A 69,057-nucleotide genomic window follows, 5' to 3' on the forward strand; every position below is an offset into this window, starting at 1 on the left:
GGGCTGCGTCTGGAGCGATGTAGTTTCGGCCCAAGAAACTTGGAGACATGGGCTCGCTCGTTTGTCAGAAATGCTGGGCCGTGACGGAGCTCCTTCTCTTGGGTTCAGTTTCAGGATTTTGGAACATGCTCGAGAATTTTGGTTGGGCACAAGCACAAAAATGAGGTGACATTCTCAAACCATTTATCTTTAGCGTGTAGGTGCTCGGCAAAGTTTGTGGGCACCAAGTGAGTAACCCACGAACCTATGTGTAAATTAATAAGGTATCGTTTAGCCAAGCTCCTTTTCGGCTATGGCTCCGACTTTCTGGCTCTGACGGCTCCGTTTGTTTCGTATAGGGGGAAAAAATAGAAGTTAGAGCTGTTTTGCTCGGTGCTACAATGCAGCAACATACATGATGATCTTGGAGCCAGAGTCGAATTATGTGGAGCCCTGCCAAAAGCATCCTAAATTATGTGGGCAACACGCATAGTTAAGCCCATAAGTGGGCTTGTATTCATAGCTGCCTAGCCCTAGATCAAATTTCTTTAAGTAAAAAGATATATCATAATACCTAAATTCCAAATAAATACATCACCAGTACAAACATATTTAGAAAAAAATTACAATGGATAAAGCAATTATTAAAAGACTTGTTTTGGTTTTCTCGCTTTGAATTGTTGGGTGAGATTACAACCTAATTGGTGCGGCTCGTACACTGGCTCTTTATGTGGAGTCATACCAAACAATATGGCCCTGCGGATAGTGTTTTTACTCTATCGTGCATGGAGCCAAAGTTTGTTTTAGTACGTGAAGCCAAAGCATCAAAATGTAGCTTCGACTGTAGGCAGGGGCGGATCCAAGGGGGGCTAGGGGCTACAGCCCCCTTGCGAGCATGATTTCTGCCTTAAATCACTATTACTTAACCTTAAATCGCCTTTAATCTCAAACTCTAGCCCTAAATCTTTATTATTTAGTCCCCCTGTGTCTCTATCCTGGATCCACCCCTGCCTGTAGGAGGGCTCCGGCTCCTAGTCTTGCCAAGACTTAGGCGATCCAATTCTCAAAAAAGAAAGAGACTTGGGCGATCCAGCTCAAGTTGATTGACGGGCAAAAATCTTGTAAACACAAACATCGAGGCGAGTTGGCTTCTAGTTGCACATCCAAATAACTTGCCTGTATCGATGACTACTCGACTCGAGATGTGTACTTATTTTGGAACGAGAGGAGTATATAGTTTCTCACCCAATTAGGTAACACACGATAGCAAAATATTCAAGCACGCTCTAGACATTCGCACGCACGCGTTGGCTGACGGTCCAAGCTAGGCGCAGGATCTTTTGAGCAGTAGTAGTTGGGAATGGAACGGTTGAGGCGAGGAACGACGCTTACGGCAGCTCGCCAACTCATACTCACCGAGGGCCGATTTTTTTTTTTTGTTTCCCAGTTTTTTTTTTGAAAGATTTTCACAAATACGCCCCTGGCTATATCTTTTCAAAAAAATAGATGATGATCTCGGCGCCGTGATAATTGGCGCCGAACTTACACGTCTCGGCGCCAATTGCTTTAGTGCCGAGGTCCAGGGTCATTTTCTTCGTGTCGTTGACGTGGCTGATTGCGTGGCGCAGACGTGGCATGAGCTCGGTGTCGTGGATCTTGGCGTCGAGCTTGGCTCCGAGCTATGAAAATTAATAAATTTTAATTTTTACCATGACTTGATATTGAGAAATGTGGCTAGTTCTAGATTGTTTACAGTGACTTGTTGGTTGATCACTTAAAATAGTCTAGAAATACTTAAGATAAAAAATGATCTAGGGTTTATGTTTATAAACTAACTTAAAAATACTTCTAAATGTTGGATCAATAGTTAACTCCTTTTTTCATGATACTGTTATGACCAAGGTAAAACTATAATTTCTTTTCTAGATATGAAGTTTAACCTTTAATAGAAGTTGTAGTTTGAGTTGAGTACAACAAACTTTACTTTTGACCTAAACCTAAATCAATCTTTAATATGACCGAATTGTGACGTTGTTTTGGTCCATCTAAATCTTTTTAATTCCCTTATTAGCGTCAATTCATTCATCGGTTTTCACGTGCTTCCCGACCCACCCCACTTGCTGCCTCGTAAATCATGAGACATGTCTCGTTATGACGTTATGTACACGTATTGTCGGTGTTTTGGACCGGCGGGCCCTCAACCAACTAGTGAAAATGTACTGCGTGTCCCTAATCCCGGATGGTGATGTAAAGAGACACAAGGTTTATACTGGTTCGGGCAATAGGTGCCCTACGTCTAGTCTGAGAGATCGATCTTGTATTTCTTGCACCGAAATGCTCGTAGTAGGGGGTTACAAGCAAGGCGAGAGAGGGAGCTAGTCTCAGGTCTCTGCGTGAAGCGGTGTGGATTGCTTAAGATGTTGATCTCAGGCAGCGGGGAAGCGTGCGCGTTACAGAGTGTCGAGCGTGCGTTCGTCTATCTCGTGAGCTTGTGTGCCTGTCCCTAGAAACGGCCCCGGTCCCTCCCTTTTATAGTTGAAGGGGGGACAGGGGTGATACATACGTTCGCTACGCGGCGTCCTGTGAGCGGAGGTGGCGTTTCTGAGCCCTGTAGCTTGTCACTGTGGCGGCATGGTCGACGGAGCGGTCCTTGTCCTTGATGCACTAGGGCGACGCGCCGGTCACACCCGATCCTGTGCGACGTGGGAGCTCCAGTGATAGCTTGACGCAGGGCATGGCGGGCGACGTGCCGTTCGCTGTGTGTTGACCGCGTAAAGAGCCGAGGCTCAGTTGGTGCCGAGGCCGAGCCATCGTGGGGGGCTCGGCGGGCGCGAATCCCGAGGTTGGCGAGACCCTAAAGTGGATTGCCGAGGCTTGGAGGGAGCAGTTGGGCCTGTATACTGATTCCGAGGCTATAGTGACCCGGACTTGACTCCCCACGTCACATTGTTCCTGGAGCAGGGGTTAGGTAGCATAGTGTAGTGCGGGCACCGGTCGTGGGCACAATACCGAGCACAGCGGCCGGTAACCCCTGTCCTGTCCTGTCCCAGACGGTATGGTGTTCATGCGACTTCTCGTCTCGTCGGCCTCTCTGCTGTGTCGAGCCGTCGTCCGGCTGATGTCGTGGGAGTAGTTGGTCGCATTAATTGGACGCGACGCTCTGTCGAAGAGATCGATCAAGGCAGAGGGGACGGGGTTATTGCCGAGCCAGCCTCGAGCGAGTCGGAGAATTGACATCTCGTCCGAGGCTTTACGCGCGGGGCCTCGAGCGAGACGGAGAATTGGTTCCCCGTCCGAGGCCTTTCATGCGAGGCCTCGAGCGAGGTGAAAAATTGGCAGACCGTCCGAGGCCTTTCGTGCGAGGCCTCAAGCAAGGCGGAGAGTCGGTGGCCTCAGATAAGGCCGGAGGTTAGCCAATAGTTGTCTCTTGGCTTTGGTTTTGACGGGGTCTAAGTGATTTTTTGGTTTTTGCTTAGGGGACCCCTTTTTTATGGTACCCGACAGTAGCCCCCGAGCCTTAGGGAAAGTGTGAGCGCTCTCCCTGAGGTTTTGACGAGACTCGGCTCGCGGCAGCTCCTGGCGGGATGGTGTTTCGTACTTGAGGGCTCGGTGGGTGCGCGCGAGCGCACCCATCGGGTGTAGCCCCCGAGGCCCTGGAGGAGTGGATTTATTCCTCCAGGGGCCTTTCTTACATCGTGCGAGGGGTTATATTGCGTTTGCCGAGCCCATGAGTGCGAGTTCGGGTCGCTGAGTCTTTGGCTTGGTTGCAGGAAGAGCCCCCTGGCCTCTTCACGGAGCGAGAGGGCGGTCAGGAGTTCCTCTGGTTTTTTGTGCGACCCTCGCGCATCCTTTTCGTTCGAAAGGAGGGGTGGACTATGCCAGGCTACCCTCGGTGGGCGCGAGCGGTGACACTTCCAGTGAGCTATTATCGGGTAATTCCGAGTGGAAGCCCATGCCCTATTCGATAGGGGTCGGCTAGCAGTCCAAAGATGCACTCCAAAAGTACCAGAGGGCTTCTCTAGTGGGTCCTAGGGCCGTTCGATTGGCCCCGGGGGCTTGACGCCTCCCTACGGTGGGATCCCATTCAGAGACCTCCCTGCCAGTCTCGGACACGACTTAGGGCGTCCGGAGCGATCGCTTGCTCGGGCCTCAGCCATGTACGGGCTCGCCCATAGTTGTCCCTGACTCTGTTGCCCTGGGGCGACTGTCGAAACCTTTGGGGCCCAGCCTTCGAACCCCTGGACCGTAATGGGCTTGATGCCCTTTATCGCGTTTTTCTTAGCCTCCGAGTGCGAGCTTGGGTCGCTTGTCTTCGTCCTAGGTGCAGGAAGAGCCCCCCGAGCCTCCGCACGGAGCGAGAGGGCGGTCAGGAGTTCCCCTGGCTTTTTGTGCGCCCCTCGCGCATCCTTTTCGTTTAGAAGGAGGGGTTATTTGCCGAGCCCTCGGGTGCGAGCCTGGGTCGCTGAGTCTCGGCAAGGTTGCAGGAAGAGCCCCCTAGCCTCTACACGGAGCGAGAGGGCGGTCAGGAGTTCCCCTGGTTTTTTGTGCGACCCTCACGCATCCTTTTCATTCGGAAGGAGGGGTTGTTTACCGAGCCCTCGGGTGCGAGCCTGGGTCACTAGGTCTCGGCAAGGTTGCAGGAAGAGCCCCCTAGCCTCTGCATGGAGCGAGAGGGCGGTCAGGAGTTCTCCTGACTTTTTGTGCGACCCTCGCGCATCATTTTCGTTCGGAAGGAGGGGTTGTTTGCCGAGCCCTCGGGTGCGAGCCTGGGTCGCTGGGTCTCGACAAAGTTGCAGGAAGAGCCCCCGAGCCTCTGCACGGGGCGAGAGGGCGATCAGGAGTTCCCCTAGCTTTTTGTGCGACCCTTGCGCATCCTTTTCATTCGGAAGGAGGGGTGGAATATGCCAGGCTACCCTCGGCGGGCGCGAGTGGTGACACTTCCGGTGAGCTGTTATCGGGTAAGTCCGAGTGGAGGCCCATGCCCCATTCGATAGGGGTCGGCTAGCGGTCTAGAGACGCACTCCAAAAGTACCAGAGGGCTTCTCTAGTGGGTCCCAGGGCCGTTCGATTGGCCTCGGGGGCTCGATGCCTCCCTACGGTGGGATCCCATTTGGAGACCTCTCTGCCGGTCTTGGACACGACTTAGGGCGTCCCAAGCATTCACTTGCTTAGGCCTCGGCCATGTACGGGCTCACCCATAGTCGTCCCTGATTCTGTTGTCCTAGGGCGGCTGTCGAAACCCTCGGGGGCCCAGCCTTTGAACCCCTAGACCGTAACGGGCTCGGTGCCTAGTTCCTTCGTCTGAAAGGAATCAGGTGGGGGATATCCCCCCATCGGCTGACAACGACAGGCGCGCCTTTTGAGGTAGTTTTCTCGGGGAGGCGGAACGGCGCCTGCCGCCGCTGTGGTCGGACGTGACGCTGTGTCAGCGGATGGGACATAACTGTTCACGCGATTAATAAGGAAAAGGTGGGTACGTGGGCGGTAAAATTAGATCTGGATTAACTGTATCAGATTTAAGGGAAACTTCCCCGATTTCGTCGCCCGTCCGTTTCGTCCCCTTCCTGCATAAATACGCAGTGAGCCTCGCCCCTCCCCTCCTTACCTTGCCTGCATTCGCCTTTGCTGCCCTTGAGCCGTTGCTAGGAACAGAGAGCACCGGGGAGAAGAAGGGAGAAGGGCGAGGGGGAGAGAGGGGGGAGAGGCAGAGCGAGGTTTACCGCCGTAGTCGCATTCTCCACCGCACTCATGGCCGGCACTGTTGTCATTGAGGCGGATCCATGGGGTCCGTCCAACGTGTTCGTGGAGACGCTGCAGTCGCTCGTCGATGACGGCCTCCTCCGCCCGGTTACCAACCCCACTAGGCCGGAGTGGATTGCTCCGGTGGGCGACCAGGAGCCGAGGCCACATGATGGCTACATCGTGAGCTTCGTGTCCTTCCATGAGCATGGTCTCGCCCTGCCGGCGGACCGGTTCATGCGGGCGCTCCCGCACTACTACGGCATGGAGCTTCACAACTTCAACCCCAACTCCATCGCGTAGGCGGCCATCTTCGTCGCCGTCTGCGAGGGGTACTTGGGCATTGCCCCCCATTGGGAGCTGTGGCTCCACCTCTTCCAGACGGGGCATACCACCAAGCCGACGAGCACGACGGGTATGAGGAAGGCGATGAGGGCCGGCGGTAGTACTCTCCAAGTGCGCCAAGACCGGCAGCACCTTTACATCCCGGCCCAGCTCGCGTCAATCAATCGCTGCTGGTACACCAGCTGGTTCTACCTCCGCAACGACGACGGCAGACTTCCCTTCTACACCGGGCGGATCGTGGAGAACTGTCCGGAGAAGTGGAGGTACGGCGTCCTGCTGGCCGACCAGCCCAAGCTACAGCCGCTCCTGGAGGGGCTAGAGAGGCTGCAGAACCATAGCCTTACGGTGGCTGTGGTCGTGGCTGCCTTCCACCGCTGGAGGGTGCTGCCGCTGATGGCTCGGCGGTGGCGCCTATTCGAGATGACACCGAGTGAGCCTATTAAGGGCATTCGGATGTCTGCCTTCACCCTCTCCAACGAGGAGATTCTGCGTCGGGTGAGGGAGACGGTGGAGGGGCGGCTGAAGATCGGTGGTCTAACCCCATTCGTGATGCGCCCATCGCTGGGGTACCTCTCTCTGGTAAGTCACACGCTGCTGTGGCCCCCAACGCCTCCTCATTCCTCACTGTTTTCCCATTCCCTTACTTGCGTTCGCCGTTTCTACAGGGGATGAGAGACGTGCGAGCCTCCCCGCCGCCCGTTCTCGAGGACGCAGAGCGGTGGGCGGTGAACCGGGCGCACGCCGAGGCGCAGAAGAAGCGGAAGGACGCCGAGGAGGCAAAGCGCAAGAGGAAGATCCTTGAGCACGAGGGACTAGAGAAGTGCCGCCGGCAGCAGAGGTAGGACGGTCTCCCGGTGGAGGCGTCTCCATCGCCGTCGCTGTCGATGGACTCTTTGAGCGAAGATGACGAGAGCAAGGTAGGGCGAGGTCTCATGGACCATCTCCCTGATGTCGAGGCATTAGCGAGTGGCCCAACATTCCCAGGAGGAGGAGGGGAGGGTGCCTCGGGGCCGGCGATCGTCCGCCCTAGGGCCAAGGCCAACACGCCCGAGGCACGGGCGTTAGGGAAGCGCGCTGTCAGCCCGGTGGGCTCGATGGCAGAGGTGGAGCAGGTGGCGGCGGGGGCAACGCAACTGCCCCCGCAGAGGATCGAGGGGGCGCCGGAGTCCGACGAGGGCCGACCGGCACTAGCAGATACAGAGGCCGTGCCACCGCCACCGCCACCGCCATTGCAGAGGAGGGTCGCAGTGCCAAAGCGGTTGCATCCCCGCTCGAGGTGAGTGTTTTTTCAGCGGAGTTCGTATCGTCTCCCGCTTGCTTTATGGTCATATGCAGACCAAGTGGGTGTTTTGCCTTCAGCCAGAAGCGTCAGGCGGAGGTGCCTGCCCTGGCGCCGCGTAAGTCACTCAAGGTGAGCACGGGCTCCACCGCTCAATGGGTGGTGGAGGTGCAGGCCGCCATACAGCGTGGCGTGGCATCGGCGAGGGCTGACCCGAAGGAGCTGGTCGCTTGGGGGGAGGCTACCGGGGCGGCCACGGAGCGAGCGGGGGAGGAAACGCCTACGCCCCATGAGGCCAAGGCCCACGAGTCAGATGGGGCCGAGGTGCCCTCAGTTGCCAAGGCCACCGAGGGCGAGACCAAGGCCCCTCGGACTTTTGAGGCCGAGGCGATAGAGGCTGGGGCGCCTAGGACCACCGAGGCCGAAGTGGTAGGGACCGGAGCCCCTGAGACCACCGAGGCCAGGGTGGCGGGGGCCGACGTGAGCGCGACGAAGCCAGCAGCCCAGGAAGTGGAGACGGAGGTGGGGCAAGCCTCAATACCGCTGCCGGTCCAAGGCCCGCTGCCGTTGTAGGAGAGCGCCCAGAAAGTGGAGGTCCATTCGATCTCCTCCGACAATACTTTCCAGGGGAAGGAGGTGGCGGATGCCAAGGCGGCCAGCACCATGGAGCAGCCGGCTCCGACCTCTAGCAAGGGAAGCTCGGCCCTCGTGCGGGTACGACCCGAGCCTCGCGGGTGGGATCACCCGCGTGTCTTGTGGTGGAGCCGAGATGATCCTAAGGGGGAGCCTCTGTTCGCCCTCGAGGACGCGGCCGAGGGGGGCGCTGTGACACCTTTGAGCAATACCGCCGTCTAGCGGAGCGGTCGCTGCAGACAACGCTGTCTGTCGTGGCTGACAATCTGCCCGGGGTCGCCCAGGTATGCGTCTTCTTTTCTTGTGCGGTGTCGCCTTTTTCCTAGGTTTTCTCACAGCGCTTGACGTTCGTTCTTCCTATCAGGAGCTCGAGGCCCAGTCCCTCAGGAAGTCGATCTTCCTCTGGCGGGAGAGGGACATCTGGGATCAGCTTTGGCAGCAGAAGGACCTACTTGCTAATGCCAACGAGCTTCTATCAGCGCGGAGCGTGGAGGTGGAGGACCTCCGCCTTCGCTGTGCCGATATGACGGCCGAGGCAGCGACGGCTTGGGAGCAGGGCACTCCTTTGGCGGCGCGGATCAAGGAGTTGGAGGAGGAGCTGACCCGGGTGGCCGGTGATCGGGTCACCTTCAGGTCCTGGGCTGAAGAAGCAACGGCCTCCGCCAAGGCCCTCGCTGGGCAGCTGGGGGTGGAGCAGGGTGCGCACCTGCTGACGAAAGGCACCCTGGCAGAGGCCCTCAAGGTGGCCGAGGCATCCTGGACCGAGGCTCTGGTCTAGAAGGGAAAGGCTGAGGGTGAGTCTTGTTCCCCTCGTTTTACTTGTTTTTCTTGCGTTCGACTCCTAACTCCCTGGTGTGATGCAGAGCTAGAGAAGGAGGCTTCCAGGGCGGCCGAGGCTTCTCGGGTCGAGGTCCAAGGCTGGAAGGAGAAAGCCAAGGCCTCCCTGGTCGAGGTCCAGCGCTGGAAAGAGAAAGTCAAGGGTGAGCCCCGTAGGCCTTCGCCCCTGTTTGGCTTGTTTTCTTTTGCGCTTAACCCCATCCTGCTTGTTTTGGCACAGGGTTGGAGAAGGAGGTCTCTCGGGCAGCTGAGGCCTCAGTCGTAGTACAAGCGGTGCTCGAGGCTGAGATCGGGGAGCACGACGCGCTGCAGAGCGCCGCCCGTATCGTCTGCGAGGCCCTGGAGGTTGAGGGGGTCTAGTCGGGCAGCTCCCTTAGGAGCCGCTTGGTCACGTTGAGCGGCCAAGTGTGAGAGTGACTCCAGGGGGCGCTGCACACGGGCGCCAAGCGCGCCCTGGCCGTCGTCTCCTCGCACTACGCCAGCGTCGACCTTGAGGCCATCAGTGATGGCTACGTCTTGCCTGAGGACGACGAGGAGGCCGATGAGGATGTCGCGAAGCTGATGGGGGCGGCTGAGGGCCCCGGCACGGCACTGGCGAAGCTGTTCGAAGAGGAGGTGGTTCCTTCCACGCCGTCCGCCGACGCGGGAGATCCTAAGCCTTAACCTGGGCCAAAGAGGCCGTGTAAATAAATTAAGATTTTTATCGTGACATTTGTGGCCGTCGAGGCCTTTTTTAAAGCACTTATGCGTCTACGCTTTCTAATCGTTTCTTTTTATAGTATTTCCGAGCCTCTGCCCTCTATCTCGCTTCTGAACATATCACTTGCGAAAAACTTCCTCAGAGCCTAAGCTGTCTCTAGGGCAAAAGGTGGTGAGGGAGTGCCGTAGCCCAGAGGCGTAGGCCGTCTCGCGACTCGGCCGGCCTTTTGACCCTGAGATAGACTTTCGGTCCTTAGGTCTTTTATAATTGATTTGTCAGAGCGCGCTAGAGAGTTTGGTGTAGAAATTTTTTCGAAAAACAACTAAAAAATGGTGCGTGGGACTTAGAGGGGTCCCCCCTTCTAGCCCTCGAGGGAGGCTCGGTTCTACAGAGGTAGAGCCGTGTCTTGTTTGAGCCCCGCAGTGGGCACCTCTACAGAGGCGAAGCCGAGTCTCCCTTATGATGTTATCGTAACGCTGAGGCCCATGATGGGCTCGGGGGTTTCTCAAAAATTAGAACAATTAAAGAACGCTTTTTATTGTATTTCGAGAAACAATATATATAATGCTTGAAAATTTAAGGGTAGAAGCGACGTAGCTATTCTATGTTCCAAGCATTGGTGAGGATTTCGCCCTTCTCGTTGGCTAGCTTGTAGGTCCCGGGCTTCAGCACTTGGACGATGATATACGGCCCTTCTCATGGCAGGGTCAGCTTGTGGCGGCCCTTGTTGTTCTGCCTTAGTCTCAGCACTAGGTCACCCACCTTTAGGTCTTGGCTTCGAATGCGCCAGGCTTGATAGCGTCGTAGGGCCTGTTGGTACTTGGCCGAATGTAATAGCGCAACGTCTCGGGCTTCCTCCAATTGGTCGAGGGTGTCCTCACGGGTAGTGCGGTTGCTTTGCTCGTTGTAGGCCTGCAGCCTTGGGGAACCGTACTCCAAGTCAGTGGGGAGGATGGCCTCGGCTCCGTAAACCAGAAAGAACGGTGTAAACCCCGTGGCTCGGCTCGGGGTGTTCCTCAGGCTCCAGATGACCGACGGGAGTTCGGCAAGCCATTTCTTGCCAAATTTCTTCAACCGGTTGTATATTCTTGGCTTGAGGCCTTGTAGGATCATGCCGTTGGCACGCTCTACTTGGCCGTTTGTCCTAGGATGTCCTACGGCTGACCAGGCCACGCGGATATGATGGTCATCGCAGAACGTCAGGAATTTGTGGCTGGTGAACTGCGTTCCATTGTCGGTAATGATAGTGTTCGGAACCCCGAATCTGTGGATGATATCAGTGAAGAACAGCACCGCTTGCTCGGACTTGATTCGATTGATTGGGCGAGCCTCGATCCACTTGGAGAACTTATCAATTGCTACCAGCAGATGGGTGTAGCCCTCGGGAGCCTTCTGCAGAGGCCCAACCATGTCGAGCCCCCACACGGCGAACGCCCATGTGATGGGGATGGTTTGGAGGGCTTGGGCTGGGAGATGCGTCTACCACGCGTAGTACTGGCATCCCTCGTAGGAGCGTACGAGCTTGGTGGCGTCAGCAACGGCCGTCGGCCAGTAGAACCCTTGGCGGAAGGCATTTTCGACGAGCGTTCGAGGCGTTGCATGGTGCCCGCAGGATCCCACGTGCAAGTCCCAAAGTAGGGCTTGGCCTGCCTCGGTGGTGATGCATCGTTGGAGGACGCCGGATGGGCTTCGCCTGTACAACTCACCGTTGCTGATGACATAGGTTCTGGATCGTCGCGCAAGCCGCCGGGCTTTGGTCCTGTCTGTAGGAAGCTCTCCCCGAACGAGGCAATCAAGGAACGGGACCCGCCAGTCCATGCCCTGGTTGGCCTCGGGAGGCTTTGCGTTGACTTCCATGACCTCGGGCTCGGCCGAAGGGGTCTTGGCGACAGAGGGGGCCTCAGGCCCTGCGGGGGGGCTCAACCGATGGGCCCTCCTCCGCCGCCGAGGCGTAGTCGATGGAAGGCTTGTGGAGGTCTCTGGCAAAGACGTTCGGGGGGACCGGGGCCCGCGCTGACGCCATCTTTGCCAGTTCGTCTGTGGCTTCATTAAATTTCCACGCGATGTGGTTGAGTTCGAGACCGTCAAACTTGTCTTCAAGGCGACGTACGAGCTTGTAGTACGCCTCCATTTTGGGGTCATGGCAGTTCGACTCCTTCATCACTTGATCGACAACGAGCTGCGAATCGTCCCGTACGTCGAGACACCGTACTCCAAGCTCGATGGCAATCTACAAGCCATTGACGAGGGCCTCGTATTCGGCTGCGTTGTTGGAGGCGGCGAAGTGGAGCCGAATCATGTAGCGTACGTGCACTCCGAGGGGTGAGATGAAGAGCAGACCCGCGCCTGCCTCGATCTTCATCAGGGACCCATCGAAGTACATGGACCAGCATTCCGCCTGGACTTGAGCATGTGGCAGTTGGGTGTCGGTCCACTCAACCACGAAATCGGCCAAGACCTAGGATTTAATTGCTTTCCAAGGTGCGAATGATAGGGCTTCCCCCATGAGTTCGACGGCCCACTTGGCTATCCTACCCGAGGCCTCCTGGTTATGGATTATCTCTCCCAGGGGAAAGACGACACTACGGTTACCGGGTGGGACTCGAAGTAGTGACGCAGCTTGCGTCGAGCCAAGACTATGGCGTAGATCAGCTTTTGGATGTGGGGGTAGCGCGTCTTTGTCTTGGAGAGCACTTCGCTGATGAAGTAAACAGGTTGTTGTCGTGGCGCCATCGCCTGCTGACCACATCGTGGTCGCCTTGCGCTTCACATCGGATGCCGAGGCGGTCGTGCACCGAGGGGACCCTATTGGCTGTTAGTGCCTGAGTGGGCTCGGGACGAACCGAGGCCTCCCTATCCTATCGAGGCGGTGCCGTGGGAAGTTCCAAGGCGCCTCCGCGCCGTCGGGAGGCGGAACTTTCGGCCTGCTGCACCGCGGTGGTCTCGAGGAGATCCCGGAGCTCGCCGCGGAACCGTCGCCCCTTCGTGGTAGAGGGCTCGGGCATCGTTCGGACTAGCATCGCCGCTGCCGCGATGTTCTGGCTAGCGCGATTGAAGATTGGGGGTTGCTCACCCCCTTCGTCGTCGTTGATGCGGTGGTGGACGTCGCGGGCCCTCCGCCGGGCTCCTCTGCCATCACCGCGACCTCGCTGCTCCTACTCGAGAGTGTCTCGAAGCTGCTGTAGAAGGAGTCAGTCTTGTTCGACCTTGGCCTGAAGCTCACGGAGCTGCTCCAGGTCCGGGCGTTGAAGTTGTCCGGGGCAAGGTTCTCGTTCCGCGCTGCCGGTGGGACAACACGTGGAGGTGTGGCGTCGCCTGCCCCCTGGTGAAGTGGGGAACGGTTGCCTGCCCCTTCGTCCTCATCACTTGCTCTTGGCATCCCAAGCCCGATGTGGTAACACTCACGAGTGGGGTCGTAAGTGTCTTCGTTGTCGAAGTCGGAGTAACCGAAGCAGTAGTCGCTCGCTGCCAAGAAGCGGCACATAGCTTTAGGGTCGCGAAGCCCAGAAAAGTCTGCTCCGGCCCACGCCTCGTCCTCCTCCGAGGAGTCGGCGCGAGTGTGAGTCGAGGTTGTGGAGTCGAGGTCGAGGTCGAGGGCGAAGCGTTGGTGGCCTCCTGAGGGCTCCGCATGTGCGGAAGCGTAGGCGGAAGCATAGGCGATGGCGGCGTTCCTCAGCCCGAAAGGTTATAGGGATGGTGTCGTCGCCGTGCTTTGCTCCGCCGGAGTCGATTCCTCAGGAGGTGGCGGGACAGAGCTTGACGACGGGGCGTCGCTGCATGCCACCGGTGCCTTTCCCTTGCCCAGGCTTAAGCTGGACAGGTCCCCAACTAGGGACTCCGTACCAACAGCCGGGCATGGGATACCGGCGGAACGCGATGCGTCGCCCCGAGCTCGCGCGGTGTCGGGGTGTCCCCGCTCGCGTCGTGCTTAGTGAGTGCGACGAGAGCGGCCGCCCGGGCGCCGTCTACGCCTAGGCTGCTGGTGTGTGATGTCGTCGTTGGTCGGTGGGGTTCGGGGTGTGAGGAGTACCATATCGTACTCACATCCTAGAGACATAAACTCTAGGCTCCCGAACCAGATCACCGTGCCGAGACGTAGTGGTCGTACGAGGTCTGCCATCCGGAACTTGTTGGGACGACGAAGCTGGCACGCAGTAATCCCCCTACCTGGCACGTCAACTGTCGATGTTTTGGACCAGCCGGCCCTCAACCAACTAGTAAAAATGTACCGCGTGCCCCTAATCCCGGATGGTGATACAAAGAGACACAAGGTTTATACTGGTTCGGGCAATAGGTGCCCTACGTCCAGTCTGAGAGATCGATCTTGTATTCCTTGCACCGAAATGCTCGTAGTAGGGGGTTACAAGCAGGGTGAGAGAGGGAGCTAGTCCCAGGTCTCTGCGTGAAGCGGTGTGGATTGCTTGAGATGTTGATCTCAGGTAGCGGGGAAGCGTGCGCGTTACAGAGTGTCGAGCGTGCGTTCGTCTATCTCGTGAGCTCGTGTGCCTGTCCCTAGAAACGGCCCCGGTCCCTCCCTTTTATAGTTAAGGGGGGACAGGGGTGATACATACATTCGCTACGCGACGTCCTGTGAGCGGAGGTGGCGTTTCCGAGCCCTGTAGCTTGTCATTGTGGCAGCATGATCGATGGAGCGGTCCTTGTCCTTTGCATTGGGGTGACGCGCCGGTCACACCCGATCCTGTGCGACGTGGGAGCTCCAGTGATAGCTTGACGCAGGGCATGGCGGGCGACGTGCCGTTCGCTGTGTGTTGACCGCGTAAAGAGCCGAGGCTTAGTTGGTGCCGAGGCCGAGCCATCGTGGGGGGCTCGGCGGGCGCGAATCCCGAGGTTGGCGAGACCCTGAAGTGGATTGCCGAGGCTTGGAGGGAGCAGTTGGCCCTGTATACTAATTCCGAGGCTATTGTGACCCGGACTTGACTCCCCACGTCGTATTGTTCCTGGAGCAGGGGTTATATAGCATAGTGTAGTGCGGGCGCCGGTCGTGGGCACAGTATCGAGCACAGCGGCCGGTAACCCCTGCCCTGTCCTGTCCGGACGGTATGGTGTTGATGCGACTTCCCGTCTCGTCGGCCGCTCTGCTGTGTCGAGCCGTCGTCCGGCTGATGTCGCGGGAGTGGTTGGTCGCATTAATTGGACGCGACGTTCTGTCGGAGAGATCGGTCGAGGCAGAGGGGACGGGGTTATTGCCGAGCCGGCCTCGAGCGAGATGAAGAATCGACATCTCGTCCGAGGCTTTACGCGCGGGGCCTCGAGCGAGACGAAGAATCGGTTCCCCGTCCGAGGCCTTTCGTGCGAGGCCTCGAGCGAGGCGGAAAATCGGCAGACCGTCCGAGGTTTTTCGTGCGAGGCCTCGAGCAAGGCGGAGAGTCGGTGGCCTCGGACAAGGCCGGGGATTAGCCAATAGTTGTCTCTTGGCTTTGGTTTTGACGGGGTCTAAGCGATTTTTTCGATTTTTGCTTAGGGGACCCCTTTTTATGGTACCCGACACGTATCCTCTAATAAGTATTTAATTTTGTTACATTTTTATTTTATTTGTATATATAAAATCTCTGCTAATTTCCTTTGATATAACTAGTAGATTTGTGCTGGACTTGTACAGCTTTTTTGATCCTTTGATAAAATATTTCTCGTGCATGCAGGGAATAAAGTCGGGAAAACAGGTGCCTCTGACTGACCGGTGAACATTTTTCTTTTCTTGCCGTGGCCCGTCACCCGTGGGGTACCAGGGAGAGGAGAGCCGGAGAGGTAGAGGCGCCCGACCGGCCGTACTATCCGACAGCGCCCAATAGAAAAACCCCATCCACATCTACTAGTACTAGCTCTGAGAAATGGGCCAAGTGGCAATAGAAAAACACCTCCATTGCCCATTGGTGGGTTCCGCTTCTGTCTGGCGAACCCGGGCGCGGCCACCCATGCGAAGGCGGGCGGATGAATCGCGGGATCGAGCACTTTCCTTTTAGGTATTTCCTTTCGAATGTTGTGATTGTGACGGACGTCGCAGCGAGCCTGCAGGAACGCACAAGGCATGACTATGAATCTACTATAGGTGAGAATATTTTTTAATCTTTTATTAGTTGTGAGAGATATAGATAGATAGGAAAAGATAGTATGCCCCAAACGTGCTAGACCTCTAAGTTCTCTACAATAAATAAAATAGAATTATCTATAAGGAATCCATGTGCCATCGGTGGAGGAGACGCGGAATAAAAGTTAGAGAGTAACAACTACTGACACATGTGTTTCCGTGTTGGGTCCCGTTCACTTGGAGGAATCTAGATAAATTTGGAGGAATTTGTGAGAGAGAAATACTATTTTGGATGAAAAAAAATGAATCAAGCCGGATTTAAGAGCACGCGAACGGGCCTTGGTTCAAAAAAAAAATCCATTTCTCTGGTTTCACAAATTTCTTTTTAAATTACACCTAGAATAATATGTTTCCACTAAGAAATGCGCACACGTATTTCTCTAAGCCGTGACAAAAAACAGACTTCTATTCTCTCTATCTCTACTATATAATTTAAAAAAGAATAAATACCCAGACGTGTTGCGTTCCTCTCGAATACTCACTGCCTGTTTGGAACGGAGGGATGTAAAACAGAGGAATAGAGAAAAACACAGGAATAGGAAAAGAATAGAGGTTGAAAACATAGGATTGAAAAAACATAGGAATTTATAGAAATTGGCGTTTGGAACAAAGGAACATGGCTAGCATAGGAATTTAAGAGTTTTCCTAGAAACTCAATGGCTTAGGCTAAGCATAACAGTAAACAAAATTCCTTTCGTTTTATAAAAAAAAAGCTACAAATAAGTTGAAGCATCATGGATGGTCCACGTGCCAAATATTATCCTTTCTCCTACTCTGATTAAGCACCCCGGTCTTTTTTATCTATTGTAGTACTACTTTAGCGTTATTTATCATTTTCCTCGATTCCTCTGCTAATGCAGTCCGTCATCGGGTTGCAGAGACAGCAAGCGCTCGTTCGCTCGGTAATCGCAAAGGAAAAGAAAACAAGGGCTCACGGTGGATGTTTTCTTTCCTATGAAATCGGCATCCAGCTACAGAAATCCAAAGGAAAGGGAAGTGAATTTCCTCCGTTCGAAACACTCAGTCCAGCTTCCTTTCCTCCGTTTTCTCCTTCCTACGATTTTCCTTCGCATTTCCTACGATCTAAACAGGCCCTCACAGTACATTATCCTTTTGCAAATATACGCCAATGCAGAACAACTTTTTCTTTTTCTTTTTCTTTTTTTCCGAAAGTAACGCGGAATAATAAATAGGAAAGGCACATGTGCCTAGTGGACCCGACACTAATACGGCGCAAACGGAGGGACCAAACCGTAAAAAACGCACGGTTCCGCTTCGTCTTCCATTCATTCCGCTTCGTTGTCTCCTCCTCTTCTTCGCTCCCTCGTCCCCGTCAGACCATCATCCCCCACCCTGTGACCCAACCGGGGCGCCGGCGGTCTTCTCTTGGCCCCGCTAGATCCCGCCAATCACCACGCGGCACGCGGCCTCCCACGCACGCGTGCTCTCCCCTTCCTCGCTTCGTTCCTTCCTTCCGGGATTCGGATTTGGGGATTGCTGTCTGTCCGTCCCAACAAGGAGGAAGACGAGGCGAGGCGAGGGGAGGGAGATGGGTTACATTGGCCACCACGGCGTCGCCACGCTGCGGCGCTACAAGTACAGCGGCGTCGACCACTCGCTCGTCGCCAAGTACATCCTCCAGCCCTTCTGGTCACGATTCGTCAACATCTTCCCGCTATGGTTCCCGTAAGCGTCCTCCCCTCTCTGCCTCTCTCCCCCCCCCCCCCCCCTCTCTCTCTTTGATTCTTGCTTCATCCGTCCGTGTCAACCTCCAACTCTCCCCCGTTGCTGAATGGCGTAGTGAGAATGATTGGTTTTCCAGCAACAAGCTAAGATTGTTTTCAGACCCGACCCCGTTGGCGGTGCTGCCTGCCTGCATGCATCCACCATCTTGCTGACATTCTGTTCCTATTGGCCACACTGTCCTGATCTGGTTTTGATTCATTGTATACCGACATCTCCAGTTCCGGCTTATTTGTGTGGCATCTGCCATGTGTGTGATTTGATTTGGGCAGTTCGAGCTTACCTGGCACTAATGTTCTGTAACGCTGAGTCCCGACCTTTAGCTTAGCTTGAGGAATCATCTTTAGCTTTGGTGAGCATCCCCCAGGGACTGCAGACTGCACACAGCCACAAAGCAACGGCTTTTGCTGAGTGTTTCCATCTTGCAAAGCTGAAAAAAGCTTGGCTCGCATTCTGTAACCATGTTCTTCCGGATTAGTTTAAGAGCCTTGCCTTCAATGTGACATCTGAGGATTATTCTGACCCATGTACTTTAACGCCGTTATTTTAACTTTATGCGATAGCGACTAAATCAAGCCTTACCATTCTTTGATTCTGCTGTTCAGTTGCTTCCTTGGTAAATGGAAATGGGGTATGCCTTGTTTTTTTTTTCAAAAAAAAGTATCCTGTCATTTGCTGTTTACCTGCAAAGTTTATCACTCCGATGAAGTAAGTCACGTTTGCATTCTTCCTTCAAGTTAATGCTTGCACACATCAAGCTGTTGCTTCTTTTTTCCTCTGTGCTGAGTGCTAACCTTATCTTTTTTTATTTGTTTTTTGGTTGATGCTGGGATGATCTGCAGACCAAACATGGTGAGAGTTCAATTCACCTGCTCTTACAATGAACTGTGCTTCTTTTGTTGTCCTGATAGAAAGTATTGATGCATTTTTCTTTTCAGATTACACTGACAGGTTTCATGTTTCTACTGACATCGGCATTCCTTGGCTTTGTAAGTATCTTACTGCAGTAAAGTTTTCAATACATATAATACTGTATTGTTCTTACATATGTATGTGAGTTTCTCTTTCTGGATGATCATAGTACTACAATACTAATAATTCAGAAAGCTTGAGCCTTATTACTGCTTCCATTCTACGTGCAGTTATATTCACCACATCTAGATACAGCACCCCCCAGATGGGTTCACCTTGCGCATGGACTGCTTCTCTTCCTTTATCAGGTTTGCCAATCTTTATGTGCTCACCCAAATACGCATTGCTCTACTGCCATATTTTCCCTTCACAGCATAACGCAAGCTTGGCATTCAACTAGTACTCTAATTTGTCAATCTGCACTTCTAGCACTTTTTTTTTTAATTCAAGGCATCTACTGATCCATGGTATCTAGGTTTTCGTAATCAATTTTGTGGATCTTAGGATCCCTGAATATCTTTCTGAACATCTGATTGGGGTTTTCCGGTTTTCCTGGGATCTAATAGCTTCATTTTTTTAATTGAAATATCATGTCAAACCTTCCACTTTTTTAGTTTACATGGAATGGTGTTTATGCAGACTTTTGATGCTGTGGATGGAAAACAAGCAAGGCGTACCAACTCATCAAGTCCTCTAGGCGAGCTTTTTGACCACGGTAATCTCCAGTTGGAATTTAAGCTAGTGTACTCAGTTTTAAGAAATCTCGTATGATGCTGACAAGTTTGCATCCTGTGCAGGATGTGATGCGCTTGCCTGTGCTGTAAGGCCCACCTGTCAATATTTTTTCTTTCAAGTGCAATGATTTTGAAATCGTTGCGAGCTGATTATTTTTTTTATTTTATCTATTAGTTTGAGTCCTTGGCTTTTGGAAGCACGGCAATGTGTGGAAAGGCTACCTTCTGGTTTTGGTTCATTTCAGCTGTCCCATTTTACTTCGCAACCTGGGAACAGTGAGTTCTTGTGTTCTTGCCTTGTCCACCAGCGATGAATGAAACATCAAGCTGTCGTATGATCAATCATTGTTCTAAACTAATTTGCATGTTTAATACTTTTTATATTATACATATCTTGCCAAATGGGTCATATTTCTTTTGATTAATGCCTCCCATCGTCCCGCGTGACTCTTAAGTCTTCTGGAGGCTCTATTTTTTTAAAAAACCAGACACAATATATTTTCCTTTATTATGCTGTATGGACCTCAAAACTTGATTTCTTACTTTTGTTCTAGTGGTTCATTATGGTTCATTTGGTTCTGTGCTGTTGTGCATAATATATGTTGTTGCGTGGGAAGTGCTTCAGTGCTTTCTGGAAAGTGAAAACACACTTGTGTAATTATAAATAGGGATATAATGCAGCTACCCACTATCCTGCTGAGATTTGCACAACTTAGCTTCTGCAAGTGCAAAACACTACTACTGTCAAGCTTCACTACTATATACATTTTGTTGTTTATCTTGATGCTTTCTTTTCTATTTTTTGTTGAAATGATTTCTTGTTTTCTCCTGTATAACTTCATGCTTCATTGCTCTGTGCAGCTTTTTTACAAATACACTTATTCTTCCTATAGTCAATGGACCAACTGAGGGCCTTATGCTGATCTACTTGTGCCATTTTTTCACCTTTTTCACAGGTATCATTTGGTTTAAACTGTCAATTTTCATGCTTATAAGGTCCCTGTTGAACTTTAAATAAGGGGTGTTCCTCTTCTAATTCACTGTGCATATGTATGAGGCCTTTACTCAAAAACATGTGGTTTGTGGTATTTATAGCTCATGGTTTGTGGTATTTATAGCTCATGGTTTGTGGTATTTATAGCTCATCTTCCTTTTTAGGAGCCGAGTGGTGGGCACAGGATTTTCAGAAGTCAATGCCCCTGCTGGGTTGGGTTCCTTTTATTTCTGGTATGGATGCTACCATACTAAGATTCCTTTTTTTTGTATTTATAGTTATATTATCATATGGTCACCAATTTCTTTTATTTTAGCGCCATATATATCACCTGTTCCTGGCGTTTTTCTTCCTCTTAATACTCTGTAAAAGCTTCATTGTGAAATGGAAGACGAATTGACTTTACCTATACTGAGGTTTTACGCTCATTGCCTCTTTCCCCAGAAATCCCGGTGTATGACATTGTGCTATGTCTTATGATTGCTTTTGCTGTAATCCCAACAATTGGATCTAAGTAAGTACTGTGTGACAACATGTATTACTTTCAAGTGGTATTTTGTGCTATCTGGTGTTCTGTATCATTTTTTGTATATTATATGGCCCTGTAATGAAGGGGAGCCTTGGTGCAGTGGTAAAACTGCTGCCTTGTGACCATGAGGTCACGGGTTCAAGTCCTGGAAACAGCCTCTTGCAGAAATGCAGGGAAAGGCTGCATACAAAAGACCTAAGTGGTCGGACCCTTCCCCTGACCCTGCGTAAGCGGGAGCTACGTGCACTGGGGCTGCCCTTTATATGGCCCTGTAATCTTATCTGTAAAGATCTCTAAAATTACATTCGCTGTTATATTGAGTTCTAAAGTCCAAAGAAACAATAAGTATATTTTAATCTTTATTTCTGTATATTGTTTCATATGTAAGATTAATTTAATCTTTATTTCTGTATATTGTTTCATATGTAAGATTAATTTATCTTTCCAATAAAAAAGAAATAGTTTAATCTTTAATTGATGTCTCGCTATGAAGTGAAATGGCTAAAGTGAAATTACAGTTGCAAAATGGACCACCTGATAGGTTGGTACATGAATATTATAGTGCCAGAGCTAGTTAATGCTGCAACGAACCAATTGAATGAATTGATACCCTTTTAGCTGATACATGTTTCTGTACAATATATCTAAAACAACCCCTATCAAACCAAGTGATTTTAATGCTCTAGTTGAAGTCATTATCAGACTTGCACAAAAGGTACCTAAGTTCAGTTTTTGTTTCCGCCTTTTCGTTTTTTTAACGCTTGCGTATAGATCTATGGATGGAAAGGCATAATAGACCAGCTGCTGAATTATGTACCCTTTTGGTGCTTAAGCATAAGCATACACATTGCATTTAAGATCTAGGTCTTGGACTCTTGGTTAGATGCTCTAGTACCTTTTTGAATCGCTAGCAAAGCAAGTATTGCTGATCTAGTGGAACAATACTTCATTTACTTAATGCTTGAGCTTATTGTATATTATAATTTTGAATGTTTGTATCATTGAAATATAATATAAGGTTGATAAAGTTAATTTGCAACTGTACAGCATTCACAATGTATATAAAGTCGTTGAAGCAAGAAAAGGAAGCATGGTGCTGGCACTAGCCATGGTAATATCAAAATTTATCTCCTTTTTTCTACTTTTGTGATTTTGTGATTCTCTTTCATTCATCTGATATTCTTCATTTGTGCCAGCTCTTTCCTTTTGGTTTGCTCTTGGCTGGAGTTCTTGTCTGGTAAGGCTTTTGAGACCCTTCCTTGCTTCACGTGTATGCAGTTATGCATCACTCTACCAAGAAATTTGAACTGGGCTATCTAAGCTACCAGTTTAGTAGCCTCTAGTATATCACTGAAGGATATTGCATTTTTGTGCAGGTCCTACCTTTCTTCTTCAGATATAATGAGAAATCAACCGCATTTGCTAATTATTGGAACTGGTTTTGCATTTGGATTTCTTGTGGTAAGGCCAATTGTTGTAAACTGGTTTTGTATTTGCTTTTGTACAATCAATGCCTTGTGTAGCTGTGTCCTTCCTTTGCTTCTTTGTGTATATGATCGTTTGTAAATGACACCTTCCTGTTTAAGACTTGAGAGCATTGTGTCCTTCTGCCAAAAATATAGTTTAGACCCTGATCTCTCATGCTGATTATATTTTGCTCTTACTGATTCCCTTTTTCAGATACTGTAGTGCAGTAAAAATATGAACATTACTTTATATCTGCTTATATTGTTCCACAGGGAAGAATGATTCTGGCTCATTTATGTGATGAACCCAAAGGTCTGAAAACAGGGATGTGCATGGTACTTGCTTGGAAAGCCCAATCATTCTTTTGTTCTTTTTTACACCATCCTCATTTATGGCCTTGCTAAAAAATCATATTTATCCTTCTACAGTCCCTTGCGTATTTTCCATTTGCAATTGCAAATGCGCTGACTGCCCGGCTTGATGATGGGTTTGCACCTAGATACCTTCTTCTATTATCCTTTTTGTAATAATAATTTCATAGTCCATCTAATTTTATGTTCATTGATCGTTGCAGAAATCCCCTCGTTGATGAGCAGCTAGTTCTCCTGATGTACTGCTTATTTACAGGTACTGCGTTATTTATTCTCATGATTATCTTTTCTAGCAACAAGCGGGCAGTTGTGCAGTTGTGCGCTGAAGTACTTTTTTGGTGTGTTTTTGTTGCTCAAAGAGCAACATTCTTTTCGGTGTTGTATTTATGGAAGACTAAACCTGCTAAATCATCATGTTTAGAGTGTTTCTGTTGATGGTTTGAAAACTTTAGATCAGTAGCTCAAAGCTTACCATTGCATCAAATTGACCACATTAAAAAATTCATTGACAGGCTTGTCGCTCATCTTACCTTTGGATTGTAAGAGCACGTGGACACCGGTCTGACTATTTTTTTGACTTTTGCAGTGGCTTTGTACATGCATTTTGCTACGTCTGTTATTCATGAGATCACCAATGCACTTGGGATTCACTGCTTCAGGTTTTTAATCCTCATTACCATCATCTTCCTTTGCACGTGTTTGTATCATCAGTTGGTTGACACAAAGTTTGTCTTGTGGCAGGATCACTAGGAAAAAGGCATAGTTCTCCATCCATGGGCATCAGCGTTGCCCTGAATTGTAATCAATCACAAGTGGTGCCTGCCAGACAAGCAACTTTTCATATTTATCTCCATTATATACATGGATGCTGCTTCCTGAATCACGTTTGCATCGTCCATTACGGGGATGGTGCCCCCTGAAAATTCACATCAGCATGAAGAACTTGCGGATGAGAAAACAGTGTATTTTTTAAACAATTAGTAACAGGATGTTGTGTCTTTCCTTGACCATGTGCTCATGTTATGCTCGGCAAAAATTTTGTGGAATTTGTTGAGCTGGCTGATAGTGATATATTGCAAATTAAGAATTGCTCGGTACTGTTAAAGGAATGGCCCTTCATACATTTTTTGTGTGCTATCCTTTTGCACAACGCATTATCCATGTTATTTTCTTTTGTTTGTAGGAGGTTGTCTGCGTTATTTTAAGAAGCCTGTATCTGTTTCTGATTGGATTTTTATTATGCAAGTTTGGAGCAATGTGCGAAAAATATCAGTTCCCTTGTGTGAAAAATGTTTCAGCTGAGCTTATGTGCAACTATTGTCTTGGAAAAATACTTAATAATCTCATAAACATAATGTAGATAGACACTAGTTACTAGTAGAAAGTATTTGTCGAAATCGTGAAAACCATGAAATATAACGTGACAGGTCCGCATCCGGCGCCAAAGCCAAGCAAACACAACTAAAGCACCCATCAGTCAGCTCAGCCCATTCTAGGCTGATTTATCATTTATTAATGATTCATGTTGGTGTGATGGGGCAGCAACATCTCAACTGAAGCACTTTTATTGTCAAAAAAAAAAAAAAAAAACTGAAGCACTTTTGCTTCCTGTGCTGGAAGAGTTGAAAAGTCTAGACTCAAAAGCTCTTCACCGGATCTACAAAGTTCCAAGAAGTAAAAACTGCGCTGCACAACTCGTTAACCCCATCAGACAGAGAATGTGAGGTGGTACTCTTCTACCACCTTCTCCTGCGCTAATCCCCGGCACTCTACTGTAATTTCTCCGCAATTCCCTATGTCAAGTATCATATATTAGTATGTATATTGGCATGCTGACATGTGTTCAGTCAACTTCAGAAGGCTGGAACAAATTTCAGGCGTATAGATAGATGATCATACCTTGAGACTGTTCCAAATGCACCTTTACCAAGTTCTAGCTCTGGAGAAAAATCATTTGTGATTTGTTTCAGAAAGCTTGCAGGTATATCCTTGGGCAATGTGCTTCAGAAAGTTAGTAGTCATCTCTGAAGATTTAGAAAGTTGTGATCTGAGCGACAGCAAGACACAGCACGGGAGGAGGGGGACAAGACCCCCCAAGTCCATAAAGTTTTTACTGGAAAAAATTACATTTTGTTAGAAATCACGTTCTTCGGCACATACAATCACAAGCACAAACAGGGTGAACACAGAGTTGGGAGGAAGAGGGAGCTTTTCTGCATTTCACTTTCACTTTCATTCAGTTACAGCTGTGAAAAAGGACCTCCTATATATAGCAAAGGAGGCTAGGTAAAAACCCTGCTATAGCCACGTGCGCCCCTAATATCACAACAAAAAACATTTATTCAACAACTTAATAATCTACATTTATATTAAGGAGATCGTAACAAAAATCTTGTCATATATTTTTTATGCTTTTTAGACAATAAAAAAACATAAAACACAACTAGAACAAAATATTTTCGTTCATCTAAACTTGTTTTCCTACAATATTGGGGTGCATTTCGCTAATTTTAGGTTCATTGAGCGGCGTTACTATTATACATCGACTTTCTATCTCTTTTGCGGATCACGATGTAGATGAAGACGTTTACATACATGCACGCATACTTGCCTCTAATAAAAGCATGCGTGGGACTTCCGCAAGACTGAGCTGATAGGTCTCAAGATTGATCAATTACCATAGACATCGTTATCAAGGATACGTCGCCTACTACTAAAGATTCCATTATTTCATTACAAAGAATTTAATCAGCCGAGCTACGTTCAATTTTCTTATATTGCTCGTTGCTACCTCCCCTGTGTATAATTGATGGCTTCGCCACTGCTTCTGTTGGGTTTGCATCCATCTTGCTACGGCACTCTTCTTCTAAGTACACCAATATAGGCACCGACCAACACGTCACAAAGACGTTAATTAATCTTCTCCAAACATGGAAACTCATAAAAAACAGCTTGCATTGGTGGTATGCATTTTCACTGTGCTACAGCAAAAAAAATCGATGATTAACTTTTGGGGGAATTCCTTGTGTGCCATTAAAATATGATTTGATATGATCAATATATCTTAGAAAAATCATATCTTTTTTTTGCGGAATTAAATGAAAATAATTTTTATATGAAAATTATAGATCTCGACGAGATCTACAACTTTCTAGTTTTGAGTTTTTTATTTGAAGTCATTAAGATGCTAAAAAAAATTAATGACATATTTAGACTTAAGGGTATTTTCGACTTTTCACGCTTGCGGTCGGGTTCATAAACCCGGGGTCCCTCGCGGACCGGCTTCCCCGCAAAGGCTCGGCCCGAGCAGGCAGCACGCAACTCATGGGCCGGCCCAGATACCTGAGCGACAGGGCGGGGGAGTGATTCAATCTCCGACCGAAAGGCCAGGCTGAGGAGGAACAACACCCGTTTTCTGACTCCGGCCCACCTCTCCGACCGGAGCGCTCGCTTCGGTCTCCAGCCCGCCTCCGGACGTCTCTCCGACCAGAAGGCCTGGCCAAAACACTACTTTCGACTCCGACCCCACGTCTCCGACCGAGGTATGCAAAGACCCTGCTCACTGCTCTCCTCCGACCAGCGCAAACCAGAGCCGACTGGGACCAAACGACCGGGGACGCTCGCCCGGAAGGGACCAGGGAACGTGCGGAGAAAAGCAAGGCAAGGCTCACAAGTCAAACCACGGTACCAGGGACCATACCCTGCACGGAACAGCACTCCGTAACTGCCCTGACACAAACAGTATTATAGCCGCCGACATTTCCATCTACAGTGTTATGGGCGCCATTGACTCCCATACGGTAAGGCCCCCCACATGCCTCCGGGCATCGATAGTGTTGTGGGCGCCGGGATTTACCGTACCGAGTGCACATGGTGAAAGTCCTCACATGTCTCTGGGCATCAACAGTATGTGCAGGTACCGACATCTGCCATACCCAAACAAGACGACGGACCTCCTATGTGCATCTGACATCCAACAGTTTTGTGGGCGTCTACCATCATCCTGTACCCATCGCGTGGGCAACAAGGCTTAGAAGCATTCATACTCTCTCCCTCTCACTTGTAAGACCATCCCCTTCATCTATAAAAGGGGATGCGCTCTTTCCCAATAGACCAGGTGGATCAAGTTGATTCAGGCCCAGTCCCTTTAGATTCATTAGATCGACCAAGTTCACTAGTCCACAACCGTAGAACCGCCAGGTTCGAACCTCAAGCGCACGCTTGAACACTTAGCTCATAGCGGAGCTCCTGTCGCTCTCGGCCCTTCCGACCGGAGCCGATCGAACCTCTTGTACACCCCATCTTTCTCCTTCTCATTTGTAACCCCACTGCAGACTTTGAGCACCTAGGCTCAGGAATAAAGTCACCGACCGACTCAAACTGGATGTAGGGCACGTTGCCTGAACCAGTATAAACACTGTGTCATTGAGTGCTAGGCCACATCCAATCACAACGTACGACAAAACTATAAATATTTATATGTTGGTCACTTTCTGCACCGACACCTGTAGTTTGACGGCGTTAGAGCCCAAATTGACGGCAATGGCATGGAGGGCACAAAAAAGTTGAAGCAGTGGTGCTGAAGACAGCTGAACTTTTTTTAGGGACATACAGAGCATTGCGATATTTTTTAATGGCACACATGAATTCCCCCTTGACTTTCATATACTCTGCCCATCAAAATGGAACGCAGAAGGCGAGCTCACTCGCTGTGTTGGGCACGGGAGGTGTAGCGCTGATGTTTTGGCCCAAGTAATGGTCCGTGGGCTTTGTTGGGGCGTAGGTTCGCTCGCTTGTAAGAACTACTGGGCCGCAGAGAGCTCCTTCTCTTGGGCTGAGTTTCAGGAGACTTTGGCATTTGACCCATCATGAGAAACGGGTTTCGCAGTTTTACCATCCCTCAAATTGGTTTTGCAATTTAGCCATTATGAAACGGATGCAACCCGCTGGAATACACTTTGTGTAGTTTGAATTCGTGAAAAAAAGAAGACACCGACTTCCATTCCTACCCCTGGCGCTGTTACTTTCGTTCCATCAGAACGGATCAAACAAAACGGATCGGCCCTCTCCTCCATCCCCATTGCTAGCCTTCCCCACGCCGCTCCCTCCCCGTGCCGGCGCCGGCGCTGGCCTTCCCCACGCTGCCCCCTCCCCTGCCGGCACCGCCCTGCCACCACGTCGGACCCCTCCCATGCTGGCGCTGGCCTTCCCCCACGGCGCCCCCTCCCCTGCCGGCACCGCCCTGCCACCACGCCGCATCCCTAGGCCATCCAAGTGCCGCCTCCGACCCAGGCCAACCTCAGCTCTACCCTAGGCCATGAGCCACGCCTGCGCCCAGGTTGCCACGCCAGGCCGGCGCGTCCCCAGCCGACGCGTCCACTCCCGTGCCATTGCTGGGCTTCCCCAAAGCCTCCTCCTCCCTTGCCAGCACAGGCCCGCCCCCATGCCTTCTCCTCCCCTGCTGGTGCAGGCTCGCCCCCACGCCTCCACCTCCACTGTAGGCGCTAGCCAGCACTGCTCCACTTCGGCGCCGCCCAAATGGATGGGAGCAGCAGTTCGACGGGGGCCATCCAGAGGGCTGGGAGTAGAGTCAGTCTCCCTCTTGTCCACTGTGATAAATGCAAATGCCACATTGTCAAGGCATTGATGGCAAAGACAGAGAAGAACTATGGGCGCATGTTCTACATCTGTTCAACTCGAATGGTTCTATGATTTCTTCCATTTTGTTTGTAATTCATTTGTTGTATTGTTCAGTCAATTGAAATTTCTTTGCATTGTTGATAGATGGATGGTGGTGGATGTGACTTTTGGAAGTGGGAGGACTATGAGCAATGGCTGGTTGATAACAAGCATGTGCCACCCTCTTATCAGCCTATTTTTCAGAGCACTAAGATGCCACAACCAGAAGAACATACCAAGGGAGATGGTGGACAACTAGAGCAGTTGAAGTACCTGACAGGAATAGCTAAAGAGATTGTGTTCTTGCTGAAATGCTTGATATTAGTTTGTGCACTTGTACTAGTGACCAATTTGTATAGAATTGTTAAGAGTGGGTGATGAGTGTGCTTTCTGTAATTGTAGAACCTGTGTGCTGAAATAAATGAATCTAGAATGCTTTCCTATCTCTGTGTGTTGTGTCATGAATCTAGAATGCTTTCCTATCTCTGTGTGCCATTTGTCATTCTGTACATGTTTCCATTTGTCTGACATAACTGTATGGCATCTGCTACTGTGTGTATCATAAGCTAAGAAAGAAGTTAGTTGCTTCATTGTACCTGCTGTGCTGGTGACTGGATTTTTAAGCCTCCTGCAAAAATCAAACATATATAGCTGCTACTGATCTGTTGAAGGTAATGCTACTGCTACTGATCTGTTGAAGGTAATACAATAGCTGCTCTAGAAACTACAGTTCATACTCTACTCATGGCACATTCTCAGTTAGTAATCTCAGTTAATAAACTCAGTTTTTTTGAATTTTTTGCAGCTACTGTGAACGTGATCTTATTAGTTCGGTCTGATCCTGTTAGTTCTGCAGCTACCATTTTCAATCATGTTTGGCAGCTACAAGCGTGTTGTTTTAGTTAGAATCTTGAGAAAGTTTCCAAGAACGATTTTTGGGTCCAATTTCATCTATCTTCTTGTCATTTGTGTTATCCAACAGCCAAAGCTTTTGGCTATTTTGTGCATGTTGTTCCTTGATTGACTACAAACAGAGAACATGGATGCAAATAGAGAACAGTATAGGAATGCTTTCCATGACTCAATCTGGAATGCTTTCCATGACTCCAACTCCACCAGCATGAGCATCAATAAGTTTACAGTTTCAACAGCAGCCACACTTTTGCATATTTTGGAAATAGACTACATTATGCAAATTCTGGATTCATTGTCAAGTACAATACCACATACTTCAGTTCCACAAGACGACACAAGTTTCAAAGGTGAAATCAAAGTTCTAGAAACAGACTACATTGTCAAGTACAATACCACATACAACAGATTGTGGAAACAGACTACATTATGCAAATTCTGGAGGTTCAACTCCTGGGTTGGCTGATGACTTGTTTCTTCCTTGGCATCAGCTTCTTTGCAATTGTCTTCTTCATTATTTTTCCTTGTATCTTGCTGGGAGTACTTGTGTCTTCTCCCATCAGACTGTGCATTGGCTGAGGACTTGTTTCTTCCTCCATCAGAAGATTAAGTTGTCTGACATTTGGAAAAAAGGAGGAGAATTAATGAAACAAAATATTAGACATATGAATGAATAACAAAATATTGGACACTTGTACCTTCGTGTCAACCTATTAGGACTATCATGCTGTAGTGTTTCCCTTGTTCTAGTGGGACTTGTGACTGGTGGGACATGGCCATATTCATTGTGACTGGTGGGACTTGTGACTGGTGGGGCTTGGCCACATTCGTTGTCAGGCTCCCCAGAAACATGCTTTTTGCTCTCTTTACAGGGACCTTAGCATTTTTGCCATACTTAGTTGTATTCGGCCTAGCCTTCCTTTTTGGTGGTTTCTTAGTCCCATTAAGTCTGCACTTGTAACTAGTTTCTCCATGTCCCAATTCTCCACATCTCTTGCATTTCCTTTTCCCTCTAATCAGTTGCCTCTTACCTTTAGTAGCCTCACTGGCCTCCAATTCAGCATCTTTGTCAGCTTCATTTGCAGCCTCTTTGGCAACCTTCTTGGTTTTGCCAGCACTGCCTCCTTCCAAACAACCTTTAATTCTCAGTTTCCTGTACCTTTCAACACCCTTTTTATCAAGTGGTGCCTCAACAGGAAAAGGAATATCAACTTTTGGCCACTGTGTCTTATCTGGAAATAGTTCTATAAGCCTCTTATATGCATTTTTGAACCTCTACACAGAGTAATAGTCATGAACAAAGTCCTCCAACTTTACATCAGCACTTTGTTGGGCTGATAGCAAGACCAAAGCATGCCGACAAGGCTTTCCAGTGTGCTGCCATTCAAGACAGGTACATTCATGCAAGGATGACTTGACAACATGTCTATTTTGTGTGCTGGTAGTGTCATGTACTTCTGCAGCAAAACAACCTGCCTTCACAACGGTTAGGTTTCCTAATCCCCTAGTCCTTGCTTTCAGTATAGTTAGGATACCAGGTAGGATGTTACCCTCAAGTCTCTCTGAAATCAACCTTCTCTTGTTCCATAATACCATTAGCATTTCTCTAATTTTATCAGCAAGCTCAACTACAGGAAGATCCTTCCAATCTCTAATCTAGTTATTAAAAGACTCTGTAAGATTGTTGGTAACATAGTCACACTTAATTTCTTGATTGAAAGCACTTCTCATCCACAACAATTTGTGGTGGTTATGAAGCCATTCCAATACTTCAGGGCAAGCAGTCACAATTTCATGGAAGAAATATTGGAAAACTTCAGGCCTATATGTCCTAGCTGCAGGATACATTTTTGAAAAAATGTCTCCACCAAATCTTTTTATGAAATTCTGCATTAGATGCCTAAAGCATTCTCTATGCTCAGCATTAGGGAAGACATCTCTAACAGCTTTCTCTAAACCTTTGCATGCATCAGTGCAAATAGCAAGTAGTGGTAGGTTTCCTATTGCTTTGTGTAGCTGAGTCATGAACCATGTCCAGTTATCTATTGTCTCCCCATCTATGAAACCAAAAGCAAGAGGGTACATCCAATTATGACCATCTATTGCAACAGCTGCAGCCAAATGTCCATTCCACCTACCATTAAGTGCAGTTGAGTCTATGCTCAGATAAGGCCTACAACCCTCTAAAAAACCCTCAATGCAAGGACTTAATGCACAGAAAAAATCTGTGGAAGTAAACCTTGCCATCTACCTCCTTTAAGTCAATTTCAATCACACTACCTGGTGACCGCTTCAATACCTCTGCCCTCCAGCTAAACAACATTTGGAAGCTCTTCTCCCAGCTGCCAAATATTTCCCTCAAGGCAATATTCCTTCCCCTCGCCACTGTGTCATAGTGAATTTCACACTTGTGTTTCTCTTGTAGCTTCTTCTGCAATTCTTTAGGGCCCATGTTGGGAGTCTTCTTAAGGTGGTGAATAGCCTTTGATGCTACCCAGCCACTTGTTGGAGTGGTGGTCTTCCTCCTTGCACTAGAAGAGCATGTATGCCGAGAAATCAAACATGTGACCTGCAAAATACCAATGAATTAGATATTGACCAGCAACAAAAAAATGTAGAAAAATGTTAGCCACTAGTTAAACACCTTAATGGTTGCCCCATTAGGTTGCCTCCTTCCAACAATATGCCACGGGCAACCTTCTACATTGCAATCCCCAATGTACCGTTGTGGCTTAGATTTCACTATGTGCAGCTCGAACTCCTCATTTATTGCAAACTGCCTCATAGCCAATCTGAATTCTTTCATGTTAGGGTACACAGTGCCAATGTCCATACAAGGATTGTTTGGGTCATAGACTAAGATTCTCTCCCCTGGCACATGATCGTCAACAGGAATGGCAGCCCTAGCTGTGTCAATCTCCTCCTCAATAGTGGCATTCCTATTTTTAGGCCCGTTTTCCATCTCTGTAGAAGCCTGCTGAGCCTGCTGCTCTTGAGATCGATGTTCATCATCCTCGGTTCTCAAACCCAAAAGACAAAATAATTGATCCTCATCAATTATTTCTTGCCTGCCCTCACCCTCTTCATCATTTGTGTCAGCAATCTGCAGGTTGTCCCATTCAACACCTCCATAATATTCTATAGCCAATGCATTGCCACTAACATCACCACATCCATAGTCTACAGCCTTTGTATTGTGACCAACATGACAAGTGTCTGCTACAGACTCTAATCTAAGCTTAGGCTCCACATCGAGCCTGGATAAAGCGAATGCAAGAAATATAGTTAAATTTCTATTCGAACAACTCTATCAGCGTTTCGAACTACGTTCGTGGACTACAAATACAAGAGAGAGAGAGTGCATACCGAGGAATTAGATCACTCCAACTGCAATCCATGGGGGAGGCGCCAGCTTAGTGGACGCGTCGGCTAGGGACGCATCGGCCTGGCGCTACAACCTGGGCGCAGGCCTGGCCCACGGCCTAGGGCGGAGCTGAGGCTGGCCTAGGCCGGAGGCGGCGCTTGGATGGCCTGGGGATGCGGCGTGGTGGCAGGGCGGTGCCGATAGGGGAGGGGGCGACGTGGGGGAAGGCCAGCGCTGGCACGGGAGGGGTCCAGCGTGGTGGCAAGGCGGTGCCGGCAGGGGAGGGGGCGGCGTGGGGAAGGCCAGCGCTGGCGCCGGCACGGGGAGGGAGCGGCGTGGGGAAGGCCAGCAATGGGGATGGAGGAGAGGGCCGATCCGTTTTGTTCGATCCGTTCTGATGGAACGAAAGTAACAGCGCCAGGGGTAGGAATGGAAGCCGGCGTCTTTTTTTTCACGAATTCAAACTACACAAAGTGTATTCCAGCAGGTTGCATCCATTTCATAATGGCTAAATTGCGAAAGCAATTTGAGGGATGGTAAAACTGCGAAACCCGTTTCTCATGATGGGTCAAATGCCAAAGTCTCGAGTTTCAGGCATATGCAACATGCTCGAGACCTCTGGACATTCTGAAATCATTTATTTTTTTCGAAAGGTTTGTTCTGAAATCATTTATCTTCGGAGCGTTGAGACAAAATTGGACAGAATAAAAAATATATTCATGATCTCTCTCGAGTAGTTTCTATGATCCAGTTTTTAAAAAATGTGTTAGCATCTATAGGTTCAAATAAATAAACTATCAAAACATATCCAATCCATAATTTTTCGATAATGCTCTGTCCAGGATGTCGGGCCGCGATGCCCACGAGGCTTTCTTATCCGCTCCTACACGTCATCGCTCGCACCACTCGCTCGCATCGCAAAAAAAGAAATCATTGACGTGCACTCCGCTCTGTACCCGTGGCCGCCGCTCCCACCCCCACCGGTCGACGCGCGCTGGCTTTGCACTGTCCGCGTCTCTTCCCCGGCTTCCTCTTCCTCTCTCTCTCTCTCTCTCTCTCTCTCTCTCTCTCTCTCTCTCCCTCTCCCGATGTGGCCCAAAGCGCGACCACCTCCGCACGCTGCGCATGGCTGGCCCGGCGGTACCCTAGCCGTGCGGCGCAGCCCCCTGACGGGGTGGCCACTCGCCCGCATCGCACACTGCGCGCCTCCGCCCCACTCTGCCTCGCTGCTCCTTCCACCATATCCACTGCGTGGCGAGAGATCCAATGGTGGTGGGGACTGCAGCGCCGGCAACAGGGCTGTGGGGGGCTGCGTGTCAAGCCCACGATACCAACGGTCACGAACGGGTCCCCGCCGGCCTAATAGTAGGTGGAGTCCATCTGGTCAATGTGGTGACAGTGCGGCTGCCTTCGGTGAACTCCACACGCCGGCGAGCCTCCATTTTGCAAGTATCAAGGAGATGTTGCGATGTGCTAAAAACGCATGTTGCAAGCATATGTTTTAAGTGTTTCGGATGTTTCAGAGATATGTTACAATTGTTTCAGATGAATGTTGCAAAAGTATATCAGAATGTTGCATATGTTGCAATGGTTGTACACGTATGTTGCAGAGGTCTGTTCCTAATATTTCATTTGTGTTTTTGGATGTATTGTTGCAAATGTGTTTATCTAGATGTTGCATACGTTTTCACATATGCTGCAATTATCTGGATATTACGTATGTTTGCAATGATTTTCAAGTTGTTTTCATGTTTTACAAGTGTTTTCAGAAGTATGTTTCAAGTGTTTCATTTATCTTCAGATGTATATTGCAAGTGTTGCATCTAGATATTTTAAAGGTAGATCGGGTGTTGCAAATATTGCAATGCGCGTGATAAGCCCATGTTTGGTAGTGTGGGCGCATGGGCACGTGAAAACCTAGGCGCAAGCGGGGGCGTGCTAGTTTTTGTTTGTTTGTGCGAGCGCGGGCGTCTGAACGCGGGTCTCGGGCCAGATGTCCGGACGCTAGTCGTCCCCATAATTTTTAGATGTTTTTTTTTCATATATAGACACATAAAGTCAAGTTATATCAAGACCAGCTGATTCGTAATCATTATGCATGCGCGTATAGCATGCTTCAGTCACAGAAATCACGATAGCATAGAGATGGTAAAACAGGGGCATGCTCCGGAGCCGGAGAAGCTCGTTTTTTGGGCTCCGCGGCCCCGGCTTGCCCTGGCACCTATCGGCCCATGGGCGACCGATAGGTGCGGGAGCCGGAGCCCTGCCAAAGAGGCCCATAATGTTGAAGCCAAAACAAGCATTGGGACAGCCCTTACCAAGAGAATAGCTCCAGTTTTAAATTATCCCAATGACAGCATCTCAATCCCCTGCATAATTGAAGTGCAAAGGCTCTGGTAAACTAAAAATAGATCCTGCTGGTCATTCATTTGTGGATATTGGAAGGACAAAAAAGATACTCCCTTCACCTTCAGTCATGAATATTTGGCACTTGGGACAAGGTTCAATCAAACTACTGAAACTTTGATCGGATATAGCATTTGAAATCATAAAAGCATGGGTGCGTTCTAAAATTAGTTCCATTAAATTCATTGGTATATTCTAATTCCAGTGAAAAAATATTTGTCAAAATCGGCTCTTGAAAAATCATGGAAAAATAATGCGACCAGATGGAGCAGATGATTCAGTTCTCTTAGGCCCTCCTTTGGAATGTGGAATTGTTTTCATATTTCCTGTTTTTTTTCTATGGAAATAAACCGATTCATATAAAAATTTCATTACAAGATTTCTATGAAAAACTTGCGTTCTAAAGGGTGTTATTCTGAGAACGACTTGTCATCATCTCAAGAATCCGAATTCTATTCTTATGGCCTTTTGAAAGAAACTAGTACAGTACCAAAAAGCATGAATAGGTAACAGAGCAGCAAGTCACTGACCATGAGGAGTCGCACTGCCAATGGCATTACTAGCAGTAGCACAAAAGGAACACGACAGCTAATGATCAATTCATTCGGTTAGTTGTGTGTTTATATTTACTTTACTTACCTCTGGCAAATAAATTGGTGCAATCACATCCCATCTATATAAATTTGCTCACATGCTCTCTGGATTCGACAGCATCGTGCAACACAGTGACAGACACACTACTCCGGTCGTTGGCCGTGGCCATCCATGGCTGTGCAACGAGCTGCGCTGCACGGGATGCTTCTTCTGGCGGTGGCGGCGAGCGGCGCCGCGGCGGCGAAGGTCCCGGCGGTGTACGTCTTCGGCGACTCCACTGCCGACGTGGGTAACAACGACTACCTGCCGTGGAGCATCGCCAGGGCCGACTTCCCTCACAACGGCGTGGACTTCCCCGGCGGCAGGCCCACCGGCAGGTTCAGCAACGGCCTCATCGGCGCGGACTTCCTGGGTAAGTACTGATAACTGCAATGCGTGTGCAGACATCTCACAAACAATGCTGCAAAAGGACTTATAAGTTTACAGAAGCTGACAGAAAAAAAAAAGTTATGATGATAGAGTACCTTATGTTCTTGTAGTATCGTTTTGACAAAACTTGCAGCCATTGCTATGGGGTTCAGCGGGAGCCCGCCACCTTACCTCTCTCTCATGGCGGCGACTGCTGCCAACAGCAGCAGAAGCAGCAGTGAGGTGACGAGGAACACGACGATGGCAGCTGCAGCAGCTTACATGAGCGGAGCCAACTTCGCTTCTGCAGGCTCTGGTCTTCTTGATTCCACTGTATGTCTATCTCTACTGTACATTTGTTTTCACCTTGCATCAAATTCTTTTGTCTTTTGGTTTGGGACATATAAATCTTGCTTCAATCTTGAACTACTTTGCAGCCAACGAACATTATTTTTCTCTCATAATAAATCAGCATAAGCTAAATTTCAGCATAAGCGAACAGGGTTCTCAAGTAAGAATCATGCTCCAGTTTCTGACTAGACAAATCTCTCAATTAGCTTAGTTTTGCTGTCAAGGAAGCTTATTAGGCAATTTGATTCTTAAAACAGAAGGCGTTTTAGCAAATTTAGGCTTATTAGGCTGCCTTTATGGTACACTTCAAGTACTATGTATGTGTAATGCGTGTCATCAATGCACACACTTTATATAATTTTAATTGTATCCGTATATCAAGTGATGAGTTACTACATAATGTTGAAAAAAGATCGTTCACAGAAGTTCAACCATTTATAACAACTTTTGTACTCAGCTCATAAATTCAGTGAAGCACGCTTGGGCCTGTCAAGACATTTTTTCCTTTTCAAATTAAATCACTAGTACAATCAGCATTACCAAGTAACAACATGATTACTTCTTCGAAGAAAAACACTAACATCAAGGTCCAAATGGTCATTATGCCAGGGTTCTACAATCAACATGACCCAGCAGATAGGGTACTTCTCAGACCTTAAAGACCAGATGTCAAACAGATTGAGTGCTGGCAAAGTGGCGGATTCGCTGTCAAAATCCATCTTCCTCATAAGCGCCGGGTCGAATGATGCATTTGACTTCTTCTCACAGAACAGATCACCAGACTCCACTGCAATTCAGCAATTCTCTGAAGCTATGATCTCCACGTATGATAGCCATGTCAAAGTAAGAACTCTGGCCTATACTCTTCAACACAGAGAAATCCATATGCTGTGGTGCCTAGCAAGCAACTCAGCCTTTGAGATATTCTTTTCAACTCTGACTCGCTACTCAACTGACATGCTGACAAACCAGTCGATGCTTTATTATTCACTATAACCGTATGTTCGTTGTGCAGACATTATACCATTTGGGAGCGAGGAAATTCGCTGTGATCAACGTGCCACTGATTGGGTGCTGTCCATACCTGAGAAGTCAGAACCCAACAGGAGAATGTGTTGAGCGATTGAATCAGATAGCCAAGAGCCTGAATGATGGAATCAAGGACCTGTTCAGCAATCTCAGCTCAGAAATGCAGGGCATGAAGTACTCCATTGGCAGTGCTTATCAGCTTGTCTCTAGTCTGATTCAAAGCCCACATGCCGCTGGTAAGTTGCAACAACCGAGCAGGAGCATTCTAGATACGAAACCACGCATGCCAGTGATTAGCCACCTCTTTCTCCGGTATATTTGCAGATTTGCTCACTTTCTGCCTGCAGGGTTGGAGGAAGTGAAGAGTGCATGCTGCGGTGGTGGCAGGTTCAATGCTGAGATAGGGTGCACCCCCATCTCCAGCTGCTGCAGTGATCGCAGCAAATACCTCTTCTGGGACCTGCTGCACCCTACCCAAGCTACCTCCAAGTTTGCGGGACTTGCTTTCTACAATGGACCAGCACAGTTTGTCAGTCCCATCAGCATCAAGCAGCTAGTTGAGGCATAATACTCCAACATCAGTACAGGGATTAGCCCAAGACATCTTTGAGAGTCTTGTATACACTTTGTAATTTGCATTATTCTACAGCATGAGCTACCTTGCAATTCATCTGAAAATCTACACGAGGTTGGAAAAAAACTGCCCAAGTTTTCTGAAAAGTGTAAATACAAATGGTTGTTGGCTCGTTGCATCAGGCGATTGATCTGTGCCTTCCTCAGGCACTGGAAAGCTGGCCAGCCATTGCTTCACCCTGTCTCGCTTTGCCACAAGCCGCCCTTTGTTCCTTGTAGACAGCTGTAGGGGGCTCCCCATCCGGCTCAGTACCTCTTGTGCCAGTTCACGCACTTTAGGCTCACCTCGGACATCACTGTGTTTTCCAATGCCACACACCACTGACACCTCCAATGGCAACGTGCGACCCTTTACCGCATCCACCCATTGCAGAATCAGCACATAGGCTGAAACTGTACTGAATCCATGGAGATTCAGCTTCACCTCTGTTTCTGACCATTCCATCGCCTTGTCCAGCACCGATGAGGAGGCCAGGAGTTCTTGCACCAGCTCGACTTCTGCTGCCAGTGTAGATACAGATTTGAGCCTCTTGACCAACCCAGTCGTTGACAGTGGAAGTGAAGGACCAAGCTCTTGAACCACCGAAGCAAGTGAGGAACATGAGTTCAGCACAAAGTTGTAGCCCTTCGTGGTCGGTGCGATGCGCAATTTCCGCATCTTCTTCAACCATGCCAGCATCTTGGAATGATCATGGCAGGAGCTGTAGCATGAAAGCACAGTGTCCGCTGCGCCAGTGCCAAAGCGGATACCGGCATCTGCCATGGACGCAATAACCCTCTCCATGTCGGCCAGCGAGCCAGACTTGCCGTAGCATTTCGCGACCGACCCAAACTGGAAGGCCTCAGGCTGGTACCCCAGAGACACCATCTCCCTAAGTGTTACCTCGGCCTCAGTGGGCAGACCCAGCAGGCACAAGGACTTTATCATTGCCATGTAGGTCTTGCGCCCAGAGAGCGGCATGGATCGTAGCTCAGCGTAAAAATCCATCGCCTTGTCCTTCAGTCCACGAGAGGAGAAAGCCGCCATGAGGTCGCAGTAGAAGAGAGCTACCTCATTGGTGGACTGGAGATGCTGCGAGATGGAGTCGGAGATGAGAGACCTTGATTCTCCGGTGCTTCCATTGGCTTCAAGCAAGGCCGCAACTGCAGCAGCATGGATAGAGCTCCATTTGAACCACCGGGCCTGTGTGACCGCCTCATAGAACTGCAACAACAATAGAAGTTACTAGTGGATAACGAATCAGGTGATGATTTTTTGTTTGTGCGCAAACCATTTTGGAATTTGAAATATAGTTTAACAAGCTAACACATTTCCAAATGTCCTTGGCATGCACATGCACAAGTATGAATGAAATGACAGTTCATCAGAAGAAGGCACTCAGAAACTAACACTACGGTCGCTCGAATTCAGAGCTAACAACTAGCGAAAGTTGAATCTATTGTTCACAGATTGTAATGACAAGGATAAAACTTCAAAAATGACGAAGCTTTCTTGGTACGGCTTGCCTCTTTGAGGTGAGAGGGGTTTAGTTGAGAGAGGGGGCGCACCGGGATGGCGAGGGGGTCGGAGTCCATGAGGAGCCTAGAGAGCGCGGCGAGCGCGGCGCGCTCCGACTTGGTGCCGACGTAGCTGCGGATGACGCGCTCGGCCGCGCCCGCCGTCACCGTGCGCTCCAGCTCCGACATGAGCCGCCGCTCGCTCCGCCAGCTGGAGCCCCCGCCCGACGCGACCCGGCGCAGCGAGGCCGAAGCCACGGGGGAGAACCTCCGCCGCTGGGCTGCCGCCGGCGGCGCCGGTAGGGACGCCACCGCTGGCATCGCTGCTTGGGCTTGGCGGAGCAGCCTGTGCTGGTGCCTGATGGATGTGGATGAGGTGAGAGATGACACGATGTGCCCGCCTTTTTTTATCCATACCATCGCGCCGCGCCGAGCTGTCAGCCTGTGACTGACGAGCGGATAATTCCATCTGTGCGCTGCGGCGGCTCACTCCCCACCAGAGACCACGCCTCGGTCGCCTGCCGCCGCGCCGCGCCGCGCACGCGACGATGCTGGTCCCGACCGCTTCCGGACCCTGCCTGTCCTCCCCGGCTCCGCCGACACCCACGTCCACAACGGCGCCTCCTCACCTCATCCGCCTCCCTCCCCTCACAACCCACCCCCGCGGGCGCCGGTGCCAGTGCCGTGCCAGGCCGCCGAGAGCGGGACCGGCGCCCACGCCTCCGCCTCCACCGGCGCCGTCGTCTCGGCCGGCGAGGGATCGCGTGATCGAGTTCGGCAAGCACAGGGGCCAGATGCTGGGCACGCTGCCGCCGTCGTACCTCCGGTGGGTCGCGGCCGAGCTCGACTACGGGGACACCGCGCCGTGGGCGGGCCTCGCGCGCGACGTCCTCGACGACCCCGTCTACGTCGACCGCGTCGAGTGGGAGCACGCGCACCGCTTCCTCCGCGGCGATGCTGACGGCTACGACTACGCTTTCGACGACGGCGGTGACGGGCCGCTCCAGGAGATGGCCGAGCGCTTCGGGTGGGACCTCTCCGACGAGGAGGGGTGGGGCCGCCTCGACTTCCGCCTCCTCGGCACATCCTACGGCGGTCGCATCCCAAGGAAGGGCGCCCGGAAGAAGCAAAGCAACAGCTCCACCGGCGGCGGCGCCAAGAAGGGCTCCCTGTTCGACGTCCCGGACGGCGCCGGGGGGAAGCGCGACGAGAGGAGGGAGCGGGTGCGGATGAGGAGGGAGGAGCAGGTGAGGACGGCCAAGATGGACATGCTCGGGGTGAATGCCGGCGTGGCGGACGGCGGCGTCCTGGGGTCGTCGTCGGCGAGGAAGCAGGCTCAGATCAGGACGGCCAAGGAGATTTTAGGGCTGGGTCGGGGTAGCCGCGCCGGCGAGATGCTCGACGAGAAGAGGACGCCGGGAAAAGGCGGACAGGGCGCCAGCCCCTTCCCCGGCCGTCAAGCATTCCTCGACAAGGTCAGGAAGCTCAAAGGTGACGAATGATAGCTAGCTAGTATTTCCGAGGGGAGTAGGATGAAGAGTTCAGTTGTACATGTAGTCGAATCTTTGATTTGCTGAAGCATTCCTCGAAGCATTATGCAGTCTGTTTACAATCCTGCACTTGAGATTGTGCCAGAAGTCAAAATGTATCAGTCAAGAGCTACGTTTGATTAACAGATCGCTGAAACAGTTGTTTCAAGCAGACACTTCTGTACAACTACAGCAGAAAATTTATCATCTATGACATGAAGAGGATTGTATCTCATTAGTAGGAATTTATTTCAGCACATTTCATCTATGTCTGTCGTTAGGACATTCAACAAAAAACATCTACGATTACATACATGAGACAAAGAAACAAAACAAAAGGCAATTGAGCCAAAAAGAGAAAAGCAACTGCAATTACACGAGAAAATCGTGACTGTACAAACACACTATTCCATTGCATCAGAACTTCACAAGCATGCTGTGATTACAGTGTGCATCAAGCACCAACATTGCATTGGAGTAACTATCGTGCATGCCCTTCAGAGTTCAGTGGCTTCTCTTCAGCGCTGCAAGAAAACCTGACTTTGTTTTGTGGCGACCCTCAGGGTCAGTTCTCACCTGTTTCAAAGTTAAGACATCACAATGCTCAGTTCTGGAGAGTAATATTAAGCAGCAAAAACATTGACGACTTGGTTTTCGCGTTGTAGAATAAAATCATGATAATTTTGTTTAGACGTGTGATTGATAAACTAGAAGTGAGAACCGGAAATGCAGGACTGACCTCTTTGGAGAGTTTCTGAAGGATTTCCAGTATCTCGGAGAAGTCAGGCCTTTCAGCTGGATCTTGATGCCAACATTTCTGAAGCAGCTCGATAAGCTTGGGATGGGTGTCTTTTGGGATCATTGGCCTAATACCCTGCAGAGAACGCGTGTGGATGAATCAAGTTGTTCATAATGAGTCTGAGCGTCCATGTACAATTCTTCTGACCCCCTAGGGCGCCGCTAAGGCGTGTTGTATTAAACTTTTTCTCTATCTTAATACAAAGACGCGCAAACCTTTTGCGTGATCGAGAAAAAATGTCTCTCTCAAAATGAGCAGATAATTTGGCCTTACCCAAAAAAATTACTAGAAACTGTAAAAATCTCTACAAAAAGCTCTGAAACAAAATATTTCAATATTTCTTTTAACAAAAAAGAAAAGAAAGGAGGAACTAGCTTGTCACGGCTACCTGTTTCACTTGAAATCAACAACTAAGAGTATGTTTTGTACACAGTTTTTTTTATGTGGCAGTAATGCAATTCCCATTGCTTTAAATATGTGCTTTAGTGATAAAGTTTTCTACTTTTCTTATTTCCATCAGAACTTGTAGCATACAGAATGAACCTGTTCCTCTAATCTCATCTATATACATAATCTTTTAATAAACAAATGCATAGCCAAGGATGATGGTCCAGTATTTAAATGGCTCTTCCTGAAAGAGCAAAGCCTGGCATCACTTCTAAAAGACTGTTTCCTAACAGAATTGCACTGCTCCCTGCTCCCAAGTGTCTGCACATGCAGTTACCTAAAATAAGAACTGAATAAAATACTACAGCATCACCTAGATGTATGTATCCTACGAATATGCTCCATTAGGTCATATCCTTAGGGCTGCTAATAACGTAACTACGGAAGCCAAATGCACTTACCTTCTGAACAACACCTATTGCTGCTTGCAGTGGTGTTAAGTACTCGTAAGGGATCTGAGGAATCAAAAAGTTTGAAAATGAATAGACTCTTATGAGTAATTTATATACAAACTAAAAATAGAAAACAGAAACTGTGCATAATCATGTAGAAGAATGCAACTGCAGTTACCTTGCCGGTTAGCAGTTCCCACAGAACAATAGCAAAGCTAAAAACATCTGCTTTGTGATCGTAGGGCTTATGTTCTATGACCTGAAATTTCAATAATAGCATCATTATCATTATTTAAGAAACGGACAAATATGCATTGTTTTTTTCTTCTGAAATACATATTCATGACAGTGCACCTCAGGTGCCATCCAACGGTAAGTTCCAGTTTCTGCAGTCATCACTCCAGATTGGTCTTTCACACGTGCAACACCAAAGTCTGCAACCTTTACAACCTGCAAAATATGACCTATTACTTTTTGAGATCTATCAATCATCAATCACAACAAAGATAGCTTTGCACATTCTAAATCAAACAAACAATATGATTCTGTTGTGAGTTGGTGAGTTAGTCATCTAGACTGCCATGCTCAAGTTTTTCGCTGGTTTCCCTTTAATTAACTGTGTAGTTGCATGGTTTGGTGCCCAGTTTCACTCGTAAGCTGGGTTAAGTCTTTCCTCTAGTGAAGTCCAGGAACTACATGCCCTTTTACGAAGTTTTTTCTTAAAAAAAAACATGATTTAGGGCTTTGGAAAAAAAACTGACCCTGTTTTCATCCATGAGAAGGTTTGCAGTCTTGAGATCACGGTGAATTATGTTGTTTTGGTGCAGGTAGTTCATTCCTTTAGAGATGTCGGTTGCCACTTTCAGTATTTCAGGAAGCTTGAAAGCATTATTATTTTTGTGGAGGTAATCGTAGACACTCCCTCCTGACATGAAATCTGAGACAAGGAAATGCAAAAATGGGGTAAGGGGATCAAACACCATAGAAATTTATTGGCATGCCTACTGCAGAGATGAATCTCATTATTATAGTATACCTGTTACTATATACAACGTTGGTTGTCTTGTACAGGCACCAATAAATTGCACGACATTCCTGTGACGGACCTTTCTGCAAGCATGTATAAATCTTGCATGATTAACAATGTTGAGAGGCATTTATGAACTATTATTAAAACCTACACTAGGGATTTGACATCTTCAACATTACTGAAATTAATTGTAGCTGGGAGATGCAACTGTCTTTGGAAAGAAGATCATGTCAGTAAAAAATTTCAAACAAACCTCATGATGTACACTTCTTGTGCAAAATCTCGGTACATATCTGCACTGATGCGCTCAGGCCTCACTATTTTGATGGCCACGTCCTGATTGCAGTATGTTCCACGGTACCTAAGCAAGCCCAAGTATCAAATGAAGCTCTGAATAGGTTCCCATTTCCACGTTATTGAGTAAGGAAAACTTAAACTTACAGGTCGCCATTTGATCCGGAAGCAACTTTGCTTCCAAACTTGAGCAGTTTAAGGTCAATTTCCCAAACATCTGCACCATCTGTTGGAATTTCAACACTTGTAGATGGTATACCTTGTCCACCTTGAGGGCCTTCTGATGATGGTGATGATGAGCCTGATACAGGCCAAGCTCGTGTCTGTAGAAAGCTAACTTACCACAGTTAAACAATTGCTCATAATTTCAGAACAAATGACTATAGAAGCACTGTGTCCATATATGAAACGTTCAAAGTAACACTTTTCATGGTATCCATCAAGGTTTGCACCTTGCCAATCACAAGATCTTTTGTATTCATTTGTTTCAGATAGAATTAAAGTTTTTTATCTGCTTCAACAAACTAACTTCTCAAGAAATGCAGAGAGAACAATTTAAGTAATGCCATGAGAGCAAAAGGTAGGTTGCTTTTTATGGAGTTAACAGCTTCACAAAAGAAAGGGAAGAAGGAAGCTTATACCTCAGCATTGTGAAATTTCTGAAGCAACTTTCCTTGTAGCTGCTCAGTACTCTAGAAGTTGCAGCAAAATAAAAATATTAATATAGTAGCACAAATTATTACACGTTGCTGAACTAAAAGAAGCCTTAATTGCAAATAACCAATTTCATCGATATAATGGAAGCAGAGAGAAACATGTACCTCAAGATGCCATCCAGTGACAACAAATACATCCAATGAGTAGCCATCAATTGTTGAAAATGCATGTGCTTCTTGGATGTCAAGACCGAGCTCAGCAAGCAAACAGGTCAGCTGTAAAAATGTATAGATATAGATGAAGTGTCAGGTGGCAAGTAGTTGCCAGTTCAGAACAGAAGTTTACTCTGGAAATGGCCTTAATGTTTTTTGTTAGTTTCTTCCTACTATTACCAAGTTCCTTGTTAAAACTATTTTTCATTCATTATATGTATATTACATGCTGGCTTCTTATAATTTACTGAATTTAGCTAGCTCTATCAACAGTATGCCAGGGCTAATTCTGTGAGTAGCCGTGTCAGAGAATTTTGACACTGCTAAAGAAGTGTGACTACCTGACTAAGGAGCTTTGGCTTATCAATAGTTGCAAAAGTTATCTCATGCATCGGCCTGCAAGATTCAGAACAGAGAGAACAATGAGTTAACAGAGAATATAACTGCTCAAATTGTTTGCATATCAACAGGCTCTATATGTCGCTAAATATTGTCAGCTTAAGTTTTATGTACTCAGTAAAAGTGAAGGCCTTTCGTTTCAAAACAAAAAAAGTGAAGGCCTCCACGTATGATAATCTACCAGTTTCATGCGATGTCATCAAACCAGAATGAGACAAAAAGCTTAAATATGCTAGCTAAGGCAAGTACTCAGTACAAGTGAAGGCCTTTCGCTTCAAAAAAAAAGTGAAGGCCTCCACGTATGATAATCTACCAGTTTCATGCAATGTCATCAAACCAGAATGAGACAAAAAGCTTAAAGATGCTAGCTAAGGCAAGTATCGGCCTTTTTGGAGATGCTTCCACCCCTAACCAGGATCCATATATATATCAAACTTAAGAAAGTGTGGATTTTCTTGTATTCAAGGAAAATAGTACATATCCACATATTAAGATCAGTGTTTTTAAAGAAAAGGCACGTCAAGACATATATGGAGCCGATTCGCAGCAAAGCATTAGAGATTACTGTCCACTGCACTCATTTATTAAAAGAAAAAATGCACTCTTCGAAAGGTAAATACTACCACAATTTAGCCATGTTAGCCATTTGTAAAACTGCAACTCTGAAATATCATAAACAGTCTATTGGGGGTCCAGAAAGGTGATTTTATTCATCGTTAACCTGTCTATAATATACATCCTGAAATGCTAAACAAATAAGGAAAGAAAAAACCTAAAATCCAGCATCCCATAGGAAATTGTTTACCTGGAAATGAGATGTACACTGTGATCAATATCATTGGTGCTCCTCACATCACCTTCATTTGTTTCGAGCCCGAGCGCCTCTAGATTGGAGGAAGAACCAAATGCAGGGGGTGGGTGAGCCCTGAAAAACGTTGTGCACGACGTTATAACATACAAAAGAAACCAAGAAGATCTATAGGCGCATGAAAGAAACAAACTTTATCCTGATCTATATATGATGATACGTACATCTGGCTAGCCACATGATTATTAGAAGCAACTGTCTCCATGTCAGGATCACAAGAATCGGCCGTATCACCATCAATAATCCTAGAAACCTGATGAGCAAGCATGGAAATAACAATTTTGTTTCAGAAATCATGGACGATCACATATCACCTTTAATTAATCTATCCTATCCAAGAAATGAGTTTAACGACCAAAAAGAAACGATCAATGCTCTCTTGTAACCTCCAAACTTTATTTAGCGCCATCGAACAGGTTAAAGAATTAATGTACAAATTGCTAAACCAAAAACATCAACACAAAGGTGCATCATATCTTTACAAGCTCTACATACACTCATTGGTAGGATCAAATATGTCGAAAAGGTGTGTGAACTCCTGGAACAAAAGGATAATAACATCATAAAAAGTGCATCTTTAGGGCACTCTCAATGCAAGAAACTATTAGCAGTTTCTATAGCATAGGACATCGTACGAGAAACTATCATTCCCAGTGCAAGATTTTCTACACTACAGGATATAAGTAGTTATAGAAACCATGTTTGCTCTCCCAATGGGCTACGAGTAGTTTCTTGTCCATCGATAACCGTGAAAACCCAGTTTCTTAGTTAGATCTGGTTTCTTGGATTTATCCTTTCTCTCCTCATTAAATCACTTGCCACATCAGCAAATTGCCTACGTGGCAGTCCAATTAATATCTATAGAAACTACCGTAGTTTCTGCATTGTGAGTGCCCTTACAATCTTAAGCTTTGGTATTATCGAACAGGTTACTTGGTACTTGGTCAGGAAACGATGCACAGATTTCTGAAGGAAGCGCAAATCAAGATTGACGCGTGTGCGACATGCAAGCATGTGATTACAGTGGATCCATTTCGATCCAATGGGTGACGGATGGATTTCTGACCTGCACGACGCGCACGGACAAGGCGGGCCGGCGTTCCGGATCGCGCGCCTCCTCGAGCAGCCGCTGGTGGGTGACCACGTCGTCCGCCCTCTCCGCGTTCACATCCAGCGCGTACCTGCGCAAGCGATCGAACGCATGCGTGTCAGGCCCTCAGCCGATCGGAACAACGCAACGCAGCGGGCCTTCCAGATCACGGGAAATCTCGATCGATCCCCAAAGCGATGCGAAGCGAGCGGCTCACCGGGCGGGGAGGCGGTGGAAGTGGGCCCAAAGCGCATCCTCGAAGGCCGGGGAGACCGCGGCGGCGGAGGAGGAGCGCAGGCGGGCGAGCACCTCGTTGTACACCTCGAGGCGGCGGCCGTGCTTGTCCGTCCGGCGCCCGCCCGCGCCGGCCTCGGACTGCCGCCGCTGCGGCGCCGGCCGCGGGGGACTATCCACGGCCATGGATCTACCGAAGAACGACTAGCTGCGGGCGCGCGGCGAGTCGATCGAAAAGAGGCGGCGTGCACGGAGGAGGACACGAGACGGCCGTGCTGCGCCTACTGCTCTTGCATGGGAGGTGGTGGCGTGCACGTGAAGAGGCGGCGACAAAGGCTAGAGCTTTATAGCGACGGGACGGAGAGGAGAGGCAGCGAGTAGTGAGTCGGAGACGGTCGCCTTGGCTAATTCGGAGAAGAACACTACTCGTGTAATAGTAAACCTTAACCTTTGGATCATCAGTAAATAAAGGAAAAAATAATTAGTGAGATCCAATCCAAGGTTGGGGAGGAATGAAGGAAATCAGAGTAGATTTCAGAAAGAAGGAAATCAGAGTAGATTTTCGGAAAGAAATTACTGACTGTTAATTTGTATTCGTTCTACGCTTCATCACTATATATGTTATTTAAATTTGCAGTGGTTTGTGTTTCCAAGAGGGCATATATTTTATAGAAATCTGGAAATCAATGAAATAAATTTTGGAGATAAGGCTGAATGAGGTGGCTATCTCACCTTGCTTTGGTAGGATTTTGATTTGGATGCCCAGGACGATATATTAAGAAAGTAAAATAATCCGGGCCGGAAACCAAGTCAAATGTGATGTGGAGAACCGAAGAAGTTGCTCTGCATGGATGTACGACAAGCCATTCTTTGTTTGCAAACCGCAAGGAACAACAGGTCAACACTCCATGACACAGGTATATTTGCTAGTAACATGTTCGCTTGATCGTTTACGTGGTTTATAAGTCGACCGATACTATTTTGTTATGAGAAAAAAACACTATATACTAATAAGCATGGTTGATAGGATCGTGCGAACACGGTACTAGCAAACCAGCATGCAAAAGGAAAGTTCAAGAGCTGGTGGATGGTGGTTCATCCCTCCTGGATGAGAGAGTAGTGGAGGTTCATCCCTCCTGGACACCCAGCGAGCTGACTAGGTAGGCACCCAACTTGGGGCGGTAGTAGTAGGATTATGTTTTAAAATTACGTCTTGTCTTATAATCTGTATTTTTCTATTTGTCTTTTTTAGTCAGAACAGTATTTTTCTCTTACAATAAATTAATCGGAACAGTATTTTAGTTTATTTTTTCAGCGAAGCGAACGGAGCCTGTGGGGGTATTAACCCCTATACCCTTACGGCTAAGCTTGAGCCGGCCCGGATCGATGGGTCCGGTCCACCCGAAAGACGACGTGCAGCCCAGCCAACCTGATCGGAGTCCCGCACAAGGAGTCAAGGCGGATTTGGCGATCAAGTAGGATCCTGGTCGGTTAGAATAGGAATTCTTATCCGGCCACATATGGCAATTGTAACTGACTAGGATTGGTTTCCAGATCTGTAACCCTGCCCCCGGACTATATAAGGCGGGCAGGGGATCCCTCTAAAAAATCATCTCTCATTGACATACAACAATTTAAATCAGACGCAGGACGTAGGTGTTACGCCTTCTTGGTGGCCGAACCTGGATAAAACTTCGTGTTTGTCTTGCGTCAACATCTTGTTTATGGCTTGCGCATCTGTCTGCCGACAATCTACTACCTTGGGCATATCCCTAGGTAGACTGCCGACCATATTTCGTCGACAGTGGCGCGCCAGGTAGGGGGTGTGCGTACTGCTCTCCAAGCAAACAAGATGGTCATCGCCTCCGCCTCCATGGCAACGCCGAACGGCCTCAAGTTCACCGTCGGCCAGATCACCTGGACCACCGGCTCCAACGACTTCATCGCCATGACCACGGAGGAGGCGTGGATTCAGTCTGCGCCGACCACTGCTTCACCTACATCGGCTACGGCTCCGACCACGACGGGTACGGCTCCGACCACGATGGATCCGGCTCCGACCACGGTACGTCTGGCTCCGACCACAATGGATCTGGCTCCAACCACGGTACATCTGGCTCCGACCACGCCTGCATCATCTTCAGCCATGCCGACGACTCGTCGTCCGCTTCCCCGCTATAAAGGGAAGCAGATCGACAACACCGACTTGCTCAACTCCATCGATCGGGTCGGCACCAAACTCGCTGAAACCCTTGCTCTGGTAAGTACGATTCAAAGTCAACCTAACAAGTAGGTAACCGCTCCCCACAACAGATCTACCCGACCAGCTCGGACCAGTCATCCTGCACGACTTGGTACAGATCTCGTGGTCATATCTACTCCTGAAGGGCGCTCCGTTCGTTGCCGGCCAGCCTCCGCGACGGGTCTCCGGCTCTCCGAGTACGAAGCCTTAACGGAGAACCACCAGGTCCAGCCTTACGGCCTGCGAAACGCTGCCTCCAGCTACGCGTACAACCTACAACGCCGCTTGGATCTGTGTTTTATGCACCGACCTCGGTCGAAGCCGTGCGACTTCGTCAACATGATCCGGATTGAAGATTATCAAGAAGGATCCGTCCACACAGTCCAAGAGGGTGACTCCAGCTCCTCGTCTGGCATCGCATCTAAAGCATCTGTACACACCGAGCTTCAGCATCACGAAGACGACGGCACCAAGTACGACCTAGATCTGTCAGATCACACCCCGGGGTTTTCACAATTCTCGTCTTTCCCGCCAAGATGAGGGGATTTGATCCATATTGTCAGCAATGACGAACCACCGGCGGTTGGCGAAACGGAACAAGAAAGGACCCGCGCGCGAAGCACGCAATATTGACCAGTTTAATCGCTGACAAATCGAAGCCGAAGCAGACCAGGAGGCGCGACGCGCAAGGGTCCAGCCACGCGACCTCAACGATGCTTTCGACAGGGTGGGGGACAAACAGGTCTTCAGGACTCCAAGTGCCAACGTAGCCGTCGCCATGGCCACAATGCAACGGCTACCCAACACCCCGGAAACCTAAGCGGTTCGCGAGGAAATATAAGCCTATCTGACGGCTGCCATGGCCCAGACCGCAGAGATTGTAAATCAAGTCCGGGCTCCATCCGCCTCAGTCGAGTCAAGCCACAGCCGCCAGCTTCCAAGTCGCTCACAGCCACTTAACCCACGTGGCTCGCGCAACAACGACCCATCAGACAACCATCGAGGCGGAAACGGTGGCCATGACGATGGTCAGGATGACAACCGCCGTCGGGAGGACAACCGTCGCGACGTCCGGGACGATAATCACCGAGACAATCGCGACAATCGCCGCGATAACCGCGGTCACAGGGCTAATCCAGATGGCAATCGAGATCACCGCGATGGCAATAATGATCTCCGCCATTACCTCGGTGGACGCGATCTGCGCGCCCGCATCAACCAGAGAGCCGACGATCGAGCATCCCACGAAAGCTATCGCCGTATGGAGTATGACACTGCCCACGGTCCACCGGGTTTGAAGCAGTTTACTCCACACCTTCGCCAAGTCATATGGCCCAAGAATTTCAAGCTTGAGAAACTTCAGAAGTACGACGGTAAAGAAAACCCCGAATTATGGGTCATGCTCTACGAAACCACGTGCAGATCAGCCATGGCTGACGAGCACATCATGTCTAACTACTTCCCAGTCGCTGTTGGCCATGCAGGTCATCAATGGCTGGTCAGCTTGCCGGTGAACTACTTTGATTCTTGGCAGGAGCTTAAGCAAGCCTTCATCGACAATTTCATTGCTACTTGTGAACAACCGGGCAACAAGTACGATCTGCAATGGATCCGAGATCGGAAAGATGAGCCACTGCGCGAGTACGTCCGGTGTTTCTCAGAGATGCGCATCAAGGTCCCATCAATCTCTGACAACGAGGCAATTGAGGCTTTCATCACTGGCCTCCGTTTCCATGACGCCTTAAGAGACAAGCTCCTCCGGAAGAGACCTGAATCGGTCACAGCGCTCCTATCCACCGCTAAGAAATATGCGGACGCCGACGACGCTAAGAAGATAATTATTGAAGAAGCAGCAAGGGTTCCACGCTCCGACCACCCCTCACACCGCGACGACTACCGCGGCAACCGTGGTCGGAACGACAGTTTTGACCGCCGCAACCAGCGCAACGACTCCCACAACCACCGCGACCAACGTAATCAGCGGCGTAACCGCCGTGACGATTACAGGAGCAAGCGTGCTCGGGAAGATGACGGCGAGGTCAATACCGTTAAAAAGGGTGGCGGGCGTCGTAACTACGAAGACGACTACGCCAAAGCATTGAAGGGGCCCTGCCAGCTCCATCCTAAGTCAAACCATACCATGGAGAATTGCCACGTTCTCAAGTCTATCTATACGCGTCAACAGGCTCCGGATACATCCGACAAGCCTAACGATGCAGCGGAACAGCGCAACGAGGATAACGACGACGATGATGTAGACCCTCATCACAAGTACGTCAAGCCAACCGATCGCGTGCACACCATCATCGGAGGCAAAGTGTCCATAGAGACCAAGCGGGAATGCAAGCTGCTCGCCCGTGCTTGCTTGAACGTGGCCAACCCCGATAACCTCCTCGCTGATCCCCGGCTCCCTCCGTGGTCTCACCGCGAAATCTCTTTCAGCAGGAAGGACCAATGGGCCGCAATACCGGAGCCAGGACGTTTTCCCTTGGTCTTCGATCCTTGTATCAACAAGGTCTAGTTCGATAGAGTACTGATCGACGGCGGCAGCTCCATCGATATACTGTTCAAGAACAGTCTGCCCGCCCTAAAGATAGCTCAGGCGGATCTTAAGCCATACGAGGCATAGTTCTGGGGTGTTCTCCCTAGACAGAGCTCTACACCTCTCGGGCAGATCACGCTACCTGTGCAGTTTGGGACCCCGGACCACTTCTGCACCGACTACGTCAACTTTGTGGTCACTGACTTCGACGACACCTACCATGCTATTCTTGGTCGACCGTCGCTCACCAAGTTCATGGCCATACCTCATTATAGGTATCTGGTGCTCAAGATGCCTACCGAGAAAGGAGTCCTAACCCTCCGAGGTAACGTGTACGCCGCTTACACCTGCGAAGACGACAGTTTCAAAATAGCAGAGGCCCACGACCTCTCTATTCGCATGGCCGAGACCATGCTCGACGCTAAGAAGACCTCAGCCGACCACCTGGAGATCCCAGAGCTCGAGGCTCCACGCAAGAATGTTAAGTCAAAGGAGCACAAGGTGATCCAGCTGGTCGACGGCGACCCCAGCAAAACGGCCCTTATCGGGGCCAACCTGGATCCCAAATAGGAAGACGCGCTCGTCGGGTTCTTGAGGAGCAACGTGGATGTGTTTGCACGGAAACCTGCCAACATGTTCGGTGTACCTCGGAACTTGATCGAGCACTCCTTGAATGTCAACAGCAAGGCCAAACCTATCAAGCAGAAGCTACGACGGTTCGCTCGCGACAAAGAGGCGATTAGGGTAGAAGTTACACGGCTTTTGGCAGCCAGATTTATCAAAGAAGTGTATCATCCGGAGTGGTTAGCCAACTCGGTTCTTGTACGCAAAAAGAATAATGAATGGAGAATGTGCATTGATTACACTGATCTCAACAAACATTGCCCTAAGGACCCCTTCGGCTTACCTCGCATAGACGAGGTCGTAGATTCAACCGCCGGTTGCGAGCTCCTTTCCTTTCTCGATTGCTACTCTGGTTATCACCAGATCGCTCTCAAAAAGGATGACCAGATCAAGACGTCTTTCATCACGCCTTTCGACGCCTACTGCTACACGACTATGTCGTTCGGGCTCAAGAACGCCGGGGCTACATACCAACGCGCCATTCAGGCCTGCCTCGCGGACGAGATAAAAGACAACCTTGTAGAGGCCTATGTGGATGATGTAGTTGTCAAAACCAAGAAGGCACATACCCTTGTTGATAACCTAAAACGCACCTTTGCAGCCCTCAATATATTCCAATGGAAGTTAAACCCGAAGAAGTGCGTCTTTGGTGTTCCTTCTAGTATATTGCTAGGCAACGTCGTCAGTTACGACGGCATACGCCCTAATCCGGAGAAAATCAAAGCTGTCTTAGACATGAAGCCCCCTAAAAAGGTAAAGGATGTCCAGAAGCTTACCGGATGCATGGCTGCTCTCAGCCGTTTCATATCAAGATTAGGAGAAAAAGGGCTACCATTCTTCAAACTGCTCAAAGCATCCGAGAAGTTTGAGTGGTCGGAGGAAGCAGACGCTGCCTTCACGTAGCTAAAACAATACCTTACATCACCTCCGGTCCTCACTGCTCCCAGAGAAGACGAAACTCTCCTACTTTACATTGCGGCAACCAATCGGGTGGTCTCCACTACCATGGTGGTCGAGCGCGACGAGCCGGGCCACGCCTATAAGGTACAGCGGCCAATTTATTTCATCAGTGAGGTACTCAATGAATCCAAGACCAGGTACCCACAGATTCAGAAACTGCTCTACGCAATACTGATAACATCCCGAAAGTTGAGACATTACTTCGATGGATATCGTGTGGTGGTCATGACCGAGTACCCTTTGGGGGACATCATTCGCAATAAGGATGCGAATGGCCGCATCGTCAAATGGGCAATGGAGCTATGCCCCTTCTCCTTGGAATTTGCAAGCCGTACTACAATCAAGTCTTAGGCACTCGTCGATTTCATCGTCGAGTGGACAGACTTAAGCACGCCTGCCTCTCTGGGATCTGACAAATATTGGACGATGTACTTCGATGGCTCTCTCAACATTGATGGTGCGGGAGCAGGAGTTCTTTTCGTGTCACCATCCAAGGAGCAGCTCCGGTACATCATCAGGATTTATTTCCCGGCATCTAATAACACCGCCGAATATGAAGCATGCCTGCATGGTTTACGCATTGCGGTTGAGCTTGGTGTTAAACGTCTCTATGTCTACGAAGACTCAGCTCTAGTCATCAACCAACTCAACAAGGACTAGGACACGACCAGCGAAAAGATGGACGCATACTGCAAATCGATAAGAAAGCTGGAAGGCAGGTTCTATGGCATCGAGTACATACACGTGGTCCGGGACAAGAACCAAGCAGCGGATGCGCTGTCAAAGTTAGGATCATCCCGAGCCAAAATCCCACATGGCATATTCGTTCAAGACTTGCTCACGCCTTCCATCGAAGAGGAAGTTTCCACGGCAGTCAAGCCTCCAGACCAGCAATTGGTGGCTATGGTTCCGGCGCCGAGCACCATCAGGCCGCCTCCGACCACTCATGAGCCCGACTGGAGAGTACCTTTCATCAAGTATTTAACAGATGGCAGCGGTTATACTGATCGGACAGAAAATGAGCGCCTGATGCGTCGTAGTAAGCAGTATCTGCTCGTCGATGGCAAGTTATGGCGCAAAAACGCAAAGGAGGAAATCTTGATGAAGTGTATAACCCAGGAGGAAGGCGAACATCTCCTGGACCAAATCCACTCTGGCTCCTGTGGCAACCACGCGGCCTCAAGAACACTGGTCGGTAAGGCTTTCCGAGCAGGGTTCTATTGGCCGTCAGCAGTAGCCGACGCAGAGAAGCTAGTCCGCCACTGTGAGGGTTGTCAGTTCTTCACCAAGAGAATCCACGTACCAGCACATGAGATCCAGACGATTCTAGCCTCTTGGCCCTTTGCATGCTGGGGACTGGATATGATCGGGCCTTTTAAACCGGCTCCTAGGAAATTTACATGCGTCTTCGTGCTGATCGACAAATTTTCTAAGTGGATAGAATACATGCCTTTGGTACAGGCATCCTCAGAGAAGGCTGTCACATTCCTCGACCAGGTCATCCACTGTTTTGGCGTACCCAACAGCATCATCACCGATCTGGGAACTCAGTTCACCGGGAACGCTTTTTGGGACTTCTGCGATGAAAGGAGCATAGTAGTAAAATACGTCTCGGTGGCTCACCCTAGAGCTAATGGACAAGTCGAGCGGGCAAATGGTATGATTCTGGATGCATTGAAGAAGAGGATGTACAGAGAAAACGACAAGGCTCCCGGACGATGGCTCAAAGAGTTACCGGCCGTGGTCTGGGGCCTCAGAACTCAGCCCAGTCGAAACACCGGTGTCTCACCATACTTTATGGTTTACGGCGCTGAGGTAGTCCTCCCACCAGATATAGCTTTCAGATCAGCATGGGTAGAGAACTTCGACGAAAGCAAGGCCAATGAAGTACGGGAGCTAGAAGTGAACAGCGCAGAAGAGAAAAGGCTCGATTCTTATGTACGAACGGCCAAGTACCTTGCTGTTTTGTGTAGGTATTACAACAAGAACGTTAAAGAGCGTTTCTTCATGGTCGGGGACCTGGTCCTGAAGTGGAGAACAAACCAGGCTGGCGTCCATAAACTCGCAACCCCATGGGAGGGACCCTTCATGATCAAGGAAGTCATGCGACCAACGTCTTATAGGTTAGCTCACCTGGACGGTACGGACGTACCAAACTCGTGGCACATCGACAAGCTTAGACATTTCTATGCTTAACTACTGAGATATGTACTCCTCTTGTACTTTCGATTTACTTCAATAAAGCAATTATGATTCCTCCGACCACTCTAATGTGTCACTTCGAATTTTATGGTTATTCTAACTTGGCCAGTAAAAGCCGACCACCACTCCTATGGTTTTCGGAGCAGGCCCTGTCTCCAGTTCCTCTCAACACGTGCATGGGATCCGCTCTCTATGTTACGGGTGATCGGTAGGTCTCCCTTGGTTTGACTTGTCCGCGTCTACATGTGCACAGGTCACTGTACCTCACACTCCGACCACATGCCAAGCTAAGGGCCGCACAAACTTTTCAGGATGATGTGTCGAGCAAAATGGTACAACTAAACAGAACGTTAACATGTTCTCACTTAGTTACACCAACATAAAGTTTCAAGCTTAAATACATTTTATACAAAGCAAACAAGCTTATAATGATATACAGTTATGTTATTACAAACTTGCCTAAAGAGGCTCAAGTTTACAATAGCACAACTATGTCCTCCTTCTACAGCTCTAAGCCTATTACATTGGCTGGTCGGGGCGCGTGGCACTTACTGCTCGCCGATTCCGACATCCTACTCGAGTCTCGGGGACTCTTGTGCTAGTCGAGCTGAAGGGGATGGCCCCGCCGATGCCTGGCTGGTCGAGACCGTAGGCTTCGTTGGTTGGCTTGCAACTGATGGCATTTCCAGCTGACTCGTCAATGGCGTACCCTGTACAGGTGCTGCCCCACCTCCACACAGGTTAATGTCGCCAATTATCTTTGACGACAAGTCCAGCTAGGCCGTCCGAAGCTCCTCCGCCTTGTCTAGGTCTACCTCCTTCGGGTACCCAGCCTCCAGGCGCTTGAGATCGATCAGGGGGTAGTGAGCACGTACCATGCTTAGTACATGGGCACCCATATACTCACCCGCCTCCTTCACGAACTCCTAAAACCGTCCCCACGCTTGTCTGCATCTCTTGACCAGTCCGAGCTGGGGTGTCTTTGGCTCTTCCTCTATGAGCGCCGGGTCGATAAGGTCGAGGACAGGGACAATGCCAGTTGCCACTTCTTGGCACCGGTTCTTCCACGTGTCCCGCTCCTCGGTGGCCTCGAGGCATCGTGCTTTCCAACCGTCACGCTCTTTGATCACGGCCTCCAAATGCCTCTTGGCATTGACTTTTAAAACTGAACACCATATAAGACATCAAAATGTTATGGCACGAGAAGACAAGGCGGGCATCAGAATGAGAAAGGTGGTCTGGAATACTTACTTTTCAGTTTCCTCCTTCATTTTGGTGGTGTGGTCCTGGAGTTGAGACTGGCTGCGCGCCAGTTTCTCGTTGTCTTCCTTCAGACGACCACACTCTGAGGTCACGCGGCTATTCCCCTCTTGGAGGTGGGCTACTTCAGCTTCTAAGCCTGCATTACAGCTGTCACTACCAACAACACAACAATACGTGTTACACACTTGCTGTGGTAAAGTGACAACTTACTTATTCTTTCCCGCTCTTTGTTATTAAGCTGGCCGACCAGGTTCTGGTTTTGTGCCTCTAGCTCTGCCCTCTTCTGGTCGGAGGTTTCAAGTTGGCGGCGCAAGTGTTCCACCTCGGCTACCAGTTCTTTATTATTCACCGTGATCCCTTAATCTGGTCGAAGCACCTCTTTCGGTACTTCACAGTCTTCATCAAGTCCTGCACATAAATAAGCTAAGTCAGACAGATCGACTACATAACAGGGTCAAGTGGTCAAGCTAAACATACCTGGACTTCTATCACCAGACGCTTTGCCGCCCGTTTGACTCTTAGGGTCTCTTCGACCTCTGGGATTTCTTCGTACATAACCCATTCGTCGTTCCGCCAGCGCGACACATATACATGTTGTCGCTTATCTCGGGGACGGCCCAGGACCTCTTCTACTTCGTCCTCTTCAGCCTCCTGTTCGGGGGGTGGCGCTGGTCTGGAGTCTGTAGTCCCCGCGACCACCATAGCTTTTCCACGAGCCGTTGCATCTGCAAGAGTGCTCTATGCCACTTCCGGCTGCTGCTCCTCGGCTTGATCTGGCTCCCTTGGCGCCAAGGTATCCGCTTCATCAGGGTTTGTGCTCGGAGCACTTGTATTCTGCTCGGCTGTCTTCTCGACTAGCCGCTCGGGGACTAATGTTTGGTCGTCCGCTTGTTGAGGTCCCGACGGAGTTCCTTCTACAGGCCCCTCCACGGCTGGCTATCGAGCAGTTTTTCCCGCCATTACTGGTGAAGTTGTGCCGCACTCGGCTAGCTGGTCGGGGTTCTCGGTGGACGCCGACCTAATTTATCAGAGAAAAGTTCAGAAGATAATAGTATTCAATACAAATTACAAGCTTACATCAAAGTTATAGATACTTACAGCTTTGAAGCACGGAATGATGTGGCGAAGGAGCGTCTCCTCGACCGCCCCTGCTCTACGTGCTCGGCAGGTTCCACCGGAACTCTTTCCACCACCGGTACAGGCGCTGGGTTTTGATGCTCGGTATTTCCTTCGCTTGTCCTCTATGTTGCAGTGGTCGGTGATGCGATCACTGCTAGCACAGAGGAGCCACCCTGCTCCGTCGACCCTATTTGTCTCCTCCTCTTTCGAGGGATGAGCCGGAAGATGTCCGCATCCTCTGCTTCATCGTCCGAAAGGGGGAAGATGGCTTGGCGTCGTTTGTTGGCAGCCGGACGCTTGCCAGCGGCTCTGGTCGATGCATCCTCCACAGCCTCGAGTGCCGCCCAGTGGACGTCGTCGGTCCTGGCGCTGGTCTGGGTAGCTGGGCCAGCAACTTGTGGCCAATCCACACCAGGGGGCGGAGACACGAACACTGCTGCCCGGTCACGACCATTACTCTGGGACGCATAACGGAGACAACAGTCAATTTCTTGTTACAGCATGATTCTACAGTCAAAAGGAAGCATCATTTACCTTTGGGGGAGGTCGGGCCAGCTTGAAGGCATGCTCGATGTCGTTCAACCTGACGTAGTTGGGATCGGCCAGGTTGAATAGCTCTCCAATCCTGGCCTTGACTTCTGCCTTGTCGAGCGCCTCTTTCCTGGTCCTTGTTGGATCTGCGCTTCCCTGGTACTCGAAGCCAGGATGTACCCTCTTCTGGCAGGGCTGGATCCTTCGACTGATGAAGTTCCCGACCACGCTTGGACCATCTAGTTTTCTCCACAGGATCATCCCGAGCAGTTCTGCGATCTGCTCCAAGTTCTCGGGCTTCTCCGACTAGCTTTTCTTCCTCTCCGGAATCAACCCCATGTCGCAGAGGGTGATTGTGTTCGGCTCTTTACGGTTGTAGAACCACTTCTTGTACCATTCGTCCAGCGAGGTATTCCAGGGACAGTGCAGGTACTAGGTCTTCATGCCGTCATGAAGATTGAGGTAGACTCCTCCGGCTATCTTCGAGCCGCCGCTCCCTTTCTTTCGCAGACAGAATAGGTGGCGAAAGAGGTTGAAATGGGGCTGGAAGCCACCATAAGCCTCGCAGAGATGGATGAAGATGGAGACAAGAAGAATCGAGTTGGGATGTAGATTGCAAATCCTAATCTCATAGTACAAGCAGAGACCCTGAAGGAAAGGGTGCACTGGAACCCCAAAACCCCGTTTGAAGAAATCCTCGAACACCACAATCTCACCTGGTTGTGGATCGGGGAAGCTTTCTCCTTCTGGCGCATGCCATCCCGCGAGTGCCTTGTTGTGGAGCACTCCCATGGCGACGAGGTCTTCGATGGTCTGCTCATTGCTCCACGATTTCCACCACTCCTTCACCATGACTCCGCCTTTCTTCTGGGTGTCTCTCTTCGCCATTAGTCTGTCTTTACTAAGGGGGTGGATGTGGTGGCGAGGGGGTTGGCGATGATTTTCGGAGGAATTGGGTTTGGCAAGAAGAAGAAGAAGGTTGCCGCGGCGAATGCAAATGGGGAACGGTATGAGTAACTTACCAGATCTACATTATAAATAACAAAGGGGTCTGTCGTTTCGTCCGCCCGAGATTATTGGGAGCCGTGCGCACGCGCCGCAGATGGTTGTTCACACAACCTCGAGATCTACGCTAATAAACACGCCCCTTCGTTACCAGTGTACGCGCCTATTCGTTGATACTGTAAGAGGGCCCATACTGACGCACCTCTATACAGGTGCCAAGCGACTGTTTGCCAGAAAAGAGTAAGAAGACAGAATGACGTACCATACCCATCTGCTTTTTTGACCAGGCGTGTCAGACTGGACTTGGCAGAGAAAGGAGATAAATAAATACACCAAATAAGTACATCAATGGCGTTCGTATTTTCGATGCTTGTTTTGTGCTCAAGGATGGATCAGACTCCTACAATGCTCGGGGACCGCCCAGACCACTGACGTGCTCGGGGACTGCTCTGACCACTACCGTGCTCGGGGATTGCTCCGACCACTGACGTGCTCGGGGACTGCTCCGACCACTGCCGTGCTCAAGGACTGCTCCGACAACTGAAGTGCTCGGGGACTGTCCCGACCACTGCTCGGAGAATGGTTCTCCTCGGCTACATGTGATTTGTACTCACATACAACTGAGAGACATTTATTTAGACCTTGCTACAAGGTTCATACATCGCCTTCCAGCAAGCTCGGGGACTACATCGGTACGATGCACCTGCCGGTGCATCTCGTATTGCTTGTTCGACAATTGGGTTCTTAAATTAACTGGGACTTCTTTTTGGACCCTGGCACCACGTGCCTACGTCACCTACTACCAGGCTCGGAGACTAAGTGGGCACACTTCACCTAGCGGTGAATGTGTTTGTTTTTCGACCCCTACGCCTCTGATGATCAAGGACGCTATGCTTCAAGACGCACTTGCGTTTCTTTTCAGAAATACAAGTGGGCACACTTTCCAAGATGGAAATCTTTTTCTTTCTTCTTAAGAGCACCATACATTCTTCAGACGACCTACTTCTCCGGCGACAAAGGTGGTTGAAGATGTCAAGAACTCAAGCCTTGCTGTTCGGAGAAGGTTGAAACGGCGTGTCGCATCAGAATACATGGTGCTCGGGGACTAGCTGTGGGGGTATTAACCCCTATACCCTTATGGCTAAGCTTGGGCCGGCCCGGGTCGATGGGTCCGGTCCACCCGAAAGACGACGTGCGGCCCAGCCAACCTGATCGGAGTCCCGCACGAGGAGTCAAGGCGGATTTGGCGATCAAGTAGGATCCTGATCGGTTAGAATAGGAATCCTTATCCGGCCACATATGGCAATTGTAACTGACTAGGATTGGTTTCCAGATCTGTAACCCTGCCCCCCGGACTATATAAGGCGGGCAGGGGATCCCTCTAAAAAATCATCTCTTATTGACATACAGCAATACAAATTAGACGCAGGACGTAGGTGTTACGCCTTCTTGGCGGCCGAACCTGGATAAAACTTCGTGTCTGTCTTGCGTCAACATCTTGTTTGTGGCTTGCGCATCTGTCTGCCGACAATCTACTACCTTGGGCATACTCCTAGGTAGATTGCCGACCATATTTCGTCGACAGAGCCTTAGCATCAAACACAGCATGATAGCACAGATAAATCCTAAGGATATTGTTGAATATTTGGGCAATAATGGTTTGTTAACTCCACAGATGTTTTTGGATCTTGAGCTAGCTAGCTAGCATCTGTATATGAGTCAATGCCAGACCAATTTAATTAATTTGACAAACTGACAAGCTAAACACCTATAAGTCACTAAGCCAGTTTCAGTGGAGTTTTGTGTCTTGGTTTTCAAAACTTTCATGTGTTGAAAATAGTGTGGACTCATTTCATCCTATAAAACTTTGATTATCTCTCTCTTCGTTAATATCATACCATACTAGTATATTTACTAAGTTGGTAACTTATTTAATATAAAACTAATGAAACTTCTAGTGAGACTGGACTAAGCTCATCTTGTGTCATCAAGAAGGAACAAAAGCAAAGCAGTCATGCAAATAGATAAAAATATTCAACATGCCTAAAATGAAAAGGTATACAACTTTGTACCATATATATTAACCACTCGTGAAAAAGATCCATCTTGGGAATGAAGCAGGGATTTGCTCTATACTATATGTCAGATAGATTTTAGGAGGAAAAATTTGTGTAGGTCTTCTCCTACAAGCACCACATGAACTCCAGCGGGTTTCGGGTTTGTGGATAGGGGATTGGATTTTTTTGCCCTTCGGCAGCGATAGAGGGATGACTAGGAGGTTATTGGTCCGGCGATGATGGTGGAAGGTGGATCCGACTAGATGACTAGGTTGTGGGGCATTGTATGTCATGGTGCTGTGTAGCTGGATGGAGCCAGCGTCAGAGACGTCTGATTTAGCTGGATTGGAAAGGGAGACATTGCGAGGGTGGGAGCTCTACCACCGCGAGTCTGTGACTGAGGAGCACGAGGGCGTCGTGATTGGGAGTAGGTTGGTATCCGGGTGGGGAGACAAATTAAAGGAGGTGGGGGCGACGTGGTTGAGTGAACAATTGATGGAGGTGGAGAGCGGCAGTAGCACTGTCGTAATCCACATAAAGCATTCCATTACCCATCTTGCAACTCGCTTCAACACCCCTACAACTCAGCACGCGGCACAAGCAATAAAACTCTTCCAAGTATTGGACATAAGATACGTGTACCTAAAACAATATAAATTTGTGTGTTGTCCCTCTAATTTACTGTGGGTGATGCGCTAATTACTCTTCTGAGGGAAAGAACACCGACAAACGCGAATAGAAAAACGTGAAAAGATAGTGAAGTAGGAAAAAGAAAAGGTATGGGACACTCTAAGATTTATAAAGCGAGTCTCAGTAAAAAGTTTTATGGAATTGTTTGCAGGACTGTCATGTCATATAAAATAAAATGACACACGCACTTTCCCTGGGAACTTTCATTTTATGGTTTGCCGACATAACTAAACCGACAGGGATATACAAAATTTCCGTCCATGAACTATTTTTTTGTCGGTATGATAATTTCTTTGTCGGTTAGGCGTTGACAAGGAAATTACCGGCCGCCGGGTCAAGGCTTTTATCCCTGTTGCCCTGAAGTCGACAGAAAAATTGTTTTTATACCGACAGGGAAAGGATTTACTTTCCTGTCGTGGGCATTCAACACAGGAAAGTGTACAGGTGCAATAGGTAAACGTGGCCATTACCGTGGCAGCTTCTATACTAGTATATGCTTCTCGTTTTCTACTAATCAGTCCAGTGAGATGCAATGGAGTAAAATAAAATCATTAGATGACTTTGGCGCTCGCAGACACACTACCCCCTCCAAAAAAAGGAAAAAAACTGGACTAGTGGAGGATATGCTTATACCGATCCGCCGCATCACAGAACCATTCCATGTATATTAGATAGATATATGAATTAAGAATGCGATTAGTTAATTGGTCGGTTAATAAACTTTAATCCATTCGAGGATAAGCATCGCTACGCGCGCCCGCCTTGGACGGGTTAGAAATTAGAATATGCCTATGCTTTCAAACGGATCTCCGCGTCTCAAATGGTCAGTATTTAATTATTTGATTTTTTTAGCCGACACTGTACTTAGTGTAATTGAATTAGTCTATCGATGAGGTGTTGGATGGGCACTCCATGGATCGTCTAGCATTAAGGGGCTTATTTGGCAGAGTTCCATGGGCCTGTTTGGATACACTCAACTAAAGTTTAGCTAGCTAAAATTTCAAAGCTAAACTTTAGCCAGCTAAAAGTTATCACAACTAAATTTTAGCTAGGGTGTTTAGATCCTCCAGCTAATAGACTTAGCTAAACTTTAGTTAGGTTAAAGTAGCTAAGCTAACTTTAAACTTTAGTTGGTATTTTAGGTAGGCCGTTTGGATCCCTAGCTGTTAACTTTAGACAGTTAAAGTTTAGTTGGTGATCTAAACAGACCCATATCAAAATATGTAGATTTAAAAATTACTATATTTTAGTCTTTAAGTATGGATGAGACTCAGAGAACACATTTAGATGAATCATTTTGATTATAGTTAATTGATATTAATATGTAAATATTTAAATCATTTTATTTAGTGTAAAAGTACATATACAATCCGGATCTCGGATCTGAAGCTATAATGATTAGAGCATTAGAGGAAAAAAAGGTCAATACAAAGCTAACACCATTGCATTATGAGAGCCCCGTTCGCTTGGAGGAATTTTGGAGGAATCTGGATGAATCTGGAGGAATTTGTGAGAGGAAAAACACTGTTCCGGATGAAAAAAAAAGCGGATCAAGCCGGGTTCAAGGGCACGTGTTCGAACCCGACTTGATCCGCTTCTTTTTTCATCCGGAACAGTGTTTTTCCTCTCATAAAGCTCTAACCCCCAATATAAATCATTTAAAACTAAATATCATGACATTTCAATTGGAAAGAGTCATATTATGTATCACAATTATGAATTATGAAACCAATGTTCTTAACGAACCTAGTGGAGTACACTAAAATCATTCATGTACATGATGTGTTTCTTTACCCAGCAACCTGGTACAGACCTAAATAATGCATTTTGCTTTTATGACGAACAAAATTCTGTACAAATTAGTTACTGTATCATGCATGACATCATGCATGAGGAAAGCACCAAACATAGGAGTGCTGCGAAAATGGTAAACAAAAAACTGCATGACACGTGGAGTGTTACTTTGGGAGTTTGGGTGCCAAAAATGGAAGCAGGGACCTTGACCCCTTTCATGCCGAGCTGCTTGGCTGCCTCGGGAGGCGGCTGTCAACGACATGGGTGTTCAGCACATTTGCGTGGAAACAGACGTTTCCCTAGTAAAGGTTGCCGTGGAGGACGATGAGCAGCTCTAGTGCGTCCAAACAGGAAAGCAAATAGGTGACCTAATTTAATTTCTAATTAAGTCTTTAATAACTCTCTCTGTTCTTTAATAAATATATTTCTAGAGTTATCTTAAGTCAAACTTTTTAAACTTTGCCCGAATTTCTAGAAAAAACACATCAAGATTTATGACATCAAATTAGTACCGTATAATATATTTTCATAATATGATCATTTTAGGTCATAGATGTTGTTACTCTTTTCTATAAAGTTAGTCAAACTTAAGATAGTTTGACTTGCACGGATTCTAGGAATTGATTTATTTAGAGACGGAGGGAGTAGTTGTTATTCAACTAGCTAGCCAACGATAGCTAATTTGGGCTAATTTTTAGCCCACTAATAACTAACTATGTGTATCAAACAGACTATTAGTTGGAGTTGGTCACCTAGTTGGCTAACACAATTAGTTGAAGAAGTAGTGAAAGATATATTTTTTTTGAAACAAAAAAATTAGGTGGGGGCACGTGCCCCGCTCCTTATATACTGGGTCTGCCCCAACCACGACCATGCCCTCGCCTCACAACCATGCCCTCGCCTTGCGACCGCCGTGCACCTTCCCACGCACGCATTCGCGACGCAGCAGCCGTGGGCCAGGTGGTGGATACGAGCGAGGTGTTGTACACATTCACCACCAATGTCGTCGTGTGCCAAGCGGTGTCACGCAGGTTCAGCCGATTTATAATTTAATAACACAATAATAACTATATATTTCATGGAATTTCGTGTTGTTGTAATTTGAAGCCACTAATAATAAAATAGGATGATGATTAGATCTCCTTATTATTATACGTACCAAGAACCCTCGTAACCTTAATCCCCCATATGCGTGTTTAGAAGAAAAAAATGTTAATGGACATGGCAGCCCATCACTAATTAATTAACAAAGCACGTGGGAACTGATTTATTTAGAAACGAAGACATGGTAGAAAAATCAGTGATGCTGCATACGGAGTATACTGCTAGTACGTGGGCGTGTATATACGTGGTGCACACTGCACAGGGGCGGGAACTGGACGGGCTCGACTGTCCGCTTCGCATGCAGCCCGCTTCTCGATCGTTGACCACCTTCAATTTCTCTTCATCACATGCATGGCCACGTGGGGGCGGGATGGACGGACGGCAGCTTGACAGCGGCAGCATGGCCACGTACTCCCTCCCTTCCATAAAAAAAATGTGATTCTTAGTTTTCGAGATCAGATTAGTGTAGACCTAAAATTACGCATGTACCCTCTTGTATTATATCCGGTTCCGCATGTGAAAACTCAAAAGCAATTGTTGCATCTAGAAAGTTGGTCGAAGTCCAGAGTATTTTTATGGCTGCAGGGAGCTTTGCGGCAACCTCTACACTGTGGATGAGAATGGATGGATAGACGGTGCGTTGGTTCCCCGTATGCATGCAGGGGTTTTTTAATAGGTGGGTCCCACTAAAAGATGCTGGTTTCAAACCCAAGGTTTTATTCATGGTTCACTGAAATTTGGCTTATACTGATATTTATACCGATTTATTGTAAGAGGAAAACACATGACCCTGTTTGCTTTGCTAAAAAAGACAGACTGAAAAGTATTGTTCGTTGATTTGTTGTGAGAGGAAAACAATATTCCTTTGCTAAAAAAGTACGGCTAATAAGCCAATCGTTGAAAAATATAGCTGAAGTAGGCTGATATATACACACGTGTCTTTTTGGATGAGCTAAGTGTATAATCACTAGCTTTAAATAGGGTTAGTTTGATGCATAAGCTAATTGCTAGCTAGCTAAAAATAGCTCTAGTGCATCAAACGGGAAAACTACTGGATGGCCTATTTTTTTATCCAGGTCTTCGACTAGTCGTTATTTAACTAGCTAGCCAACCATAGCTAATTTGAACTAATTTTTACCCTTATAACAAGTAACAAGCTATGTGTGTATCAAACATACACTTAATTGGAGTTGGTCAGCTAGTTAACTAACACAATTAGTTGAAGACTTAGCTAAAAAATCAACTTACCTATTAGCCCTTCTATTATGGGTGGGCTAAGTCTAATTTAATTTAGATAATTTTTAGCTCGATATTAGCTCTTAGTATTTAAATATGCTATAATCGTTGTAGTATTTAAATATGCTATAATTGTTGTACTGGTGGCAAGGCATTGTTGCTAAATTCTTTTGAGACATGGTTTTCAGATTAAATTTGATGATGAATGAAGCAACACAAGACTGCCAAATAATATATATCGTCGCTGCCGGCTTCCGAATCAGGTACGACTAAGCTCAGCTCGGCGGCCCAATGCAACCCAGTATATATGCATCTTATTAGTCCGGGGACAGCTGGGCTGGGCCTTCACGCGCCTGCACAAAGTTCCTATATGAATTAACGGCCCAAGGCGCTGGTATAATACCCGCACGAATAGCGGCAACCAAGAGATGATTCCACGCTCTCTGTCCACGAAGCTGAACATTATTACACCAGAACTTGCCAACTTGATTAGCACAGACAAATCAAAGGCAAAATTTGTGATCGATCCAATCGGAATTCATCAACTTGAACAAGACTGGATGCACGCTACCAATGTCATGCATGCTCTGGTCGGCTAATGCAAGATTTTAGGTGGGGGCAGATCGAACCGCAGAAGATAACATAGTTCCAATGCTAACTGTCAAACCGCACTTAAACACTTGGAAGCATGTTTTCTTCTACCATCATCTGCCACGGAAATGCAGCTGTGGTCGTGGCCATTGACGCGCCAACCAAGTAAGTGCTGCAGTGCCGAGCAAGGGCGATTGAAGGATGTTGACGTACAGACGTAGAGATCTTCAAATCGTCACGGACCGAATAACATAGCGAATAACCAACACGTTTTCGCGGTGTACAGCGGCGAGATTTACAAGGAAACCAATAAAGGATAGCCACCATGTGTTTACGTGACGAAGAACGACTAGTTTTCAGGTAAAACTAGCAAAGGAACCGTCGATACTCTCGCTCGAGAGGGACCCCGTTGGGGCAAGGGCATTGACAGGTTGCCCTAGATCGGCCAATCGGCCAATAAGTCTAGAACATCATCCTTGACCGTCAGATCAAGCGATGAACAACAGCATGGTGGTTGGAAGGGCAAAAGAGAGACAATAGATTGTTTTGTTGATTAGTTGGATACCCCAGTAGGGGTGGTCTTATCCTGTTAGAATACCAACGTGGTACAATTCTATGTTGTTTTGTAGCGTTTCTCTTGAATTTAGCCAAAATTGACATGGATCAATTCTAAAACCGGCCTTGGGTCCTATTTAAATGTCAACAGAGGCAATATTATAAAAAAAAACTACTCACTCCATTCCAAACTATAAGAATTCCAGCTTTTCTAGATATATAATTTTATTATGCACTTAGATATACACTATGTCTAGATACATAGTAACATCAATATATCTAGAAAAGCCAAAACGTCTTGTAATTTGAAATGCAGGGAGTACAAAGCACAAGAACAAACTAGCCATCTACCATTGAATGAATAACCAAATAGGTAAAAAAGAATTAAAAAAAATTCCCTTAACCTCCCGAGCAATAACAATAAGAGCTCACATGAATTTCACAAGGATTGCATAGAAATTTCATTGAAATTAGTCCATTTTCACAGGAAAAAAACACATAAATTTGAAAAAAAAAATACAGAAATGCTATACAACACCCATGTGTTTTAGCGTAAAAAAACACATAGATTTTTTTAGCTGCCGCTGCTGCTGAGCGCATGCCCAAACATCCTCCAGTGCCTGCCTGCACCGCACCAGACAAGGCATAGGCGGCCGAGGCAGCGCGTGGAGTGGAAAAGCACCGGGGCGTCCGGGTGGTGCGTGCGTGGCCCTGCCTGCTGACACCAGGCTGGTGCAGTGCTGCTGCCTCCTCCTCTGCTGTGATTTGTCCTTTCATAGAAAAAAAATGTTTCTTGTGATATATGGATCTGTGATCTTGTGATTTGTGATTGTCTGGAGATAGAAGAAGGTTGGGGGCTGGAAGTAGAAGGAGGGTGGATGCTGTTGGATCTTAATTCTATAGTGTAAAAAAATTCATGTGTTGAAACTGCATAAAACACATGGTTGTTGCCGACTCAAAAAATAACGTTGCGAAGAGAGCTAAAAGTGGTTACCGTTAGGTCTTCTATAAAATCCTATGCAGTGGCGTCAGAATATACGTGCATCAATGCATGGCTACTGGCTGCTCGATCGTCTCCTGCTCTGCTCCTGGACAAACACTCTGTAATCTGTACATCGCCGGCTCCCGCCTGCTACATCGTCAGGTAATCCGGCAGATTGTTGGGCGCGCCGACGACCCTCCCGCCGACGTCCGGGAACAGCTCGTGCCCCGGCAGCGGCTCCACCCTGCCGTCGGCTCGGACGTGCACGGGGTACCTCATCAGGTGCCCCTGCAGAGGCCCCTTGCCGTCGTCGGCCGCGTACCTCCTCCAGTTCTCCGGCGCGATCCGGTTCACCATCCTCACGCAGC

General features: G+C 48.4%; 7 protein-coding genes and 1 pseudogene across 8 annotated transcripts in view; 4 read left to right on the forward strand and 4 right to left on the reverse strand.

Annotated features, from left to right (window-relative positions):
• Positions 1-6,947: 6,947 nt before the first annotated feature.
• LOC136468451 (chromatin-remodeling ATPase INO80-like) lies at positions 6,948-9,172 on the forward strand. The gene is made up of 5 exons (XM_066467024.1): positions 6,948-7,339; positions 7,423-7,864; positions 7,970-8,056; positions 8,340-8,673; positions 9,033-9,172. The coding sequence occupies exons 1-5, from the start codon at positions 6,948-6,950 to the stop codon at positions 9,170-9,172; spliced, it is 1,395 nt and encodes a 464-aa protein (XP_066323121.1).
• Positions 9,173-16,901: 7,729 nt separating this feature from the next.
• LOC136475548 (choline/ethanolaminephosphotransferase 1-like) lies at positions 16,902-23,635 on the forward strand. Its single transcript, XM_066473042.1, has 18 exons — positions 16,902-17,304; positions 18,204-18,213; positions 18,300-18,350; positions 18,504-18,581; positions 18,913-18,988; positions 19,071-19,093; positions 19,183-19,283; positions 19,869-19,963; positions 20,166-20,234; positions 20,446-20,515; positions 21,578-21,641; positions 21,727-21,767; positions 21,907-21,991; positions 22,270-22,332; positions 22,426-22,484; positions 22,572-22,624; positions 22,955-23,027; positions 23,110-23,635. Exons 1-18 carry the CDS (start codon positions 17,168-17,170, stop codon positions 23,129-23,131), a joined length of 1,170 nt encoding a protein of 389 aa, XP_066329139.1. The 5' UTR covers positions 16,902-17,167; the 3' UTR covers positions 23,132-23,635.
• Positions 23,636-29,664: 6,029 nt separating this feature from the next.
• On the reverse strand, positions 29,665-32,077 carry LOC136468453 (uncharacterized; annotated as a pseudogene).
• Positions 32,078-35,275: 3,198 nt separating this feature from the next.
• On the forward strand, positions 35,276-37,779 carry LOC136475551 (GDSL esterase/lipase At5g55050-like). 2 transcript variants are annotated; one of them, XM_066473046.1, is made up of 6 exons: positions 35,276-35,336; positions 35,441-35,735; positions 35,886-36,064; positions 36,692-36,925; positions 37,098-37,347; positions 37,459-37,779. In XM_066473046.1, exons 2-6 carry the CDS (start codon positions 35,495-35,497, stop codon positions 37,677-37,679), a joined length of 1,125 nt encoding a protein of 374 aa, XP_066329143.1. In that variant the 5' UTR covers positions 35,276-35,336; positions 35,441-35,494; the 3' UTR covers positions 37,680-37,779. The 2 variants fall into 2 exon arrangements, with proteins under 2 accessions (XP_066329143.1, XP_066329142.1); XM_066473045.1 differs by having other exon boundaries at positions 37,098-37,779.
• On the reverse strand, positions 37,658-39,661 carry LOC136475550 (pentatricopeptide repeat-containing protein At2g17033-like). The gene is made up of 2 exons (XM_066473044.1): positions 39,293-39,661; positions 37,658-38,948 (listed from the first exon to the last, which is right to left on the reverse strand). The coding sequence occupies exons 1-2, from the start codon at positions 39,659-39,661 to the stop codon at positions 37,791-37,793; spliced, it is 1,527 nt and encodes a 508-aa protein (XP_066329141.1). The 3' UTR covers positions 37,658-37,790.
• Positions 39,662-39,780: 119 nt separating this feature from the next.
• Positions 39,781-40,962, forward strand: LOC136475552 (uncharacterized). Its single transcript, XM_066473047.1, has one exon. The coding sequence runs from the start codon at positions 39,790-39,792 to the stop codon at positions 40,741-40,743; it is 954 nt and encodes a 317-aa protein (XP_066329144.1). The 5' UTR covers positions 39,781-39,789; the 3' UTR covers positions 40,744-40,962.
• A 203-nt stretch (positions 40,963-41,165) lies between these two features.
• On the reverse strand, positions 41,166-47,552 carry LOC136475549 (serine/threonine-protein kinase STY46-like). Its single transcript, XM_066473043.1, has 16 exons — positions 47,176-47,552; positions 46,935-47,049; positions 46,033-46,121; positions 45,806-45,925; positions 44,943-44,997; positions 44,554-44,664; positions 44,374-44,424; positions 43,880-44,055; positions 43,692-43,799; positions 43,445-43,518; positions 43,170-43,345; positions 42,763-42,858; positions 42,587-42,667; positions 42,418-42,471; positions 41,510-41,644; positions 41,166-41,346 (listed from the first exon to the last, which is right to left on the reverse strand). The coding sequence occupies exons 1-16, from the start codon at positions 47,376-47,378 to the stop codon at positions 41,275-41,277; spliced, it is 1,716 nt and encodes a 571-aa protein (XP_066329140.1). The 5' UTR covers positions 47,379-47,552; the 3' UTR covers positions 41,166-41,274.
• A 21,287-nt stretch (positions 47,553-68,839) lies between these two features.
• LOC136468454 (phospholipase D delta-like) overlaps positions 68,840-69,057 on the reverse strand; it is an 8,942-nt gene continuing 8,724 nt past the window's right edge. The window contains exon 3 of the mRNA XM_066467026.1: positions 68,840-69,057. This exon is cut by the window's right edge and continues 198 nt beyond it. Coding sequence (XP_066323123.1) covers positions 68,840-69,057 — 218 coding nt within the window.

Source organism: Miscanthus floridulus, chromosome 8 (genome assembly GCF_019320115.1).
Source record: "Miscanthus floridulus cultivar M001 chromosome 8, ASM1932011v1, whole genome shotgun sequence".
Lineage (NCBI taxonomy): Eukaryota > Viridiplantae > Streptophyta > Magnoliopsida > Poales > Poaceae > Miscanthus > Miscanthus floridulus.

Bases quoted from the DNA above. Each gene is read 5' to 3' on its own strand.
- LOC136475551 (XM_066473045.1), top strand. From the start codon at position 35,495: ATGGCTGTGCAACGAGCTGCGCTGCACGGGATGCTTCTTCTGGCGGTG. The intron at 36,065-36,691 runs GTATGTCTATCT...TCATTATGCCAG, and splicing joins CTGGTCTTCTTGATTCCACT to GGTTCTACAATCAACATGAC. The intron at 36,926-37,097 runs GTAAGAACTCTG...TTCGTTGTGCAG, and splicing joins CGTATGATAGCCATGTCAAA to ACATTATACCATTTGGGAGC.
- LOC136475548 (XM_066473042.1), top strand. From the start codon at position 17,168: ATGGGTTACATTGGCCACCACGGCGTCGCCACGCTGCGGCGCTACAAG. The intron at 18,989-19,070 runs GTAATCTCCAGT...CATCCTGTGCAG, and splicing joins AGGCGAGCTTTTTGACCACG to GATGTGATGCGCTTGCCTGT. The intron at 21,768-21,906 runs GTAAGGCTTTTG...ATTTTTGTGCAG, and splicing joins TTGGCTGGAGTTCTTGTCTG to GTCCTACCTTTCTTCTTCAG.
- LOC136468451 (XM_066467024.1), top strand. From the start codon at position 6,948: ATGGACTCTTTGAGCGAAGATGACGAGAGCAAGGTAGGGCGAGGTCTC. The intron at 7,340-7,422 runs GTGAGTGTTTTT...TTTTGCCTTCAG, and splicing joins CGGTTGCATCCCCGCTCGAG to CCAGAAGCGTCAGGCGGAGG. The intron at 8,057-8,339 runs GTACGACCCGAG...TCTTCCTATCAG, and splicing joins GAAGCTCGGCCCTCGTGCGG to GAGCTCGAGGCCCAGTCCCT.
- LOC136475549 (XM_066473043.1), bottom strand. From the start codon at position 47,378: ATGGCCGTGGATAGTCCCCCGCGGCCGGCGCCGCAGCGGCGGCAGTCC. The intron at 46,122-46,934 runs GTCAGAAATCCA...CTTGCTCATCAG, and splicing joins TGTCCGTGCGCGTCGTGCAG to GTTTCTAGGATTATTGATGG. The intron at 42,668-42,762 runs GTGCACTGTCAT...TTGAAATTTCAG, and splicing joins ACCGTTGGATGGCACCTGAG to GTCATAGAACATAAGCCCTA.
- LOC136475552 (XM_066473047.1), top strand. From the start codon at position 39,790: ATGCTGGTCCCGACCGCTTCCGGACCCTGCCTGTCCTCCCCGGCTCCG.
- LOC136475550 (XM_066473044.1), bottom strand. From the start codon at position 39,661: ATGGTATGGATAAAAAAAGGCGGGCACATCGTGTCATCTCTCACCTCA. The intron at 38,949-39,292 runs GTGCGCCCCCTC...TTGTTGTTGCAG, and splicing joins CCGACCCCCTCGCCATCCCG to TTCTATGAGGCGGTCACACA.